Raw genomic sequence first — 72,089 nt, 5'->3', positions numbered from 1 at the left:
GCCAATGTAGTGTGTTTTATTCCTGTGGAGGCCAATATAGTGTGTTTTATTCCTGAGAAAGCCAATGTAGTGTGTTTTATTCCTGTGGAGGCCAATGTAGTGTGTTTTATTCCTGAGGAGGCCAATGTAGTGTGTTTTATTCCTGAGAAAGCCAATGTAGTGTGCTTTATTCCTGAGAAAGCCAATGTAGTGTGTTTTATTCCTGAGAAAGCCAATGTAGTGTGTTTTATTCCTGTGGAGGCCAATGTAGTGTGTTTTATTTCTGAGGAGGCCAATGTAGTGTGTTTTATTCCTGAGAAAGCCAATGTAGTGTGTTTTATTCCTGAGAAAGCCAATATAGTGTTTTTTTTTTCCTGAGGAGGCCAATGTAGTGTGCTTTATTACTGAGAAAGCCAATGTAGTGTGTTTTATTCCTGAGAAAGCCAATGTAGTGTGTTTTATTCCTGAGGAGGCCAATGTAGTGTGCTTTATTACTGAGAAAGCCAATGTAGTGTGTTTTATTCCTGAGAAAGCCAATGTAGTGTGTTTTATTCCTGAGGAGGCCAATGTAGTGTGTTTTATTCCTGAGAAAGCCAATGTAGTGTGTTTTATTCCTGAGGAGGCCAATGTAGTGTGCTTTATTACTGAGAAAGCCAATGTAGTGTGTTTTATTCCTGAGAAAGCCAATGTAGTGTGTTTTATTCCTGAGAAAACCAATGTAGTGTGTTTTATTCCTGAGAAAGCCAATGTAATGTGTTTTATTCCTGAGAAAGCCAATGTAGTGTGTTTTATTCCTGAGAAAGCCAATGTAGTGTGTTTTATTCCTGTGGAGGCCAATGTAGTGTGTTTTATTCCTGAGAAAGCCAATGTAGTGTGTTTTATTCCTGTGGAGGCCAATGTAGTGTGTTTTATTCCTGCGAAAGCCAATGTAGTGTGTTTTATTCCTGAGAAAGCCAATGTAGTGTGTTATATTCCTGTGGAGGCCAATGTAGTGTGTTTTATTCCTGTGGAGGTCAGTGTACTGTATTGTATTCCAATGTATGGGCTTTTTTTATGTAGGAGCCAATGTGTATGGTTTTTCATTGGTCACGCACGCCGCGTTGCCGGATAGTGTGCCTTGGCAATTTTAAAATCTTGTGTAGTGTAAAGTGCCTCCAGTTGAAAAAGGTTGAAAATCACTGGTCTAAAATGTCAATAAATACATATTTCACAGACAAGAGAATATGCTGGCTTTATTTTTTCGTATAAAGAAAGGTTCAGGTGTTTGTAAATCACTGCCACCTGCCTGCTATACACTGTTTGTTCTTTGTTTTTGTTTAATTCCCCCAAAATACTAAACTTGTTGCGAGTGAAAACTATTGATGCTGTTATTTATTAAAGTGTTAGTGCCTCTGTAATGCAGCATATTTTTTTTTCATTTGTGCCTTTAAATCAATAGGCTCCCTTTATTTATCAACGAGAGGTATTTGTTAATTAATGTTCTTTGCGTTATTTTAAACTCTCTAGCCTCATACTTCTGTTAAACTGAGCTCACAATCGCTGTGGCCCCGTTGGCCACCATTCAGGTCTCAGCAGCCAGGCGCACCCCCATCTTCCCTCCCGCAGCCAGCGGCCCCATTCCTCCCTCCCTTCCGCAGCAGCCGGTGGCCAACCCTTCTACAGCAGCCGGCAGCCCCCACCTTCCTCCGTCCCGCAGCAGCAGCCAGCGGCCCCATTCCTCCCTCCCTCCTGCAGCAGCCGGCAGCCAACCCTTCTACAGCAGCCGGCAGCCCCCACCTTCCTCCGTCCCGCAGCAGCAGCCAGCGGCCCCATTCCTCCCTCCCGCAACAGCCGGTGGCCAACCCTTCCTCCCTCTCGCATTAGCCGGCACCCTCCCTCCCACCCGCAGGACCCCAGCATACAGCTAATTACCTCTCCATCCCTGCGAGTCAGCGGCAGCAGCCTCCCTCCCAGCCCAGCAAACAACACGCTGGGCTGGGAAGGGTGGTTGCTGCCGCCGCCAGGCAGGGATCCGAGGGGAGCCAGATCTCACTGTGCATGTGCAGGGAATGCTAACACACAGCACATGTGCCCATTACAGTAAAAAAATAAATAAATAAAACTTCCGTTCGTCAGCGCTGTTTGGAGAGAAAAAACAGCGCTGACAGGATTTTTAACACTACCACTCGCCGGTAAGCAAACCATTAATATATTCAAGTAAAAAAATCAAAAGCTGTGGCGAGTGGTAACGCTAAATAACATAGCAGGACAAATTTGTTTGTAAATGGACCCCAGTATGTGCAGACACAATAAAAGGAGGTGTTACAGGAGGTGTAGTCATATTGGTAGGTATCATGCATAGACGCAACCCTTAAAAAAACATTGTGCTGCCCCAATACCAGTTGCCTCCACTAAAAGCACCCTGCTGATATCATTGCACTTCTCTTAATTGGGACACTTAGTAGATATATATGGGCACCTTCCACATCCATGAATATTACCCTAGGGAATTCCGCGCTTTTATCCTGAGTTACCCTGAACACACAGTGAGTCTGATTCATAGATGGACGCAATGGCAATTTTTACGCAGGTCGAGCAATTGTTTGCTATTGTGCATGCGTGTAAGTCGCACTGCGCCCATGTTGCAATTGTCTGGCGTTTCCGCACACGCAGATAACCTATTCGCAAAATGAGTGACAGGTAGTCAGCGTTTGGGGGAGGTAAAGGGGGGGATCAGACAAACGCAGATGTTTCTTACCAGTTAAAAGCCAATACATGGGCATGCATAAATTAGCTATTGCAATCACCTATGCAGCATGAGAGCCCTCTGCGTGTCACTAGAGCTGCGGTGTTTGCAGCAGTTCCGGCCTTCCGCAAGGGCAAGATGGCTGCTCAATGTGCGTCAATGTTACAGACATTTACGCATGTAAGCGACATCATATGCAAATGAGAAGGCAGCAATGGGCCTATGCTCGGGTGACCTTTGGAACTATTAGCATGTTTTCGCAGCTACCTACCATGCAAAAATGCAGCTGTGATCGCATTAGCGTCCATTTCTGAATCAGGCCCAGTATGCAGCTTAAGCCCAAAGTTTCTGACACATATTTATAGCTTTACTGCAGGGGTGGGGAACGTTTTCTGCCGAGGGCCATTTTGATATATATAACATTATTCGCGGGCCTGGTGCAGACCACGCCCCTATCCATATGATGTCACAAGGGGCGGGGTCACAATCACCGTTAATTACAGCAATGCCTGGAGCATCCTGAGGATGCTTCGGGGAGCTGTAAGGGCAGCGGTGTGACTGTCTGAAGCATCCAGATGGCACTGCTGCATAGATTCTTTCTGCAGGGTGCCATTCTAGGTACCCTGCTAGGCAGATGAGGCTAGCAGAATAGAGCTCAGAGGGCCAGACCAACAGACTCCGAGAGCCTTATATGGCCCCAGGGCCTGAGGTTCCCCATCCCTGCTTTACTGTATGAACACTGCTCAAAGCATACATAGAAAGTATTAGCCTAAATCTGTGGTTCCCAAACTCAGTCTCAAGGCACCCCAACAGTCCATATATTACGGCTATTTATACTATCCACAAGTAACTTAAATAGTACCTCAGTCAATTTTATGACACCATTGTTGCACAAGTATCGATATCTTTTAAACTTGGACTATTAGGATGCCTTGAAGACTGAGTTTGGGAAACCCTCGTCTAAGCTATTAAATGGGCCGTCACATAGCAGTGTTGTGTGGGGGAGGTGAAGAGGGGGTTGGGCCTTTAAAAATGCTGCTCTGAGCCCTCTTTATTGCTAGTTACAACCCTGTTTGAAAGTTTGAAGACCGCCTTGTACTACAGACAGCATTAGTGACCACCATGTACTACAGACAGCATTAGTGACCCCCATATACTACTGACAGCATTAGTGACCGCCATATACTACAAACACCAATAGTGACTGAAATGTACTACAGACAGCATTAGTGATTACCATATACTACAGACAGCATTAGTGATCACCATATACTACAGATAGCATTAGTGATCACCATATACTACAGATAGCATTAGTGACTGCCATATACTACATACAGCATTAGTGACCCCCATATACTACAGACAGCATTAGTGATTGCTATATACTACAGACATCATTAGTGATTACCATATATTTACAGACAGCATTAGTGACCGCAATATATTACAAACAGCATTAGTGACCGCCATATACTACAGATAGCATTAGTGACCACCATATAATACAGACAGCATTAGTGACCACGATTACATTTTACAGACAGCATTAGTGATTGCCATATAATGCAGACAGCATTAGGAATCTAATTACACCCCTCAGTCTCATAAAAAAGCCTTATCCTAATTAACCCCTTTAAATCACTAATCCCTTACTCCGCCTTATTCTTAATATAACCTACCATCAACTATACTCGTGCCCGAACTGGCCTGTTGGAGATCTCTTCTGAATGTGTCCCTCTCCTGTAGCAGCCACACAGCACAGCAGTACCAGAAAGCAGCTGCCTGTAAGGCAGGTCCCACTTAGGCAGCTGCTGTCAGTGAGGAAGAGGTGGGGCCATGCAGAGACAGAAAGAGGAGGCAGGGTCCATACAGTCTAATTCTGCAGAGCACAACCCCTGGGAAGGGATAACTGTGCTGGCCCTGCCCTCGCTCTGCTCTCCGGCATCGCAGTGAGGCAGCTGCAACTCCGGATCTCTAAACCCATCCTCCCATACAGCTGCAACCCTGCATAGCACTGTGGGTCCGATTCACACCTGCTCGCTAGGAAGCGTTCGCACGCAGCCAGCCAATGTTTGCATTCTTGCTGTGCCTAGACAGCCCAGCTGAATGAGTGACAGGACAAGCCGTTTGTGGGTGGTGACAGGGGTTGGTCGATGAAAACGGGGGAGTGATGGTGCGAACGTAGGCATATCAATGCCGTTTGAGAGGTATGCATAATTAAGATGCAGCGTCATAGTACACGTCACTTGCCAGAATTTTACACTAAAGTGCCCGCAGTGCTTGCGGTAGGGTATGGTCAACCATAAGTCCTGCGTTCGCTTTCGATGGTACTCGATGTTACCAATGGTTGCATACACATCCTGGAGATGACGTGCATATGTGGGCGTCTTAAGACAGGCTGGTGGGCATCTGCATACACCGCAATCGCACGCCAAGGCATAGTGGGCGTGCTAATGCATGCGATCGCCTGCCTTTACCAGATTTGCATATGCTGGCTGCATACGCATCTGGTGAGCGGGTCTAAATCGAGCCCTGTGTCCCAAGTGAAATTATTTGAACTGAAAGAGTGGTGTCAGCGCTTCCTTTGATCCATTCTTGGTTACAGCTTTCTGATATTTATTCTCAAGGATATGTGGAAGAAAGAAACAGTAATATAGTGTAAAAACGGAAATAACCTATTTCTCGTGAGAGACGGATGTACAAAATAATTTGGGATCTAAACTTGCTTGGACGTTGGCCAGTCAGACGAGAAACATCAGAAAACAATGCGACATGTCACACACGGCTAGAAATGTTCGACAGTGGTTGGACAAGCAGAACCAAGACTTTCAAGTACTTCCCAGGTCCCCTAATTCCCCACACTTAAACCCAATTGAGTATCTGTGAGACCACATCGATCGGTGTGTTCACTCTATGGATACTCCACCACGCACCCTCCAGCAGCTGTGGGATGCACTGCAGCCAGCATGGCTCCAGATACCTGTGCCAACCTGCCAGCACCTTATTGAGTCACTCCTAACCCGCAATCTAGCTGCTGTCTGTGCTGCACATGGTGGTTACTATGCTGGTGGTCATAATAATGTGACTCGACTGTGTATATATATATATATATATAACACTTTGATATAGTTTTTCATTGGTGAGTGTCCTCATTTGGTTCATTAACCAATATTCTGCACCCTCATCATCATTAATCCCAACTGAGTGGGGTGCTCCCAGCAGGTAATCCCATATCCATAGGTCATCCAGAAAAATATATGTTGAAGAATGGGGCACTCAGAATTATTGCAGCAGATTATGAAAAGTTTTATTGCTTACATAGCAGCATCAGCATCAGGAAGAAGTTTGGTCGATGTTTCGGTCCAATACAGACCTTTCTCAAGACCTTCCATAGTAATAGCTTATTACAATAGAGTATCCAGCCCTATTTCCGTGAGTGTTTTCAGCCACCCTCTTGCTACTTTCCAGTCAGAATCCAGGAACGCCCTTTACATTTCTGATACTATGCGTCTAAATTTGTTCTGCGATTCTGTTATGAACAAAAATTGGACGCATGAGCGGTGCGGCTCAGGGGCATGCACAGAGGAGAAACCATCTGCCGTTTCCGTGATATCAGAATGGCATCCAGCCCTAATACAGAGACGGACGCTCTGAAAGAGCGCTCGCTCTGAATCTGGGCGTTTTTTTTTATTGTGCGGCCTCCTGGCTGCTCGCACAGCTATGGGTGACCACCCACGCCTATAACGAGCGGCCAGGATGATGGTCGCGATGGTCTAGACCATCGCGACCATGGCACTTGCGACGAGACCCTTGTGGTAGGGTCTCGTGGCCGCAAGCCCCAGAAAGCTTCTGGCTCTAATAGAGCCGGAAGCTCTCCCACTGACATCACTGGTGATGTCAATGTGGCCGCCCACAAACGGTAGGCGTTCGCTTGGGAACGCCTCCGTTTGTGAAGCCACCCCCCAGCCACACCTCCCAAATGCGGTGAGCTGTCAATCACCATCGACAGCTCGCCCCCTTTGGTGCGAGACCCGGAGCGACGGAGCACTCAGTGCTTGCGACCGGGTCTGAATCAGGCCCTCTGTCTCAGAATCAGGCCCTATGTAGTTAGTAAAATAAAACAGGTCTCCTGCAGAATCATATTTGCTAAGGAGAGAACATATAAAGTACTTCTCTACAGCTCAGTTAGAGGGTCTCTCTGCAGTTATACCAACTGGGTTGTACTACTTCATATATCTAACTGCCCCCCACCTTACCCCAGCTCCTTCCTGACATGCCATGTCCACTGCAGGTTATTCCCATATGCCCCAGCTTCTCCCTCCAATGCCTGTTTGTCCCTCCCTTCTGTCAGACATGACCTCCTTAGCACTTTATTCCTCGCATGCCCACCAATGTGTCTTACATGCCCCCAGCTTTTTTCTCACATGCCTTTCTGCCCCCCACATTCTCCCTGACATGTCCCCTCCACAGCACCTTATTCCCCACATGCCCACCTGTGTGGCCACATGCTCCCAGCTTCTCCCTCACATGCCTGTTTGTCCCTCCCTTCTGTCAGACATGCATCCTCCTTAGCACTTTATTCCTCACATGCCCACCCATATGCCTTACATGCCCCCAGCTTCTCTCTCACATGCCTTTCTGCTCCATGTCCCCAGCACTAAGGGGAAAAAAATGAATTGTTGTTTATCAGTCATCAATGGCAGAGAACCATTGGATAACCATCATCAAAGGCAAAACCATTGTCCATCACTGGCCAACCATCAATGGTTGTTGATCATTGATGAACGATGACCATTAAACATCAATGGTCAATGGTCATCCCTAATTAGAAGTTAAGAGGATCTAGCCAATATCCTGTGAGCTGTGGGCTATGGGAAGGTCTGATGATTCAGCGGAGGCAGGGGGTGGGAGGAGGCGAGCAGCAGGGAGGGCTGTGATTTCCGGACGCTGCCTATCTGACATTGCTAAGCCTCCGGACGCTGGGCCTGATTCAGATACGTAAACAATACTGATATTTACGTAGTTGAGCAATTAACAGCCGCCTATGTATGCATCACGAACGCACTGCACTTGCGTCAAGATACCTTAGCGAAGCCGCTCACAGTGAGAATTTCTTAGCAAAGTGATTGACAATCAGGAACCGTTTGGGATGGTAATAGGGAGTGGCGGCAAAAATTTAGGTGTGTCGTGACCGTTTTAGGGTGTGCCTACAACTGCAATCCTATATGCAGATATAGTCCTTCCGACGTCTCAGTTCAGGTGGTCATTCTGTGCAACCATAGGACTGGTCAGATGGCTGATTACTGAATGCTCTGAGACGGCGGCTGCGTATGTATTTGCAGAGCTTGGATTTGCGACAGCCCAGTGGGCGTCTCAATATATATCCCCACGCCTGTTACATTTACATATCTTCGCACGGGAAAGCAGCTGTGATTGCATTAAAGTACATATCTGAATCAGGCCCACAGGACAGGCCTTGTGTTTTCCAGATTGTCTGGGGGAAAATAAGACGGGTGGTAACCCAAGGTCAGGGCCGGCGCTTCCACTAGGCAAGCTTATGCAGCTTCCTAGGGGCGCCGGCCACTAGAGGGCGACCACCCCTCCGATCAAACCCCCCCCCATTTGCCAGGTGGCCGCTGAGATTGTGTTACCAGCGGGCACCCGGCTCCTTCTCTACCTACCCCCCCGCGGCACCCGGCTCCTTACCAACCGCACCTCCCCGCTGCCAGCCGGAGGACAGAGCTCTCTCCTGAGCTCTATCTTTCGGGTCACGCAGTGCACTATGGGAGTGATGTCATGACATCACTCCATATTTCGGAGGAGCGGGCGCCGGGGACGGACGGCAGCAGGCACTGGAGCGGGGTTTAAGGTAAGTGTTGTTTTTTTTTGTTATGTGTGTATGTATGTATGCATGTATGTGTGTGTGAATGTGTGTATGTAACTATGTATGTGTGTGTGCGCGCGTGCGGGGGCCACATTACTGGGGGCATTACAGGGGCCTCACTATTAGGGGCACTACAGGGGGCATTACAGAGGCCACACTACTGGGGGCACTACAGGGGGCATTACTGGGGCCTCACTATTGGGGGCACTACAGGGGGCATTACAGGGGCCGCACTGCTGGGGGCACTACAGGGGCCGCTCTACTGGGGGCATTACAGGGGCTGCATTATTACTGGGGGCACTACAGGGGCCATTACAGGGGCCGCATTACTGGGGGCACTACAAGGGGTGCACTTCTGGGGCTGCACTATAGGGGGCATTACAGGGGTGGCATTACTGGGGGCACTACAGGGGGCATTACAGGGGCCGCATTACTGGGGGCACTACAGGGGCTGCACTATTGGGTGCACTACAGGGGGCATTACAGGGGCCGCACTACAGGGCCTTACTATTGTGGCCACTACAGGGGCCTTTCTATTGGTGGCACTACTGGGGCTGCACTACAGGGGCCTTTACTACTGGGGGCACTGCAGGGGGTATTACAACTGGGGGCACTACTACAGGGAGCATTACTTTTTTACAGGCATTATTACTGCTGGGCGCACTGCGTAAGGGGCACCATTACAGTGGGCATTGCATAAGGGGCACCATTAGAAGTGGGCATTTAGTGTTTTGGGGGAACTACTACTGTGGGCATTGTGTAAGACCTAAGTTAGGGGGGCCCCTTAAAAATGTTGCTATGGGCCCGAAAAAGTTCTAGTTACACCCCTGATAGTGTGTGTGTGTGTATATATATACTTCTGCCTGCGCCCCCCTCTTCGTTCTCTGATTTAGCCACCCAGGTGAAAATGACTTTGCATAGTTGGAGTGGCGGATAAGTTTAGTGTTTTATTTATATATATATATATATACAGTGGGGCAAAAAAGTATTTGGACAGCCACCGATTGTGCAAGTTGTTGCCCCAAAACAGGACACATCTAGAGAAGATCTGCATTGAAGAGTGGGCCAAAATACCTGCTGCAGTGTGTGCAAACCTGGTCAAGAACTACAGGAAACATTTGCCAACCGAGGTTACTTTACAAAGTATTGGGTTAAACTTTTTGATTGTCCAAATATTTTTTTTTCTGAAAGAATACACAAATAAATTGTTTAAAAATCATACAATGTGATTTCCGCAATTTTTTGTTCTGATTCTGTCTCTCACAGTTAAAATGTATCTATGATGGAAATTACAGACCTCTCTCATCTTTTAAAGTGCAACAACTTGCACAATCGGTGGCTGTCCAGATACTTCTTTGCCCCACTGTGTGTGTGTATATATATATATATATATATATATACATATTCATATATATATAAAAATAAATATATATTTTTTTAACACAAAACTCATCTGCCACTCCACCCATGCAAAGTAATTTTCACCTGAGGGGCTAAATGAGTACGGGGAGGGGGGGGGGGGGGGGGGGGGGCGAGGGTGCATGCAGAAGTTTTGCCTCGGGTGCCTAGAAGGCTGGCACAGGCCCTGCCCAAGGTCCCCCTGCACCCCCCTTACGAGAGTGACTTTCACCCCAATTAAGTTGTGAGGGGAAATACCACTTAATGTATGGGAAAGGAGCCTATGTATGAAGAGGGAAAAATCACCAATGAAAAAGAGAATGTTATGGAGAAACGTAAAGGGACTCACATTATGACTAAATGGGGGATAGTAACACTAACTCAATGCTGCAATTAGATACACTCACACAGAAATGATAATAAATAAAGTCTACACTTACATCTGCATCAGAAACCAGCAATTGGCGTGCTCCACAATCTGCAACTCCATCTGGGTCCAGAATAAATAATTATAGAGGTCACTCATCAGATTTGCATGGAAAAAAACAATAGACTTTTTAATGGATTACAAGGATTACAATACATTACTGTTTCGGTAACAGGAGACCTTTGTCAATAAAAAATAGTACATTTGTAGTATTTATATATTTGACATCTGAAGTTCTTTAGCGGGGTTCATGTATAGGTGGGTCAACAGTTTTATAGTGTAGTTACAGCAACTAAATTAATAAATGTCACAAGGCAGAGAGTGTCTTGAGCCAGAAAAGAGTCCAGAAGGTTCTGGCATTGGTTCCAGCTGGGGGAGGGGAGGCAGAAGCGGTATGTGGCTAGCACTACAAAAGGCTGGGCAGAAAGCCATCCAAAGGTTAGTGAGAGGCGCTCCTCACAACGCGTAAAAGCTCACCTGAAGCGAAGATCTGTAGAGCAAAGAGTTACCAAAGGATAATCCAAAGTCCGGGACTTGGTCATTGCCGAAGCAAGAATGAAAGCCACTGGCACAGATGGGTGACTCTGAGCGGCTTCGCTCACTGTCATAGCCCCGGTTCTAAGACCAACCTCTGAGGCAGACCCCAGTGCAGCGACACTGCTGAGGCAGATCTTCCCATTTATTCCCGTAAGGGTGACAGCCCTGTGGCGGACCTTCAGTGGAGCCTCATATGTGGACATTTATGGACACTTTTTGAATGACAGTTTTTTTGGCACTAAATATTTCCTGTCATACTATATCTAAAGACACTATGGTGTAATTTCGGTATATTGTCGAGACAATAATTGTGTATTTGTTCTGTGTGATATTTACTATTTTAGATTTTAAAAATGTTATGTTTTAAAGAATAAATGGTCATATTTATATTTATATATACATATCTAACTGCAGCGCTGTATTAATGTTATGCTTTTGCATTTTTTTGTTTGCGACCCCATCACAGCAGCTTGAGTTAGAACAATACTTTGCACAGATAATATATTATACGTAGTGCTGATATCCAGACCAGTGCCATAGGCGATTGTTCTCTTGTTGTTAAAGGGAGAGTTCCAACATACAAAACCCGGCAGCAGCCCGTAAAGGGTGGAGTCAATGCAGAGGTAACGTGGATAAACTAGATAGGAACAATCACACCTTAATTAAATTGAAAGTGGAACTTTGGGGCATAGATGGGAAATTTTGGGGAAGGAAACTGTGGAACTAAGGCTGGGCACACACTAGACAATAATTTGGATTTTAGACCAATTGGAACGGCAAATCGTCCACATCGTCCATTGCGTAAGCACTATTGCAGGCTCCCGTGTGTTGTCAGCGATGCTGTGTGATTGATTGTACTGCACAGCCAATCATACAATATCACAAGCGGTGCAGTGCATATTAATAAAGAACGGAACAAGTCTTCTAGTATGTACCGGCAATCTTGCATGGTCAAGTGCGAAGGGTAATGGTGCATACACATGGTCAGATTTGATGAACGATTGAATGATTTTTACAATGATTTGAACGATTTCATCAACGATTTCTGACATTATTAAAATGATTGAAATCGTCAAAATCTGACTGAAAGCACAGTCGATGTCAGAGATAATTATCTGACATGCAGGAACGCGCATAGTTCGTCAATGCATGCCCTATATGTCAAATATATGAAAGATTGAATGATTTTACAATCGTTATCGTTCATATCTGATAAGAAATGTGACTGTGGGTCTCATTCAGACCCGCTCGCAAGCCGATGCGCTCACAAGCGGGTCGATGTAGAGGCCCTGCACATGCGCAGCGGCCGCAGTGCGCATGCGCAAGCCCGGGAGCGAGAGAGAAGTTCTGTCGCTCCGTGGCTTACTACAAAAGGGGCGGCTGTCGATGGGCGCCTCATGCAGTCCTGGGATCAGCGGCCTGATGCAGAGGAGGTGCCCTGCTTTGTCATCTCCAGAAGTTGACGCCCCTAGGCAAGTACCTCATTAGCCTAGTGGGAAATTTGACACTGTTTATTTGCACCAGGGGTCAAGTACTCGCAATTGATCTGCTTCCTGACAAGCACATATACATCTATCTTGTGGTGAACATGGGACACATTTGTGGTGTGATGTGGTGTGTAAGCCAACTTCAGTAGGCTTGGACGGAGATGGGCCGCCTGTTTCAGACAGATCTTTTTGCAGCCAGCATGGAGTAGGTGCCTGTCAGGCATAATGATTATGCTTCTGGCTGCAAAATGCATCTGGAGGAGCCGCTCATTGGCTAAGCCCACGTGGGTCCCAGCCAATGAGTGGCCACTACTGGAAGCCGCCGCTGATTGACTGGCCTCCCGGCACTAATGATAGGTCAAGCCCAGAGCTGTCATTAGCGATACTGTAACAATATGCTGTAGCGCCTTGTTACAGTGTGTCCGTGGCCCTATTTGGATTACTGCGGAGAATATCGTGGGACAAAAGGTGAGTATTGGATCTTTTTTTATAGGTACTTTATAGGTACTTCCATTGGATACTTTACGTTGAGAAGGGGACTTGAACATCTGGAAGAAGGTGAGTATGTGATTGTGTATGGATGTAATACATTTTCACGGTGTGTGTGTCTTGTGTTTTTTACACATTTCGTTACAAGTGAACTACAGGTACCAGTGGCCCCTTAATGCCCCGCATGCTGGTACTTGTGGTTCTCCAAGTACTAGAATGCGGGGGAGACCTGCAATTCTACTGTAAAGACAATGATAATTCAGTTTTTAACACTACACCTACACTATAAACCCACCACCCACCACCCATGGGTGGCAGGGATAGCCCTGGGCTATCAGCCTAGGCCAGGGGTGTCCTGGAGAGCAGGACCACTTTATTGGAGGGGTCCTGTACTCCCCAGGGATTCCTGGCCTGGGCTGACTAGTGGTCAGAGCTGATGCTGCGGCTGGGGGGTCTGGTGAAAGGGCTCCCCTGGCTGTGGCATCAGCCCCCGCTAGAAAGGGTCCAGTGCTGGTTTTAATTTTAGGGGTACCCCTACACAAACTTTTTGCCCCTATAATTAAAACCAGGACTGGCCCTGCAGCCTGGTGCTGGTACCTAATTTATGATGGAACCCTACTCGTTTTGACCTAATTTCAGGTACCAGGACAGGCTGGCAAGTCCGGGGCTGGTTAGTCTTTTGGGGGGGGGACCTCACGTAATTTTTTTTTAATATTTAACCCTACTTAAACAAGTAAAAAAAAAAAACATACACAAATCACAATGATTTGTGTATGTTTCAGCCAAACTCGCAGCTCAGGAGGTGAGTGTTTAAAACTTCTATTTCACAGTGAGTTTGCTACAATCTTACACGAGACTGGAAACTCGAATCTTAGTAAATTTGCGAGTTGCATCTTTTTCATCTAAAGCACTTCCTATTTTGGGCAAAGGTGAGTTTTTTTCGAGTTTGCAATCTCACATGGGTTTTAACAGTGAAAAAAGAGAACTCACTTCAGTTCAAACTCACTTTAGTTTGTCTTTAGTAAATTTGCGAGATGAAAAAAATGCCTAAACTCACGTGAGTTTGCAAACTCACACAAACTCACACAAATTTGACCCTTAGTAAATTTACCCCTGTTTTAAGTGTCACACACCTGAAGCGGATCTTTACCACTGCATGTGGAGCTGCCCAGTTGTTAGACAATGTTGGTATATTATTCATACATACAGTATATTAAAGATGTTTTCGGTATATCTATTAATATTTCTCCTGAATGGGCCCTTTGGGACATATACATAACTCCCAATAAAACTAAGCCTCCTTTGGGACAACGTACTTTATTACCTAAAATTGCTGCTGCTGGGAAGAAAACTATTTTATCTCAGTGGGTCTCCTCAGATCCTTTGACACTATTCCTGCTAATGTCACGTATTTCTTACCTGTTTCATATGGATTGGCTAGATATGTAAATTAATAAAGAAAAAAGGGCTGAGAAATTAATTGCAACATGAATACCGTATGTCTGTACTCTCCCCTCCCCGGTAAGGGACACCCTTCGCCGTGTGGTGATGTTATCCTCCTGGTACAACTTAGAGGTTATTTCAGTGGGAAGTCCCCCATTCTAGAGCACCTACCTCTATGTTCCTATATATTCAGTGGACCACGTGCGGTTCTCTCACTTATTTTAATATGTTATGTGTGAATTTTGTATTAATGTTGCTATGGATGTAACTTTTCACACACTTAGGGGCATATCCAATTAGCCTCGGGACTTCACCAGCGGCTAATTGACAGGCAAAAGTCCCGCGACGCGGGGTTTAGCTATTCGATTAAATAGCTATTTCCCCGCGTCATTAGACCGGGACTCCCGCGCGAGAACACACTGATTCCGCGAGAACTGCGGAATCAGTGTGTAATACCCTCACATGCGAGGCCGAATAGGGCCGCCTCATGCTGACTTTACCTCGCACCTTACATGAGGTGCGAGGTAAAGTCAAACAGCGGGGACTTGCGTGCGGGGTCTCAGGGACACCCGTGCGTGGAATCCCTGTTAATTGAATACCATCCAGCCCGACAATTAGTTTGGCTAATTGGATATGCCCCTTAATTGTGCTGTAATATATGCATATTTGTTGTCATGTGCAGTTCTCCAATACAATATTTGGAATAAAAAAAAATATATTGTAGTAATAAATATTGAATTGAATACACGATAATCAGTGTGTGGGTATTGATTAGAGGATTGCACAGCCTATTTTTTTATATATATGTTTTTTGAAAACACTACATAGTTTTCTTTTTGGCAGCTGCAACCAAGTAAGTGCCCACATACAGACCACATAGTGAGCGCCAGGGTCAGATCATTTTTATCTTTATTTTAGCCGTCCTAATACCATTCCGGGGACTAATGTAGAGTTGGAGGTAAGCAACTTTTGTTTTTGGAGCAGATTGCATTTTATTATGCTCCTTATGCTCTTCTATTCCTATATAGATATGGCTGCATTTTTTCACACCAATTTGACCTATGTAGACCACACAAAAAGATGAATATGCACCTGTGTGGGGGCATATAACTTACAGGCGCTGATGCTGATGATGATAAAGGTCAGCCACTATCTGTTGAGAGTCATGATCAATACCACTGATATTATTAATAGAAGACAATGAATATAGCAGTTGTTAAAACGTAATTAGTATCTTTGCAGTTAGGACCCATAATATATTAATGACACCTTCAGACATAGATCTAAGTGAAGTCTCCCATGTACATAAATGGAACACATGGAACCAAATCCTCTGAATACACTCTTACCAATACACACATACTGTACTATGGGCCTGATTCAGAGGAGGACGCTAATGCGTACGCAGCCGCGCTTTCCCACGCTCGCAGCTGTGTAAATATGCAGTTGTTAGCAAAGATCACCCGAGCATAAAGACGCCCACTGCTGCCTTCGTACTTGCATGCACGATCGCATGCGTGCATAAATATCAGTAACATCGAAGGACATCGACCGCCATTTTACCATTGCGAAAAGTCTGACCTTCCGCAGCCTAGGGAGCTCTTCTGCCATGCAGGGCTGTGTGTGCACTTGCAGTGGCTAATTTATGCATGCCCACGTAACGGCATACAAACGCCCAGGCACGCCCGCGTTTCCTTAGCCCCCCACCTGTCAACACCCCAAATGGTCACTACCTGTCAATCAATCTGCAATAGGCCTCCGTGGTCTGCAGGCTCCCACGGCGTTCGCTGCGTAATCGCACAGCTGCCTTCGCGCACTGCGATGTATACGCATGCTCAATGGCAAACAATCGCTCAGTCTGTGTGCGAATTGCAATAGCGTCCACCTCTGAATCAGGCCCTATATCCCCAAATACCTTATTGAACAGACCTGATAATATAATTTGACAAAAGACTGAAAACTCATAAACACCTTGTTAATGACGTGTATTGTGGCCATTTCCTTACCATCATAGGGGGCTGTAATTATTGAAAGACCTCCACTTTTTTACCCCTGGAATGGTTCCCCCTTAGGACAAGCTCTGAGGGATTATACTGCTAATGACTTCATATTACATGGCAGGAACCAGATAATAAACTCATTGAGAATGTCAGAAATATGGTGGAGGGGTTAGAACACACCTAATAATGAAAGCTTAAGAACAAAACCACATTAGAGGTAGAGATGCTGGAGGTCTGTTGCTGATGTCTTCTCACACTCCCATAGGCTATGGGTATAAATCTGGTACAGAGAACATCCCACACAGCAGCCAGTGGCAGTAATGGAATCACTGCCTTATAGATGAGAACATTAATTCTAGGCTACCATAAGGCGGGTGATTATGGGGCTGATGCAGGGCTCAACATCTGTCTTTCTATGTAACACATCTTACGTGTTTTCCCACTATGTGGTGCACTTATAAAATATAACTTTTATTACTCACATTAATAGTAAGTAGTTTGCCAGGGAAATATCAATATATAAAAAATATAAAAAGTCACAAAGATGTGTGACAGTCAAAAAAATTGTGATTAAAAAATATTTTTTTTACCACTTTGTGCCTTTGAGTGCTTCTTATTCACTATGACTGATGCAGTAATGTGTGTAGAAAAACTATTACAAAACAGTATGTGAGTGATTGTTTATATTCCACAATCGCTTTCTTGGAAATGTGGGATTTACATAAAGATTTTTCAGTAAACTAAATACTAAAGGTTATCGCACAGCTGTCCCAGCAACAAGATCTTCATACATGCTGGCAAAGAATAGAAGCCAGTAAGCCGCGTATATAATCATATAATCACATATTGAATGTGAACAATGATACATCTCGACCTATCATGGTTCAGCTAATGTCCAATTGTCTATACCCTATTTACTCAGTATAGGCATACAAAGTTTATGTAGTGATAATTCATTGGACAATATTGATATATATATATATATAAGCATATTTCAGGATGTTTTGTATGGAAATCAAGCATAGAGTATATTTTCAAGCATCATACATAGTATCCCAAAAAATATACATATTTGTGATTATTTAAAATGATCAATAACGTCCAGTGTCCTATCAGTGGGTATTCATTATAGATATTCTTTTGGTTAGTTTTTCAGTGCAAATATATTAAACAGTGTGACCTCTCTTATAGTAAAATAGGTGTCATGATCTATTGTTTTCAAATTTCTAGATAGGTAATCCATAGTTAGTCTAGATTTGTAGGCTGCAGATATAGGCCCTCATTCAGAGCCGTACGCTCTGAGCAGAGCGCACACTCTGAATGAGGGCCGGCCTCCATGAAAATGGAGCGTCCTCCTGGACGCTCGTATAGCTGTGGGTCACCACCCACAGGCTATACGAGCGTGTAGTTTGATGGCCGCGATGGTCTTGACCATCGCGACCATCGAAATTGCGAGCCGGAGCCTGCGGTTGAGGTTTTCAACCGCAAGCTCCGGAGTGATTTTGGCTCTATCAGAGCCAAAATCACTCCCACTGACATCACTAGTGATGTCAGTGGGCCGGCTTCTGACGGGAGGCGTTCCCGTGGGAACGCCCCCGCCAGGGAGGCACGCCCCCGGCACGCCTACCAAAGGGGGCGTGCTGTCAATCAACATCGACAGCACGCCCCCTTTGATCAGACACAACGAGCGAAGGACTTTCCTTCGCTCGTCGCGTCTGGCGCATGCGCACGACGGAGCTCCCTCCGTCGTGCGCATGCTCAGTCCAGAACATCGACCCACTTGCGAGCGGACAGCCGCTTGCGAGTGGGTCTGAATCAGGCCCATAGTCACCTTATCAAAGTAATAGCAGTATTGTACGTAGATATCTGCTTTGTCATTACAGTTGAATTGTTAGATTATGGAGCCTTTGAATTTAATATACTGTATGTAATTAGATACATTTCATTGGCAGTAAATATATCATTCAAACTACAAAGACATATAATAATGGGACATTAATTATATTACCTGGGACTGACCCAGGTAATATAATTATTTTCCCAACCCCTGCATATGTGATATAATGACATCACAAAGTGGGGGCCGGCCGCCGCCAGAACAAGGAAGCTGAGCACCAGGTGCATTCTATGAAATCTGCAGGCTGTAGGATGCTGTTATAGGCATTCTACAAGTCAAATGTGATGGTGCCACCCCTAGGTCTTGTGCCCTGGGCAGCAGCACCACTCACCCCCCACATTTACTGCCCTGCATGCAACTCTGCATCAAGCCCTATGTATATGCAAATGAACCACAAATCTTACATTTTACTTCTGATTGTCACCAATGATATGGCCTTCAGAGAAACCTAATTTATTTCTGAAGTGTATGTGCAGATAATATGGCTTTATTCTAAATTGGGTTATCCAAGTTAATGACTACTGGTATATAGTTCACCATTTTAGCTATGCTGCAAATCATGTATGGAGTTTGAAAAAAGTAACATTTTGTATTACAACTCATGATACACATAAATCATACTCCTTATACTATCTTATAGTATATGTGTAATATGGACCATTTAATGGTTGTTGTCTTTAAGATCATGGAATGTTACATCGGCCTCTATGTTTGTGACATCATAAGTGTCTATGACATCTCAGCCTGGTATTTCCAGAGCTAATCTCAGTCTTTGGATAACTCTTGATAGAGCAGTTGGTACTCTTCTTGGTAGAGTATTTTTTTATTTATCAAGACCTCAGACTTTATTACATATGTAGCAGAGCTATATTTTACCTCCGACGTCATCATGGAGATTTCCATGTCTGTGATATCAGACAGGAAAAGGTTGAGACAAAAAATAAAACATCTGTGCCCCAAATCCATCCGGGTGCACCTGATTAAAATTAATGCCATCCACGGAAAACCACTATTGGAGGCTCAATTTAAGAATGCCAAACGGCACAGAGTGATTGAGGAAGAGCTTGAAGAAGATAGAAAGTGGAAGAAAGTTAGAGATGCTAGCCGGGAAGAAGGGGATTATGAGAAGGGCACTGTGAAGGAATTGGCATCAGCTGAGAGGAAATCATTTGCTCTTAAGCAAATTGAAGTACATGCCATCCTTGGAAAAGGGAGTTTTGGCAAAGTAAGTGATGTTTCTTACCACAATAGATTCATACCTACCATCATTCCCAATTGAGAAAATAGGGCAAAATAGTAAATGTTCTTATCCACCCAAATCATATTGTGCTAATCTCAGGCTAGTCCACATCCATTGTCCAGTATGCCTCAGGAATATTGTTTTTTGGCGAATATGTAAATTGTAGTCATAAAGTGGTCTATTCATGATGTTAATTATCGGGGTCCGTTCTAATTCGATGCGAGCGCCGGAGCAATTCATCATTGCTCCTTCGCGGTCACAGGTCACGCATGTGCACAAGAGCCCCTACAGGTCACGTTATGCGCACAAGAGCCCCAACATCTGGCGGAAGGAGCCGGACAGGGGCGGAGGGATCCAAAAGGGTTGCGACCCCTTAGCAGGACCATTCGCCATCTGAAGAAAAGTAAAATGCTACAAATGGTATTATTATCATTATTATGGGGACAATTTAATAACATATCACATACCTCCCAACATGACCCTCTCCAGGAGGGACACAATGCTCTGGTCCTGGACTTCCCTGGTAAGAGGTGGGGCTGCAGCGCAGTTCAAAATTCAAATAGGGGAGACACACCAACTGTCATTTCACACGCTGCCAAACATCACTGGCTGGGACTCACTGGCAGTTGGTGTGACTCCCCTATTTTAATTTTGGACTGTACTGCAGCCCCACCTCTGGAGCCACCACCAATCATAAATTACCAGGGAAGTCCAGGACCAGAGCATTGTGTCCCTCCTGGAGAGGGTCATGTTGGGAGGTATGACATATCCGTTATATAAAGATAAATGTAATTTTTCTAATTGCCGTTTGTCTGCTCAATGTAAAAAAATGAACATTAGTTTATCACCATGGCATATTGAAAAAGATAACTACAACAGTAAAGATCAATTTATGACTCTGGATCATCCTCTCTGCTATACAAAAGTGTATGCAGGGTTTTATTAAACATATGATAAAACAATATACAATTTCTATAATATCTAACGCCCGTCCACCCTTCACAAGACAATAATGTTTTCATTGGAAAGGAGCAATAGCCTTATTATTTTACAAAAGTCTCCACTTGAAAAAAAATAAAATAATATATATATATTTTACTTTTTCAGTATTCTGTTACTTTAAGTACTATGCTGAGATTGCCTTACCAGGTTTGTTGTAATTTGTAATAAACAGTCCCATATTGTTATCTCAGCCATGCTAGCCCTATGTCACTGTGGGCTCTAGTAGGAATAGAGGAATTGATGGTACTCTAGGCTAACCGTAAACAAGGTTACTGTGCCTGGTGCCCGCCACAACCCACATGTTGGGTAAATATAGAGAAAGAAAGCGGCACTCAGTGATAAAAACCACTTCAAGTCAGGAACTGATCCAGTGTTTCAATGTATTTAGATTCACATTTTCATCAGGGATATACAAAAATTAATATAAAAGTAAAATATAGCTGAAAATTAGATAGCGTGAATAGGAAACAAAATTGTTAACAATAATTGTTCACTGCTTGACACTTCAATTTGTCCCCTATATTGGGGTTATATATGGGAATTAGTCCCCTATATTGGGGTTATATATGGGAATTAGTCCCCTATATTGGGGTTATATATGGGAATTAGTCCCCTATATTGGGGTTATATATGGGAATTAGTCCCCTATATTGGGGTTATATATGTGAGATAGAAGAGAAACTAATGATATCACCAGGGCTGGATTAAGGTTTGAGGGGGCCCTGGGGCATCAACTTTGTAGGGACCCCTATCAATATAATTGTATATATTTATATATACACATACACAACACACATATATTTATATACTTACACACACATATATATACAGTCACACAGAAAAACACATATATACACCACACATGCATATTTCACACATTCTGTACATTACACAAAAACATACATACATACACACACAAGTCACACACACACACACACACACACACACACACACACACACACACACACACACACACACACACACACACACACACACACACACACACACACACTAACCTTGCACTATCTGCACTGCATGTTGTGGATGGGGAGGGGACCTGGCAGGAAGGCACCATGTTATTAAGCTCCGCCCCCTCACGGCTTGACACAATTGTAATGGAAATGCATCATACTGGCTCCGCCTCCAGCCGATTTACCCGCGAATCGCGGCATTTTACCGCTAGGTGGGTGGGGCTTAATAAAAGTGCCTGCTCTTTTGCAGCTGCTGCTGCTTAGTGGGGGCCCTTTAGGTGTGGAGGCCCCGGGACGATCGCCCCTTTCACCCCCCCTTATAATCCGGCCCTGGATATCACACAGCACCTGGGTGAAAGTCATCTTATTTTATAATATTTCTAAGATATCACCACCATGTAATAACTATGAGTAGACGCCATCAAGGCACTATACATGCTGTGTCCGTAGACTCTGGTATTCATGTAGTTATGGCAAATCCAAGCATGTTAGGAGACTGTGGAACGTGTAGGCTCTGGCAGTAATAAGATTAAGCAGATTCATCCCATTGGATGGAGTTCTACAACATACATGTCTCACTAGTCTTGTGTTACTGCTGTGTGCAGTGGTCACCTGATGGGACACAATGTGTGTATAAGGTGTATATAACACATAAATGCATTCTGTGTGTATAGTTGGGTCCCATTCCCAAGATATTTCATTATTAAATGCAAATATTCCAAAATACGGAATATTCCGGTACCCAAAATACTCCTGGTCCCAAGCATTTTGGATATGGGAGACCCAACCTGTATGAAGATTATCAGCTCTGTAGCTATTACTAACTATCTGATCACTGAATATTACTAAACTTATCAGTTATCTCACTGTCTTTCTCAGGTCGTCCTCGCATCTTTCCCCGGCAGTAAGGATTTACTTGCAGTGAAAATTATTAAAAAGACTCAAAACATCAACTCTATAATGAGGGAGAGGAGAATACTTCTTCAGGCCCAGGGATGCCCTTTCCTCTGTCAGGCCTATATGGCACTGCAATCCAAGGTACAGGAACTTCTTACTGCTCTGCCATAATCTATAGGACATTAACCTAGTCACACTGTCACTATCTTATTAGTATGTAATGTTATTATCAGTGATTACATTCCCCACTATGATGCTGGAGACACACTATGATGTACAGTGATGTGACTCTGTGGGGCCTATTCATCAACACTAAAATAACGTTTTTAAGGACATTTTCCTTAAATAACATTATTTTGGTATTCATGAACAGACTTAGCACAGGAGATATCACAGATATTTCCTTGCTAAGTTCCACTGCGTTAATTTCCACACTCCCCATACATTAGTATAGGGATGTGGAAATTGTGGTATTCATCAAAAAAGTTTTTTTTTTTTCTAATCTGTCAGGTGGTCTGCTGGGAAACCACATGACAGACCAGCAGGATGGAGCCGGAGGCTGCTGCGCGGACAGGTAAGTCGTGGGGGGGGGGGGGGAGGTGAGCGGAGGGGGGGGGGGTCAGGGGGGGTACACAAACTTAACGCATCTGTAGGCAGTGCTGCGCATGCGCTGGTTTTACAGATGTAACAGCGCATGCGCAGAACTGTTTCCAGATGCGATAAGGTAGTGTGGGCAGGGAAAAGTATCTATTTCCCGGAAAGCTGTCATCGCAAAAATGACAGCTTTTCGGAATAGATACTTATGGAGAGGTGGAATGATGAATTCCACCTATAATTAGCTAGAACTCTATGCGAGTTCTAAACCTAACTATCTCTAGAGAATTTTAAAGTTTAATGAATAGGCCCCTGTGTGAGTTACTCTGAATGGGGTGTCACACATTTCTTATGTCTCAGATACTGAATCCTTTGTACCCTTATATGGCTGCAGCCTCAAATCATCCAGACCAGAAGTAAATTATCAGCAGGAACAGCCCATCTCTTTATAATAACAGATCACCTGCCAACTTCAAAAGTATGAGCTGTGGATCTTTATGTTCTAGGATCTTAAAACTTATTTATGCTTTTAATGAATATTTGTATTTACCTGAAAGTTTTCTTGTGTTATAGGCCCACGCGTATTTCATAATGGAGTACATTGGCGGTGGCAGCCTGGAGGCACTAATAAAAATGTGCGGTTCCATAGAGATAGACAAAGTGCAGTAAGTAAATAACTACAAATGAGATATTGCAGAGAGCAGTCACTGAGGGTGGGTAGAAATAAACAGAAGGTGACAGGATTGTCAGATGAAGGAGACACAAAATATATTAAGCACTGCAACAATTTCATAAGCCAAAACATTATATATGGAAAAATAAACCTACAGCGCCATATTCAGAGTTGCAAGCAAACAGAATTCCCAAATACATCTGCATGTGAAACGTCACATTCCTGCAATCTATTCAGAGACAGTTGCATTTGTAAGTCTGTAGCTACGGCTCCCTCGCCTTCACGGCTACCTGGTCAGAAGTGGCAGGAGTACGACGGAAGCCTGGTTTCAGGGTGATTTCTCAAAATGCTGAACATGGCAGTACACAATGCAAATGTAGTACAGTTATTGTCTGGGTAATGCAGATAACAGATATCCAAGTGACCAATCAGCATACAACTTAGTTATAGCATTACAGCCCAGGCTCCTCCGGGCAGCTACATTTGCAACTTTTGCTGCCCATTCTAGTTTGCATGCCCTTACCACCCCCTTACTGTATTTTGGCCCATTCTAGATCTTGATACCCTAGTCATATGTAGTTTCACATTGGGCAAACCCAAAATAGATGAGCATTGTACTTTCAACATAAATACAATTTACAGCCAACAAAGCCACAAATTAAATTTACATTTGACTCTGAATAAGGTCCAGAGTCTCATTTATAAAGTACAAATTCCTCTATGTTGGTGCCATGTGCATCACTTTGTACAACTGTACCTAGATATCCACCAAAACAGAGAAATGTCTACAGCAAGACGGTGGCTTTCATGGAAGAGGCCTAACAAGGGCCTGACTTGCTGTACAAACAAACTTGCAGTGTTTTCCATACTTTCCTAAAGCCACAACCTCCACAAATTAACCATTTGTCTAAACCCACAGAACAAATTGCTGTCCCTATTTGTCACATGTAAATTATAGACATCACCATATTTATCGAACCACCTTTAGGTAATTTGCCCCTCAGAGTAGATAAATATGTGCCTAGGTGCTCTTTGTCCTATGTAATATAAGGTTTGAAATATACAAAAGTGTTACTGCGTCTTTTACTGTCATTAATAATTGATGCCATAAATGAGAATAACCTGTGCGGTGCCTTAGGAGAAACAAAGAAAAGTTTTATCTAATCAAAGAGGTGATTCTACAGCTGTAAGAAATGTAACTTTTCACGTGACTGAAACTTTTGGACAATTCGCCTCTTCCTCACCTCTCTGGTCTCCTGGGCGTACTTGTATCTTATGGAGGCATCTGTAGAGATCAGAGAGTAGACGTGCTGTGTGCACCCGTTAGGCACAGCCAGGGCCGCCGAGACATCTGCAGCCCCATTGACAGAAAGGGGACATGCCTGAATGCGGGACATATAATCTCTATTTGTGCAGCTGATTAGTTCATTTCTTCACACATATTAAACATATTCACTTTAGGATAGTTATATAATCATTTACTAACTTCATTCACTTCTCCTGTTCAGGTTCTATACAGCAGAACTAATCTGTGGCATCCTATATCTCCACAGAAGAGGCATTGCTCATCGGTTAGTAGAATAATCTTACATGTTATAGATACAAGTGTCCTCACACATCATTGCTGTAGTCGTGCCAAATAGCCCCTCTCGGCGCACCAAGTCCCGTGCTACTCTGCTAGCGCTGGGCATTTTATTGATGAAAATGTGTTTTACTCGCAATGAGATGTGACTAGGAAGCTCTAGAAGACTGTGCTAAGTTAATTTGATATGTGACATTTGTATTTCTGTGTGTGACTGAGTCTCTGAATCTGTATACGATACCACAATGCAGTGGCCACAGCTTTTTTCCATGTCAAGGTCCATTGTGCTTCGTGTACACTATACAAGTGTTGCATATTAAATTAATCAGTGCAATCTCCTTGTGCATCCTAGTCACATCATGTTGCAACTTAGATGCATTTTTGGCAAAAAAGGCACAACGCAATAGAACCTGACGACTCACTTCCGCCAGGCATCTCATGCCGCATGGCGTATTGATACTAGATGTGTGATGACACATCCGCATCTGCAATAACAGCAGTATCTTCTTTAACCTATGACATGAAAGTCCCACATATATGTAATAAAGGTTAAAATGCAGGATTTAGGCAGTCGCCATGCTATAAAATATACTGCTAAGAGTTATGTACTTACACAAAAGTGTAAACTTGGATTACCACAGCAAGAAATTAGCATTTATCTGTATGGGATGGGTACGGGATCCTGGCAGTCAGAATCTTGAAGCCGGCATCCAGACAGGGTTAGGATACCGACACCTGTCGGTCGATTTCCTAATCCTCCCCCTCTCCCTACCCAAACCCTCCCTCCCCAGTGCCTGAACCTAACCTCCCCCCTAGTGCTTAAACCTAATCATCTACCCCTCCCCGCACACTAAACCTAACCCTCCCCCCTTAGTGCCTAACCCTAACCCATCTGCTTACCTTCGAGATTCCAGCGGTCGGGATTCTGACAGGTGTCGGGATTCCGGCGCCAGCATTCTAACAACTGGAATCCCCGCGGTCTGGATATTGACCGTATGCCATCTGTATAGTGCACATTATTCAATGAAGGCAAATATCTATTTTGGGTTCAGTGCATTTTGCTCCGTTCATTAGTGTCAGAAAATAACTCGGTCTCCTTAGTAACCTAATAATTTATGGACATATAGGAGACTGAACCTCACACAGAAAGCCTTGGAGGGCTGCCAGTTGGACAGTCGGCATGTGTAAAAAGTTCCATTGTTGTATCCTGTTTCCTTCTAATCAGACCTAGAAATCTCTTTATATCACTACAGGGATATTAAACCAGACAACATAATGCTGGATGAGGAAGGCCACATAAAAATTATAGATCTTGGCCTCGCCCAGGATGGCATGCATCCAGGTAAAACAATCTGCGGCAGGACTGGCACCATCCGTTACATGGCCCCAGAGGTGAGATACAAAATTAGAGGTTTTACAAATTTATATTCCAATAAATCTTTCTGGTTTTTAATGTAATTGCCTGCATTATTTAGATGCTCGATGCAGTGTTTAGTATTGAAGATGCAGAATAATTATAGTATGTTAATGTTCTGCAGTCATGTAATGTTAGGAGTTGTAGCTTCCTGTTTGTATAATGTAGAATACAGTTGTACCATACTTGCTTACTCTCTCGGGACCTGTGGGAGACTCACGATTTTTCAGGCAATACCTCGCATCCCTGGAAGAGTAGGAACTTCTCCCGCATTCCACCCACTTCCTAGTGAAGTAGACAGAATGGGGAGAATATTCCCGGGGAACGACGGGTCTGTGAGTAGAGAACGGGACCTAATGACGCATGTCTATGAGAATCGTGTCATTTGGCCCCTCCCATATTTAAATATGCAGTGTTCACAACAAATTACTGTGATGGGCGGGGCTTAATTACGCGATTCGTCCTTCCCGCCTCCAGCACCGTCCACCTGCTTCTCCTCCCCAGAGAAAACATAGAAGTCGGCAAGTACTATGACCATTGCCACTAATCTCATCACGTTGAGTTGATCTAGAACCTGTGAAGCGTTGTATGCCTGGTATCAGCTGCTTCTCAAAAGGGCTCTGATTGTATTTATTATATCTATATAACATGAAAAACACAGGTCCGGAACCACATCCAGCTTTAGTCAGGAGCATGCTTAGTAGTAACAGATATCACAGATATATCAAATATCCACACATATTCTGTAATTAGGTAGTATACAGTATGTAATATGAAGGAAGGAAGAATAAGCAATGTTAGATATGGGTGTGGTATATTTTGTCAACATCATGATGCCAAAATGTATAATTCAACACAAGAATGTCAACATGGTCGTAATGTCATCATGATGACTTCTGGCTCATCTTGCAGCGGTTCCTGTGGAAAATATCCCTAATCCATAGTCCAAGCCCTCTAACCTCCCCTCCCACAGAATTACCCTCCCCCTAGTGCCTAACCTACCCTCCCACAAAATTACCCTTCCCCTAGTGCCTAACCCTAACCTTTCCTCCCGCAGCATTACCCTCCCCTAGTGCCTAACCCTAACCTCCCCTCTCACAGCCTAACCTTCCCCCTAGTGCCTAACCCTTACCATCCCCTCCTGTACCCTAACCCTCCCTCTAGTGCCTAACCCTTACCCTCCCCTCCTGTAGCCTAACCATCCCCCTAGTGCCTAACCCGAACCTCTCTTCAATTAACCTAACCCACCCCCTACTGCCTAACTTTAATCTCCCCTCTCACAGCATAACCCTCCCTTTAGTGCCTAACCGTTACCCTTCCCTTCTGTAGCCTAACCCACAGGTTCTCAATCTCTGTCCTCAGGACCCCAAACATTGCATGTTTTCAATGTCTCCTCACAGAATCACAAGTGAAATAATTAGATCCACCTGTGGATTTTTTTCCAAGTTTGAGAACCACTGGCCAAACCTTTACCCTCCCCTCCTATAGCCTAACCCTAATCCTACAGTCCATGCAGAATGTCGACATTTCAACAATTTTGACATCATAACTGACGACATTGTGAGCTGATATTATGAAGGTCAAATTTGTAAATGTAAACAGAATGACTGTGGGGCCTATTCATCAACACTAAAATAACGTTTTTAAGGACATTTTCCTTAAATAACGTTATTTTGGTATTCATGAACAGACTTAACACAGGAGATATCACAGATATCTCCTTGCTAAGTTCCCCTGCGTTAATTTCCACACTCCCCATACATTAGTATGGGGATGTGGAAATTATGGTATTCATCAAATTCCGAAAATTATCAATTTTCGGAATTTGATGCAGTTACTATTCGCCACTGTGAGGTGGCGAATAGCAGAATCCACTTACCTGTATCAGCGTGTGCAGGTCCCCCGACGAGTCCCTCCGGCGCTCTGCTCCGTCGTCAGGCTCCGGAGGCTGGTCTGTCATGTGTGCTCCCCAGCAGAGCACAAGAAAGTTTAGAAAAAGAAAAAAAATTTTTTTTTTTTTCTAATCTGTCATGTGGTCTGCTGGGAAACCACATGACAGACCAGCAGGACGGAGCCGGAGGTTGCTGCGCGGACAGGTAAGTTGGGGGGGGGGGAAGGTGAGCGGAGGGGGGTGGGGGGGGATCGGGGGGGGTACGAAACTTAACGCATCTGTAGCCAGTGCTGCGCATGCGCTGGTTTTACAGATGTAACAGCGCATGCGCAGCACTGTTTCCAGACGCGATAAGTTAGTGTAGGCAGGGAAAAGTATCTATTTCCCGAAAAGCTGTCATCGCAAAAATGACAGCTTTTCGGAATAGATACTTATGGAGAGGTGGAATGATGAATTCCACCTATAATTAGCTAGAACTCCATGAGAGTTCTAAAGCTAATTATCTCCATTGAATTTTTATGTTTAATGAATAGGCCCCTGTATCCTGTCAGTTACACATCACGCAGTGGCAGAAAGTCCACTACCATGGGTGAAATAGGACATGTGTTAGCGCTAGTACAATGTCTGCAAATAGCATATACTGTAGCAGTGTTTCCCAAATTTACCAGTAAAAGCTGGGTCAGTAGTTATGCTGCATTTCCACAGACAGATATCCTAAAAACACAAGTTGTTGTGAGCGCATGAGAACCAGATTAGGGAAACACTGGTTTATAGCAGGGTATTAGGATAATGTTTAGTGAGTATGTCATATTCCGTAGGTGTTCTATGTCTGTATAGAGAATTGAAAACACATGACCATGGCTAGAGATCATAGTTACATAGATACAGGTTTATTTATTAAAGTGAGAAAATTCCTTTCTCTGCTGAAACCGGGTATTTTCAAAGGTAAATAATACCCATTTCCAGGGGCACAGACAAAACTTTGTGGACCCCATAGCAACATTTTTTAAGGGGCCTGAACCCCCTTCCAGAGAGACACCTCTCTCTACAGCAGTTGTTCATTATATGCCCCATAGTAGTGCCCTAGTTCACATTATACCATACAGTGCACCCAGTACATATTATGCCATCTTATAGTGCCCCAAGTTAATATGCCACATTGTACTGCCACCAGTACTCGTACCACACATTGCCCCCCAGGTCACATTTTGTCACTTAGCAAGCAATTCCAGGAACCTAGTAGTCAACTTTATGACCTGGTTGCAGTTGAGGCAGGCCTCAGTGATGGACCCCCTAACCCTCTGGGCCCCACAGCATTGGCACTCACTGCACCTACTATAGCTACGCCCATGTCTGTTTTTAAAAGGGTAACAACAAAGAAAACATTTGCCGGGTTGCTCTGGTGAAAGCTTCCCTATGTATGTAACAAGGATAGCTGCAGTCTTTGTCTTACTATCATATCCCAGGATGGTAATAGCACAGGATAGTCACAGGATAAATCTATTACTGGAAAATCACCTGAGATTCGGCGATGCAAATCGAGATTAAAATAAATACTCGACCAAAGTCGAATCTTAGTAAATTTACCCGACTGTCAATCACTTTGTGTCCAAATCCTCACTGCGACTGTCATTGGTAATCAGTCACCATGTGTGCACGGTGCGACTCTGACACACACACAGTACAAATATATTGCTCAATGCCCCAAACATCAGCATTGTGTCCACCCCTGAGTCATTCCCACTGTCCTGGAGCTGCACTAGGGAGAAGGCCATAGTGACAGAGTATAAAGCCACAGGGGATGCAGAATAATACAGACATTGGATTAGGACATGGTGTATAAGAAAGGGGTGTAAGACAGTGTAGAAGAAGAAATCTAAGGGCCAACAGTTGTTAGAGATTCATAAACCTGGCAGTAACACACAAAGAAATTGTAATTACAGATATAATTATTTATATTGTGATCCATCACTTTATTAGGTTCTATTGAATAAGCCATACGGGAAAGCCGTGGATTGGTGGTCCCTGGGGATCACAGTTACCAGGATGGCTACAGGAAAATTTCCGTTCTATAATGGCCCCCACACTCGGCTATTTTACAAGTCAGTGCTGCATGAGGAGCCAAAGTTCCCAACATGGCTGAATCCGGAGGCAAAGCATTTTCTGAAGAAGGTGAGGACCTGAGATTATTTTGCGGTTCCACAAACTGCAGGTTAACCCTGAGATAAAAGATCTGGCTGTGACAGGCTACCTGCAATCACAGGATGGTATCTGTGTGATATTCATACCTCCCAACTGTCCTGCTTCCAGCGGGACAGTCCCATTTTTCTGGAACTGTCCCGCTGTCCCGCCCACGGGCCGCAGTGTCCCGTGGGGGGGGGAAGTTGGGGAAAGCACAAACCGCTGCCCTGCATAGCAAAGCAGCAGGTGTGCAGGAGGAGAACACATGTGCATGCGCCCGGCATCTGTTCTCTTGTGTATGGGCAGCCTGAGGGCTGCCCAGCATCTCGGAGAGTGCTGGGCACACCCCCAAAGTGACAAAAACGGGCAAAGCCACGAGGCTCCGCCCCATTTTCAATCAGCTCTGCCCCCTTTCAGAAGCCACACCCCCTTTCAGGGCACGAGCCCTGTCCCTACTTCCATCATTCAAATGTTGGTAGGTATGGATATGAGAGCTCTGGGGCTGGGACCTCTAACAACATTTATGAGAACATTTGTTAGATTTTTAATATCTATTGAAGGCTTCACTTTTTCAATAAAGATAAAACATCCAGCAAGCCCTATAATGTTTTTCCTTTACAGTAATGACACCCCTTAAAAAATAAGTAAAAAATAATGTATTTTTTATAAAAATAACAACATATTTTAAGTCGTCTCATGTTTAATGGCATCACAGTAAGGGGGGATTTTTCAAAAATCGCATTTCCAATGTGTAATGAGCGCAATGTTATTGTCCAAAACCGTATTGCAGGATGTGATTTTACCTGTGGCATGTATTATACAGCACCCGGGAACCTTCCGCCGGCTTAATCTGAAATGTATAGGCCATAGGCTATAGAGGGCTACCACAGCATTACATACCTCCCAACTTTTAAGTGTCGACACCCAGGACATTTTGCGCGCCATAGGTGTACGCTCACAAATAGGGGGCGGGACTTTGTGTAAAGGGGACGGAGCTGCGATGAAAGGGAATTAAGCCTCGTGGCACCTCCGCTGGTGTCATTATGGTTGTGTGCTCTCTGAGATGCTGAGCAGCCCCCAGGATCTCCTTACCTTAGTGAATAGATGCCATGCGCATGCGCATGACATCTAGTATGCCTCATCTTGCCCATTGCTCTGATTTGTGCTCCCCCCAACTTCTCTCCCACTGCGTGACACTGCGGGCCGTAGGTGGGACAGCAGGACAGTCCCAGAAAAATGTGACTCTCCCGCATTCATTCTATGACCAAGAAGTCCTTCTGGTGTCCTTCTGCGCAGAAGGACGTCAGCTCCGTGGGGGGTGCTGGAAGAGATCCGATTGGATCCTTCTCACAGCACTTTCCAGAGAGAAGCCCATAGGTTTCTATAGGGTAACACCATCATCATATGGCATTACCCACCGCATCGAATTTCCGTGTCTTGGTGCATATGAGAAATGCGGTCAAACACGCATTTTGGGGGTTTGACCGCATTTCTCCCTTTGCTGCATCCCGCCCACTGAAAGATAAAAGTACAGTTTACTTCATATTTACTGAATAATAATTGGTAAACAAAATGTGATGTGAAGGCATCTGATATTTACATTTACAGCTGCTGAAAAAGAAGGCAGAACATCGCCTTGGGGTGTCAGATAACATCTGTGAACACCCTTTCCTATGCTCCATCAGCTGGAGGGACATAGAGCACAGGAGAGTGACACCTCCTTTCCTGCCATTTAAGGTACGTTACCACTTCTTATAGACAAAAGGAATTACCGCTAGATGTCTATTCCAATGTGCAATCATAAGGAAGTTGTGTTTGTGCTGCACTATTGATAAGCACTGACATCAGGCATATATAGTAATGCAGCATTAGGGGTGAGCATATTATATGTCTTCACCGTTTGCCCTCCCTCTCTGACTTGATCAGGGTTTGGTGCTGTTAGATACACTTTACCAGAGTGGCCATATAACCAATACGGAGGAAGCCAGAGAGTTGGTTGTATTTGAAAATCAGGCAAACAGGAAAAAAGTGTCATAAAATATGTTTCCTTCATTGTAATAGCTCTTTGTACAATTAGAGCAGGCCCAGAAGTCTATTCCAATACGTATTTTACAGTATAAACAAATACCTATTTTCCACCGTGGTCGGACCTGGGTTTTCAGACATGGTTCCAACCCAGGTCAGACACCGTTTACACAGCACCAGAGCCGTAACTAGACTTTTTGGTGTCCTGTGCCAAAAAGAGCATTGGCACTCCCCCACCTATTTTTCAAATACGGACATAAGACGTGCCCCCAAAAAAGGATCATGGCTTAATGGGGAAAGGCCAGGGAAGAGATAAGGGAGGTCAGGAGATAAAAGAAGAGGAAGCTAAACGGAAGAATGAAAATAAAAATAAAATTGACAGGCCCGAACAGCACCCCCTGGCCTGCGGTGCCCTGTGCCATGGCACAGGTCTCACCACCCTAGTTACGGCCCTGCATAGCACCATCGATCTGGGCTATTCTCAAATCAGCCAGTCCGACACTGGCCCCATTCACACTAAATCTGGGTCTGCCCTGCTAAACTTGTCAGGTCATAAAACGTTGGAGGTGACTGCTCCATAACCACCATTCAGCTCATTTTAGGCATGACCCAGGTCGGATAACCCGGGTTGCCCTGTTCACACTGCACCATTACCCGGGTCCATCCTGTGTCGATCCTGGTAGCTACCTGGGTTGGATTGCCGGGCTACTTGACACGGGTTATTTTTCAGGGACCTTTTAGCACTGAGCTGCAACCCAGGTAGACTCAGCAATAACCAAGGTTTTTGCTCTGGTGTAATAGGGCTATAAATATGTATATTTAACCTGATATCTGATGCACTTGTAGACCCAGAAACACACAAAGCTTTTGTGGTTGTTGTACAATTTTTGTTCATTGAAACTTGTGGGACGTTTATTTTTACACTACGAGATACATTGAAGAGCCCCAAAGACTGATCTCCCCCTATTGTCAGCACTAATAAATCCATGCTACATTAGATCTAGTTTCACTGACCAGCAGTTACTATAGGATCTGTCTCAGCTTCTGTTTATTAGTAATGCCTTGTATCTGATCTCCCCTATTGTCAGCACTAATAAATCCATGCTTCATTAGATCTAGTAGTCACTGGTCCAGCAGTTACTATAAGATCTGTCTCAGCTTGGGTTTATTAGTAATGCCTTGTATCTGATCTCCCCTTTTGCTAGCACTAATCCATCCATGCTACATTAGATCTAGTAGTCACTGATCCAGCAGTTACTATAGGATCCATCTCAGCTTGGGTTTATTATGCTGGCCATACACGGTGCGATGCACCATGTAGTGCGACTGCGGATCCGTAAGTAGACCGATCGTGCTGTCACTGCCGTTCCCCTCTCCACCATTTGAGTGGGATCGTACATCGCATCCCAGGTCAGATGGTTTTGCAGGAAGATCTGGGGATGCGATGTACGACCCCGCGGGAGCGCGCAGCACAATATCAGGTACGATATTGTGCCCATACATGGCACGATATAGCACCTATATCGTGCCGATCCATCGGATCGGCAAGTATATCGTGCCGTGTGGCCACCTTTAGTAATGCCTTGCATCTGATCTCCCCTATTGCCAGCACTATTACATCCATGCTACATTAGATCTAGTAGTCACTGATCCAGCAGTTACTATAGGATCCATCTCAGCTTGGGTTTATTAGTAATGCCTTGCATCTGATCTCCCCTATTGTCAGCACTAATCCATCCATGCTACATTAGATCTAGTAGTCACTGATCCAGCAGTTACTATAGGATCCGTCTCAGCTTGGGTTTATTAGTAATGCCTTGCATCTGATCTCCCCTATTGTCAGCACTAATCCATCCATGCTACATTAGATCTAGTAGTCACTGATCCAGCAGTTACTATAGGATCCATCTCAGCTTGGGTTTATTAGTAATGCCTTGCATCTTATCTCCCCTATTGCCAGCACTAATACATCCATGCTATATTAGATCTAGTAGTCACTGAACCAGCAGTTACTATAGGATCCATCTCAGCTTGGGTTTATTAGTAATGCCTTGCATTTGATCTGCCCTATTGCCAGCACTAATACATCCATGCTACATTAGCTCTAGTAGTCACTGACCAGCAGTTGCTATAGGATCTGTCTCAGCTTGGGATTATTAGTATAATGCCTTGCATCTGAAGCCATAACTGCATGGGTCTCTCATAAACTATAGGAGACTCCAGAGACAACAGACGGTGACTACACTGCCGGAATGCAACATCTCTATACACTTCCACAGTAAGCAGGGTGATGTATGTACAGTGCTTTCTACAATCTGGCTGCTAAATTAATCATTTCTAACCCCACAACTGGATATCCAGGCTGGTGCCGACAGTATATACTTAGTAAAGCTCACATGAGCACACAGTAGTCAGTTTTAGCTTCATAATATATAACATGCTGCAGAGTAGCAATTAACTGCATCACCAGTTTGAACTAAAAGGACCCCATATGTAGATACGATGGTTATGGTTATATAAGGTTACATTAATAAGAAGAAGATTAGATTGTATGCAGTGTTTTTTAAATTAATATTTCTTTTTGTAGCACCATCAAGAGCTGCAGAAACTCCCTGGGCTGGAGTACTGGAGCGGCAGCCACCCAATCCCGGGATTCTCCTTTTAATCGACACACAGTAAGACCGACTCTATGCACCCGTGACATTTGCGATCATATATTTCCTAATCTGCAACCATACTGTTTATTGAGATTTCTTGAATACACAATAAAATATAAAATTATTACAGCTCATCAGCAATATAAGATATATCTGCTACAGGTGGAGCAGACTTTATGGTATTTCTCAGTATGACGCCGCACTCTGACACTTCATTATAATGCTCCTGTGACCCATCATACTCTATATCATACTAATGGTGCTGTGCCACTAATTCTTCTTTAATCCTTAAACACAGGGAGCCAAACAATGTAATATCTCCTTGTCCATTGTTACTACTTGTACTAATGGAACCATCCAAGTACTAGAGGTTACTGTTTTGCTACCAACACAAATTACAAATGTAGATTCTTCTACGTGGCGTGATCACTGACACTGGCTATTTGTCTCCTCTCCCTATCAATGCTGATCACCTATGGGACTGGCTATACCTGCTGCTCTGTCTGTGCGACTGATAGACAGAAGGAAAGAGCCCATTTCATCCTTATCTAACAGCTGCAAGACAGAGCAACACATGTAGCTCATCTTATAGAAAACCAACAGTAACAGAATAAGAAAGAAAGAGGTTTTCTTCCTCAGTGCACTTATCCCCTAATAACATACATCTATTGTCTATTCAATGTAACATGTGTCCTACTAAAATGTAACTTTTACTGTATATATATATTTACCTAAAATAAATAACCAAATAGCAGCAAAATATTAAAATGATAGTTATGTGTATAGATAGAAATAGTGTTTAATATCTTCCACTTGGGAGGAGTGCATTCATGTACCTAGTTATTATTCAACTTCCTAGAGATTATTAATCATTCAACTAGTTTATTAAGAGATATATTATTTCCTCGATCTAGTTGATAAAGGGATTAAATATTATTCTCTATATAATTGTTTTATATCCGTACTCAATATATTATTTGCATATGCTTTATATTGAGGGTATATTATAAGTATCTAATTTTTCTTAATTCTAAAATATGCCTTAATAATATTATATTCAGTGACTTCTAGTATTTATCACTTGCATCGGATCGATCTCTGATTCTCTGTGTTGAGCTCAGTGTTCGTAATTGATACTAGGGGATATATTTACTAAAGTGAGAGCTTTTAGAAGTGGAGATGTTGCCCATTGTAGCCTATCAGTTTCTACATAACATTCAACTAGCACCTTCTAGAAGACAATAGCTAAAATATGATTGGTTGCTATGGACAACATCTCCACTTCTAAAAACTCTCACTTTAGTAAATTTACCTCTAAGGTGAGTATTCAATTAGGTGTGAAAAGTCAGTTTCTGTGGAAAAGTTTCGCCAGGCAAAAACTTTGCCCCGTATTCAGTTCCAAAGCCTTTTCGCCGATGCGGAAAGTCAATGCATTGGAATAGGCAAAAAAGATTCACCTATGAAACCTGTCGAAAAAAAGGACAGAATTGGGGTTTTGGGGTGCAAACTTGCGGGAACCACCCAGCACCCTTGGGACAGTCCAGCACAGGTAAACTGTATCAAAAAAAAACTTTTAAAAAAAATGTAGAACACCCCAAAAAAGTACTTTCATTTTGGGTGCAAAAAAAAACAAAGTTGGGGGACAAACTTAAAAACTAGCAAAATATACTCCAGGGGGTTCCCAAGTATGCCCCAGGTGTTTTTAGGATTGCAGGTATTTGCGACAGGTGGATTTTTAAAGATTTCTAAAACTTCACTTTAGCAACTTAAAAATATGCTAGCACCCATTTTCATGTACCCCAAATTTGCTGGGACTACTTATTTTCTGCAAAAAAACCTGCTAAATTCTATTCTTCACCACTTATGTAAAGATGCTAATTAGCAGCTATTGAGAGCATTTAAGTACCCTAAATACCTTCAGTAGGGTTATTCGGGGGTATCTATAGTGATCCCCAATGTCAGTGCATCTTTTGGGGGGTGTCAGGCTGATTTCCCCAAATCTGACAGGACATTGCTGAAAAGGTCAAAAGCTTAAATAATGCGGAAACCAGTGTTTCCGCTTTTTTTTGTCAATTATATCATGCTGAATAGACTCCAGGGTATTAAGTAAACAAGATACTTAGGGGTACATCTACTAAAGTGAGAGTTTTTAGAAGTGTAGATGTTGCCCATAGCAACCAATCATATTTTAGAAATTGTCTTCTAGAAGGTGCTAGTTGCATGTTACGTAGAATCTGATAGGCTGCTATGGGCAATATCTCCACTTCTATAAGCTCTCTTAGTAAATATATCCCCTAGTATCAAATACGAACACTGAGCTCAACACAGAGAATCAGAGATCGATCCTATGCAAGTGATAAATACTAGAAGTCACTGAATATAATATTATTAAGGCATATTTTAGAGTGAAGAAAAATTAGATACTTATAATATACCCATAATATAGTGCATATGCAAATAAAATATTGAGTACGGATATAAAACAATTTTATTTTTTATATGGAGTAATATTTAACCCGTTATCAACTAGATCGAGGAAATAATATATCTCTTAATAAACTAGTTGAATGACTAACAATCTCTTATAGGAAGTTGAATAATAACTAGGTACATGAAGGCACTCCTCCCAAGTGGAAGATATTAAACACTATTTCTATCTATACACATAACTATCATATTAATATTTTGCTGCTATTTGGTTACTTATTTTAAGTAAATATTTACATACAGTAAAAGTTACGTTTTAGTAGGACACGTTTACATTGAATAGACAATAGATGTATGTTATTAGGGGATAAGTGCACTGAGGAACAAAACCTCTTTCTTTCTTTTCTTTCTTTCTTTTTCTGAAGTAACTATATAAAGGGGTATTGGTGGCACTACTGTATGACAACAGGATCCGATTGAAGGAATAATAGGTAATAACCAACATGATATAACGCTGAATATCCCCATAACACCACTTATATAATTATAGGGTAAGTGAGTGACTAGTGCGGGAATACAACTGTATTCTTTTCAGAAAACCAACAGTCCCTGAGAGAGGAGAGGAATAGGAGAGGAGTAGCTAGTGGTAGTGCTGGGTGATCGTCTCACCTACTAGTATAGATGAGCCAGCACACAGTTTTCTATATCATTACAAGTTTGTTTCTCTCACTTACTGCAACACTCTTTCTTTTCAGGAGTATAAAAACCATTAACCGGGACTGCCAATTATTCCACCACCACCACAAATCGGTCAGCTTATACCAACTGACGGCCGCTGGGAAGCTAACATCAATCTCCCAGATAACATCTGCTCTGTGCTAAACAACATCACGGCCTGCACAAGGCCCCCAATTCTCTTTATTACACCTGAAGAGACCAGAAACACCTTTCCTGGCCTTCCTTATAGTCAGCCTGCAGCCAGACACACTGCAATATCAAATAGCTGAACTAGCAGGCACCAGGCTCCAGTGATATCGAGACGTCCGATTGTACCACCACCATCACCACCACAAATCGGTCAGCTTAAACCAACTGAAGGCCACTGGGAAGGGAACATCAGTCTCACAGATAGCATCTACTTTGTGCTAAAAAAGAAAAAACATCACGGCCTGCACAAGGCCCCAAATTCTCTTTATTACATCTGAAGAGACCAGAAACACCTTGGCTACCTCAGCCTTACAGTCAGGCTGTAGCCAGACCCACTCCAATATTGGATAGCTGAACTACTGTAGCAGACATCATGTTCCAGCTACGTTATCCACTTACTATCAGCTGCTACTCTGGACCTTCACCTCCCACTAGCAGAAAATTATGCAGTTATATAGTAAAAAATAATATCAATAACTGTGTATATTATTTATTATCAAATGTGCTGCATTCTGAGTAATAAAATATATTTTACAATGTTGTGTAAAACAGAGATTACATGGGAAGGGAGGACTAGCATCAGGTAGAAACCAACACATTTAAGCTTGCAAACCTTGTGAAGATTACCTCATTATGGGCAGGCCCGCCAAGAGCCACGCCGGGCCAGGGTAAAGGGGGCGTGGCCTAATCGTGGAAGGAGTGGCCACGCTCCCTTAGGTAACAATAATAATAAAAATAAAAGTTTTGCAGTGCAGTTAAGCGCCGCTGGCGAGGGGGGATGCTGTGAGCCCCCTCAGCCCGGTGCATATCCAGTGGGGGGTGCTATCAGTGTGATCGCTCCCCCAACAGGCATAGGAGAAACTCCCAGTGCAGCGTAGCACACAGCAGTGTGTGCTGGGCTACTTTGATGTAAGAGGGAGGGGGAGTGGTGCAGGACCCGGGCCCCCGCCGGGCCCCTCCAGCAAGCCCGGGCCTGGGTAATTAGTACCCGATCCCCCCTCTCGGCGCACCCCTGATTATGGGAGAGATATATCAAATCTTGGAATGAGACAAAGGACCAACCAATCGGTTTCTATCATTTAGCATGACAAAAGCTGATTGGTTGCTATGAGCAATTTCTTCACTTTTATCTCTCTCCAAAAGTTGATAATCTCCCACTATGTGCAAGTCCTGCACTATCATCTCAGCATCTAATACTGAAATGCATTTAATTTCATACACATTTGCCTCTGAGGTAAGGAGGATGACAGGCTCAGATTGGGAACTAAAAGTGGCTCTGGAAAATTTTCTAGCAGTGGCCTCACCAAATCAACTGTAGGGCGGAACCAACACCAGAGTAGACGGGTGATAGTACGTTGCAGGGATGGTATATAAATAAATCAAACACAACAAACTTGTGTGCACTTACAAATGTAAGGCAAACCACCCTATGCAGTGCTTGAGCACATTCATACGTTATGCATGTACTAAGCAGCGATTTATCCATGTCATAAATATACTGTAGTAGATGCAGCAGCAGTACTGGAGTAGAATGACAGAGAGTGCTCAGATATTCACAACATAGCGTAAATTCACAAGTGCAGGGTATTGAGATTGAGGCTTATTACCCAATTCAAATTCTCAGTTCTAGTCTCATTGATTCACACATTGGTACTACCCAGAATAGGTTTACCCTTATAATGGACACTGCAGTTATCTTGTTACATAGACATAGTGAAAGCCTAACCAATTCCAAACCCAATACAAAGACACTGGCTATGCAACAAGCAGGTGTCTAAAACACAGGGTTACACATTATGGGCCTGATTCAGAAATGTACGCAAATCCGATATTTTCACTGATCGATTGTTTGCAAATGTGTATGCGCAAATTCCGCACTGCGCATGCTCAGCGATTGTATTACCATTATGTCTGAACATAGAAACCATACGCAAAGTGAGTGACAGGTAGTCAGCATTAGGGGTGGTAATTGGGGGGTGATTAGAAGAACGCAGGCATGTCTGACTACTTAAACGCCATTTTGTGGGTGTGCATAAATTAGTCATTGCGTTCTCCTGTGCAGCATGAGAGCTCTTTGCATGTCAGGAGAGCTGCAGTGTTTGCGGCTGGTTAGTCTTGCCACATATACATCATGGCTGCCCGATGTGCATCAATGGTACCGATGGTTACCCTGTTGCACGTCATCATACGGATAAGAGAAGGCAGCAGTGGGTGTCCCTATGCTCGGTTGCGCTTTGGAAGGCATTAGCATATTTTAGCAGCTGCGATCCATGATAGAATGCAGTTGCATTTGCATTACCATCTGTCTCTCCATCAGTCTCTATGTTCTTCAGACTTCTTTCCCTCTCCTACCTACATTTCCTCCTATTCACTCTTATCCTCCTATATACCCATTCCTCTCTCCTGTTCCCAACCAGCCTTTCTTCTCTCTCTCCTTTCCCTCTCCTACCTACATTTCCTCCTATTCACTCTTATCCTCCTATATACCCATTCCTCTCTCCTGTTCCCAACCAGCCTTTCTTCTCTCTCTCCTTTCCCTCTCCTACCTACATTTCCTCCTATTCACTCTTATCCTCCTATATACCCATTCCTCTCTCCTGTTCCCAACCAGCCTGTCTTCTCTCTCCTTTCCCTCTCCTACCTACATTTCCTCCTATTCACTCTTATCCTCCTATATACCCATTCCTCTCTCCTGTTCCCAACCAGCCTTTCTTCTCTCTCTCCTTTCCCTCTCCTACCTACATTTCCTCCTATTCACTCTTATCCTCCTATATACCCATTCCTCTCTCCTGTTCCCAACCAGCCTGTCTTCTCTCTCTCCTTTCCCTTTTGTTCCTCTCCTTTCATCTTCTTTCCCTATTCATCTCCCAGATCCTTCCAACTCTCCCACATCAGTCATCCTATTCATTTCCTATTTTCTGCTTATACCAATACATTTCTACCCCCATGTAAATGTGTATGCCCTTTTCCCCTCACTCAGCCCCCTCCCTTCTGCACAACAGCCCCAATGCCCTTCTTCTTCATGCAGTTGCCCTCCCTCCAATGCAATCCCCTGCACCACTTCTCCCCACATTTTGCTCCCGTTACAACACCCCACGCTATGCCCCCTTGTACCCTTTCCCCTCTTGTAGATCCCTTAGCAGTGTCCCATGCAGACTTCTTACTGCTGCAATTGCCCATTCCTTGCACTCATCAGCTTTGCTCTTTGTATCTCGCTATCTGTTTCTGTTTCAATATATTGTCCGCCCCTGATCTACTTAAACCAAGTACCCTAATTAAATGATCTCCCTGTACTTTGAACACATATAATTTTGCACCACTTTCCTCATTTAAGTATCTCTAACTTTCTTTCACCCATTCACCAAGTTCACTGTCTCATTATCATTTTTATTTATAAGATGCAATAAAACTCAGCAGTGCCAGACAGGTATAAAAACAATCATACAAAGAGAACAAATCATACATAGAGACTGACCGAGAAGGTGCAGAAATTAAACGCCATCTTTAATTCCGCACTTTCCTTTAACCAGAGACTCCAGGATACATAAAGCTTGTCCACAATCACAATATCAAAATGTTGACAAGCAGTATGTGGACCCCGGAGGGCAGGCGGTGGGATGCCGCATTAAACGTGCGCCTTCATGTTGACAGTTGTACTGCTGGGCTAGCACCTGTGAAATGCTTTAAGTAGCATCTGCCTTTCAGGTTCCCATAATGCTTGTCGACAAGTACACTTTATACCGACACGCCACATCCTGCTGCTCCTCCTTACACAATATCGCCATATTATATCCCTTCCTTACATAAGATGCCCAGTAGCTCCTGATACATTCTCTGTATTACCAACTATATCCTCCTAACCGCCCTGCAAATGCCAAAACTAATCTAATTTACAGTAACTGTGGCCTGCTGCTTAACATAACTACATATTATTATTAGTATAGCATCACTATGTCATCACTAATATCATGTTATTTGGTGCTGTTATTAGAATTATATTATTTTTATAATAAAATTCAAACTGTTGACTTTTGCTTACAAATCCATCCACAACTCTGATTTCATATAAATTCACCCATAAACTAGGGGTGAGCGGGTTCGGATTTCTGAAATCCGAACCCCCCCGATCCGAGTCAGGCTCGACTTTTCCTGCCTGACTCGGATCTGAAATCGAGGCAAAACGTCATCATCCCGCCTTCCGGGTCTCGCGGGTTTTGGATCCTATATAAGGTACCCGCGTCGGCGCCATTTTCTCACTCGGCTGTGGACAGTGAAGAGGGAGGGTGGGAGTTAGGGCTGGCTGGGCTGTGTAGTGTAGTGTAGTGTAGTGCAGTGTTGTGCTGTGCTGCTGTTGTCCATAAGGACTGTGTCCACTCCTCCAAAGTCCATAGGGGCTGGCTGTGTTGTGCTGTGCTGCTGTTGTCCATAGGGGCTGTGTCCACTCCTCCAAAGTCCATAGGGGCTGGCTGTGTTGTGCTGCTGTTGTCCATAGGGGCTGTGTCCACTCCTCCAAAGTCCATAGGGGCTGGCTGTGTTGTGCTGTGCTGCTGTTGTCCATAGGGGCTGTGTCCACCTCCAAAGTCCTGTGCAGTGTCCCAGTCCTAAAGGGGTGCTGTAGTGTTGTCCAGGGGGTGCTCTGTCCATCAGGGGTGCTCCCCCCAAGTGCAAAAAATAAAAAAATATTTTCTGTGTTTGTGAATTGTGTGCGCTGTGGCTGCACGTGCATCAACGAAGGAGCAGCGCCAAGCGTGCGCCTGTGTCCCATAAGTAAAAGGCCGGCTGGCTTGTCCGTTAAAGGGTGCTGTAATCCCCAAAGGGCACTCCAAACAAAATAAAAAAATATATTTTTTTGTGTTTGTGAATTGTGTGCGCAGTAGCCGCACGTGCATCAACAAAGTAGTGCCAAGCGTGCGCCTGTGTCCCATAAATAAAGGGCCGGCTGGATTGACCGCTAAAGGGTGCTGTAACCCCCAAAGGGCACTCCAAACAAAATAAAAAATTTCTGTGTTTGTGAATTGTGTGCACTGTGGCTGCACGTGCATCAACAAAGGAGCAGCGCCAAGCGTGCGCCTGTGTCCCATAAGTAAAAGGCCGGCTGGCTTGTCCATTAAAGGGTGCTGTAACCCCCAAAGGGCACTCCAAACAAAATAAAAAAATATATTTTTTTGTGTTTGTGAATTGTGTGCGCAGTAGCCGCACGTGCATCAACAAAGGAGCAGCGCCAAGCGTGCGCCTGTGTCCCATAAGTAAAGGGCCGGCTGGCTCATTTCTTAAAGGGTGGTGTAACCCACAAAGTGCACTAGTCTCCAACAAAAATAAAAAAATATTTTCTGTGTTTGTGTGAGCCTTAGCCGCACGTATATATCAATATAACATAAATGGAGGACCAAACTTTCTCCGATAAAAATAAAATAGGGAAAGATCAAGAACCACTTCCTCCTAGTGCTGAAGCTGCTGCCACTAGTCATGACATAGACGATAACATGCCATCAACGTCGTCTGCCAAGGCCGATGCCCAATGTCATAGTAGAGGGCACATACAATCCCAAATGACAAAGTTCAGTAAAATGACCTTGAAAAAAACATTTAAATCATCTGAAGAGAAACGTAAACTTGCCAATATGCCATTTACGACACGGAGTGGCAAGGAATGGCTAAGGTCTTTCCCTATGTTCATGACTAGTGGTTCAGCTTCACATGACGATGCGAGCCCTCCTCCCGCTAAAAAAATCAAACAAGTTTAGCTGGCAAAAGCACAGCGAAGAACTGTGCGTTCTAAGAAGATATCACAAATCCCCAAGGAGAGTCCAAGTGTGGTGGCGGTTGCGATGCCTGACCTTCCCAGCACTGGACGGGAAGAGGTGGCTCTTTCCACCATTTGCACGCCCCCTGCAAGTGCTGAAAGGAGAACCCACAGTCCACTTGCTGATATGCAAATTGAAGATGTCACTGTTGAAGTACAACAGGATGAGGATACTGGTGTAGCTGGCACTGAGGAGGAAGTTGGCGAGGAGGATTCTGATGGTGATGTGGTTTGTTTAAATCAGGCTCCGGGGGAGACAGTTGTTGTCCGTGGGATGAAAAAGCCCATCACGGTCATGCCTGGGCAGAAGACCAAACATTCCACCTCTTTGGTCTGGCAATATTTCTATCCAAATCCGGACAACAACTGTCTTGCCATATGTACCATATGTAAAGGTGAAATAAGTAGGGTAGGGACGTTAACCACCTAGGAACATCCTCCCTTATACGGCACCTGCAGCGCGTTCATAAAAAGTTACTGTCAAGTTCAGAAACTTTGGCTAAGACCGTAAGCAGTCCAGGGACACCTAAATCCCTTTTTCCTGCTTTATTCAAGGAATCGGTGGATGAGGAGGATGAGGACGACATCTTGCCTCCGTAGAGCCAGTTTGTGCAGGGACACATTAATTGCCAGCTTGTTTTGTGGGGGCCCAAACGAACCAATCATTTCAGCCACAGTCATGTGGCAGACCCTGGCGCTGAAATGATTGGTTTGTTAAAGTGTGCATGTCCTATTTATACAACATAAGGGTGGGTGGGAGGGCCCAAGGACAATTCCATCTTGCACCTCTTTTTTTTCTTTGCAGTATGTACTGTTTGGGGCCTAGTTTTTCAAACTGCCATCCTGTCTGCCACTGCAGTGTTACTCCTAGATGGGCCACGTGTTTGTGCCGCCCACTCGTGTCGCTTAGCATAGTCATCCAGCTACCTCGGTGCATTCTTTTGGCCATAAAAACAATATTGTGAGGTTTGAGGTGTTCAGAATAGACTGGAAATGAGTGGAAATGAAGGTTATTGAGGTTAATAATTGCATAGGAGCAGAAAACCCCACAAATTCTGTGATTTAAGCTGTTTTTATGCTTTTTAAAAAAAAAATATAGATCTAAAACACAAAACCCAGAACCCAAAACACGGAAGGGTGGGTTTGGCAAAACCAATCCAGATCCAAAACACGAAGAAAGATCCAGATCCAAAACCAAAACACGAAAAGTGGCCGGTGCACACCCCTACCATAAACCCATTTGTCCTATAACCATGTACCACTGACCTTCCATTGTTTTCCTCACTCACAAAACTCAATTACTTACACCCGGACCGGTTCTACATATATGCTTGTTAAATGGCCGAGTAGGGCGCCACATAGAGGAGGGCGTCCTGTCTCGGACGCTCCAGTGACAAACAAATTAGTGTCGGCACCGTTGCCTGCAGGCCAGTCTCCCGCTACTAGTCCTTTGCTGCGGCTGTTCAGGACAGGAGCTGGCAGGTTAGTGTGAGTGAGAGGCTGTGATAGAGGGGGCTGTGATGGAAGGGGCTGTGCGGAGGGGGATGAGAGGGGGTGCTGTGAGGGTCTGTGATGAGAGGTGTTGTGAGACTGTGATGAGGGGGATGAGAGGGGCTGTGATGTGTGGTGCTGTGGGGGCTGTGATGTAGAAGGCTGTGATGGAGGGGGCTGTGATGAGGGGCTGGGATTAGGCGGGCTGGGATGAGGGGGCTGGAATGAGGGGGGCTGTGATGAGGGGATTGAGAGGGGCTGTGATGATGGGGATGAGAGGGGCTGGACTGAGGGGGCTGTGATGAGAGGGGCTGTGTTGAGGTGCTATGATGACGGGGACAAGAGGGGCTGTGATGAGGGGTGCTGTGAGGGGCGGTGATGAGGGGGATGAGAGGGGCTGTAATGAGGGGGATGAAAGGGGCTGTGATGAGAGGTACTGTGGGAGGCTGTGATGAGGGGTGCTGTGGGGGGCTCTGATAAGGGGTGCTGTGAGGGGCTGTGATGAGGGGGATGAGAGAGGCTGTGGTGAGGGGATAAGAGGGGCTGTGGTGAGGGGGATGAGAGGGGCTGTGATGAGGGGGATGTGAGGGTCTGTGATGAGGGGGATGTGATGAGAGGGGCTGTGATGAGGGAGATGAGAAGGGCTGTGATTAGGGGTGATGTGAGGGGCTGTGATGAGGGAGATGAGAGGTGCTGTGGTGAGGAGTGCTGTGAGTGGCTGTGGTGAGGGGTGCTGTGAGGGGCTATGATGAGGGGTGCTGTGAGGGGCTGTAATGAGGGGGGATGAGAGGGGCTTTGATGAGGGGTGCTGTGATGGGGGACTGTAATGAGGGGGCTGTGATGAGAGGGGCTGTGGTGAGGGGTGCTGTGAGGGGCTATGATGAGGGGTGCTGTGAGGGGCTGTAATGAGGGGGGATGAGAGGGGCTTTGATGAGGGGTGCTGTGATGGGGGGCTGTAATGAGGGGGGCTGTGATGAGGGGGCTGTGATGAGGGAGATGAGGGGGCTGTGAATGATGAGGAAGATGAGATGGGCTGGGATGAGGGTGGCTGTGATGAGGGTGCTGTGATGAGGGGTGCTGGGCTGTGATGATGGGTGCTGTGAGGGACTGTGATGAGGGGTGCCGGCTGCGATGATGGGTGCTGTGAGGGGCTGTGATGAGGAGGAACTATAAGGGGCTGTGATGAGGGATGTTGGAGGTCAACTAAGGGGCACCAAATTCTATATTTGGTTACCAAAAAATTGGCTCTGGCCCAACTACAAGACTTTTCCCTCTGTATCCAGTCCTACCAGAGTCTCCTTAACCAGCAAATTAATCTGTTCCTGAAGATCCACTTCGTCAAAGAATTGTATCTCTTTCCTATATAATCACTATGTTTACATCAACAATCCCTAATTGAACTTAGGTGTATGTGTGGTTTGCTGGATGCCCTGTCCTCTAAATGCTTATCTGCAGCCTACTCCATCAGACAGGTTGCCACCCCTGGGGTTAAGAAATGATATGAAAAAGAATTGGAGCAGAGGCGCTGAATAGTTTAAATATTATTTAGATATATTTTGTATAAAATATTAATAGCAGACTGATATCCCATTTTATGGATATTTTATTTTATTTATACTATGTTTTGTTTTTCAAAAGAAAATAGCAGTCTTCTGTTGGCCATTCTAGCAGGATAATACACCATGTGTCACCGATCTAATACAGCACCTTTGGAATGTGGTAGAACCAGTGGCGTCAATAGGGTGGTGCGGGCCACACCAGATGGCTCCATCCAAGGGGGTGACACCAAAATAGCAGAGCAGCTCTGCTATTTTGGCATCACACCGTTGCATGGTGTCTCTGAGCGTTGAGCAGTAGTGATGGATGACACGCGCATGTACTGTATGCATCATCCATTCCACACCCTCCTGTGTCTGGAGAGGCTGGAAACTGCCGGAGCGCTGCGCAAGCCCCCAGCATGATGAGAACAGGGGCATGATACACTGACCCATCCCTGCAAAAGCACCAATCATAGGGCATGACCTCACTGGCACTAGACCACACCCCCTATTGGCACGCAAAGGGTCTGGAGGTGCCGCTCAGGGTATCACCACACGTTGTGACACCTGTGGGTAGAACTGGAGATGGAGTGTGATGCCATCATGTCAGCATGGGTCAGAGGCTGTAAGGAATGTCTCCAGCACCTTGCTGATTCCATGCCATACAGAATTCAGGCTGTTGTGGATATAAAGGAGGTCTATCCTACGCAGTACTAGCAAGGTGCCCCTAATAAAGTGGTCTCTGAATGTACAAAGTCCTCTTCACATCCAGCAATGTATGTGAAAGCATGCACATAGTTCTTGTAACTCCACAGCAACTACACAGCCTTGCTGTCACCATGGCAGTCATCTCTTATTAAATATGTGCCCCTATTGTCTCAGCAGATTTTCTTAGGAACTGAAGGCTCTATGTCTGAGGCTAGATGATGGAGGCCACACAGCACAGTGCACTGTCTGAGAACTACAATTAGCCACTCACACCGGTCTTGTAGACCTACATAAGATTTCTGGAAATAAATTAATATACTAATAGTGAACAGCGCTGATTGTAATCACCTTAAGCTGCCTCCATGTCACCACTTATAGTTTCCTTTCATCTTCATCTTTCATCTTACTGCCTTTGAGAAAGCTGTCTGTGAAAGGGAAACGCGTCAGTTCGATCACCAGAGGACCCCCATATTGGATAATTCACTGGATTCTCCCTGTTGTTCTGGATTCACTTGTTTGTCACATCAAAACAACCGGATGATCAACACTACAGCCGCTCTGGACTAATCTGCTTGTGGGGGCTCTGTTTTGAAAAACCAAGGAACTGCACAGGCTGCAGACTATTACTACCCTGCTGGATTTTGCTATTTCTCCCTAGATCCATCTGAATTGACTCTAGGAGCGCCTCACATTTTTGTATATATTTGTTCCTTTCATCTTCACCAGCCAAAATCAAATACAGAAATGAGAAAATTGTTTTCTGAAGGGTGAACATTTGGTCAATAATGTTTAGGTGAATAAACATTCAAAAGTATGTTGAAAATTGAAAAAAAGTCTTATATCTATCACAGTATTATTGCAGCCATATATGATATATGATACACGCAGTATTGGTGCAATGTAACACTTGTAGTTGAATAGAGAGTGGTGTTCTGGTATTATTTGCTAAAATATCATGCAATGTTCACAGATTATTAAGCGCAAACCTCATGGCTAATTGAATCTTCCGTAAGTGTTCCGTGTGATGACAAAAAGTGTAGGAGCATCAGTCTGAGGACTAACCATTCTTTCTATGCCTCTCTCTGTGCTATAGCATTTATTTAGTCTAAAACAGCGTCTTTCAACCACTGTGCCGTGGCGAGCAGTTGTCAAGTGTGCAGCGGCAGTAAGCTCAGTGCACTTGTACTGTAGCGTGTTTTATTCCTGAGAAAGCCAATGTACTGTGTTTTATTCCTGAGAAAGCCAATGTAGTGTGTTTTATTCCTGAGAAAGCCAATGTAGTGTTTTATTCCTGAGAAAGCCAATGTAGTGTGTTTTATTCCTGAGAGAGCCAATGTAGTGTGTTTTATAACTGAGAAAGCCAATGTAGTGTGTTTTATTCCTGAGAAAGCCAATGTAGTGTGTTTTATTCCTGAGAAAGCCAATGTAGTATGTTTTATTCCTGTGGAGGCCAATGTAGTGTGTTTTATTCCTGAGCAAGCCAATGTAGTGTGTTTTATTCCTGTGGAGGCCAATGTAGTGTGTTTTATTCCTGAGAAAGCCAATGTAGTGTGTTTTATTCCTGAGAAAGCCAATGTAGTGTGTTTTATTCCTGTGGAGGCCAATGTAGTGTGTTTTATTCCTGAGAAAGCCAATGCAGTGTGTTTTATTCCTGAGAAAGCCAATGTAGTGTGTTTTATTCCTGAGAAAACCAATGTAGTGTGTTTTATTCCTGTGGAGGCCAATGTAGTGTGTTTTATTCCTGAGAAAGCCAATGTAGTGTGTTTTATTCCTGTGGAGGCCAATGTAGTGTGTTTATTCCTGAGAGAGCCAATGTAGTGTGTTTTATTCCTGAGAAAGCCAATGTAGTATGTTTTATTCCTGAGAAAGCCAATGTAGTGTGTTTTATTCTTGTGGAGGCCAATGTACTGTATATTATTCCTGTGGAGTCCAATGTGTGTGTATTTTTTATAAGAGAATATGCTGGCTTTATTTTTTAGTATAAATAAAGGTTCAGGTGTTTGTAGATCACCGCCACCTGCCTGCTATACACTGTTTGTTCTTTGTTTTTGTTTAATTCATCCCAAATACTAAACTTGTTGCGAGTGAAAACTATTGATGCTGTTATTTATTAAAGTGTTAGTGCCTCTGTAATGCAGCATATTTTTTTTTCATTTGTGCCTTTAAATCAATAGGCTCCCTTTATTTATCAACGAGTGGTATTTGTTAATTAATGTTCTTTGCATTATTTTAAACTCTCCAGCCTCATACTTCTGTTAAACTGAGCTCACAATCGCTGTGGTCCCATTGGCCATCATTCAGGTCTCAGCAGCCAGGCGCACCCCCATCTTCCCTCCCTCCCGCAGCCAGCGGTCCCATTCCTCCCTCCCTTCCACAGCAGCCGGTGGCCAACCCTTCTACAGCAGCCGGCAGCCCCCACCTTCCTCCGTCCCGCAGCAGCAGCCAGCGGCCCCCTTCCTCCCTTCCTCCTGCAGCAGCCGGCAGCCAACCCTTCTACAGCAGCCGGCATCCCCCACCTTCCTCTGTCCCACAGCAGCACCAGCGGCCCCATTCCTCCCTCCCTCCCGCAGCAGCCGGCGGCCAAACCTTCTACAGCAGCCGGCATCCCCCACCTTCCTCCGTTCCGCAGCAGCAGCCAGCGGCCCCATTCCTCCCTCCCGCAGCAGCCGGTGGCCAACCCTTCCACCCTCTCGCATTAGCTGGCACCCTCCCTCCCGCCTGTAGGACCCTAGCATACAGCTAATTACCTCTCCATCCCTGCGAGTCAGCGGCAGCAGCCTCCCTCCCAGCCCAGCAAACAACACGCTGGGCTGGGAAGGGTGGTTGCTGCCGCTGCCAGGCAGGGATCCGAGGGGAGCCAGATCTCACTGTGCATGTGCAGGGAATGCTAACACACAGCACATGTGCCCATTACAGTAAAAAAAAGTAATAAATAAAACTTCCATTCATCAGCGCTGTTTGGAGAGAAAAAACAGCGCTGACAGGATTTTTAACACTACCACTCGCCGGTAAACGAACCATTAATAAATTCAAGCAAAAAAAAATCAAAAGCTGCGGCGAGCGGTAACGCTAAATAACATAGCAGGACAAATTTGTTTGTAAATGGACCCCAGTATGTGCAGACGCAATAAAAGGAGGTGTTACAGGAGGTGTAGTCATATTGGGAGGTATCATGCACAGACGCAACCCTTAAAAAAACATTGTGCTGCCGCAATACCAGTTGCCTCCACTATAAGCACCCTGCTGATATCACTGCACTTCTCTTAATTGGGACACTTAGTAGATATATATGGGCACCTTCCACATCCATGAATATTACCCTAGGGAACTCCGCGCTTTTATCCTGAGTTACCCTGAACACACAGTGAGTCTGATTCATAGACGGACGCAATGGCAATTTTTACGCAGTTCGAGCAATTGTTTGCTATTGTGCATGCGTGTAAGTCGCACTGCGCACATGCTGCAATTGTCTGGCGTTTCCGCACACGCAGATAACCTATTCGCAAAATGAGTGACAGGTAGTCAGCGTTTGGGGGAGGTAAAGGGGAGGATCAGACAAACGCAGATGTTTCTTACCAGTTAAACGCCAATACATGGGCATGCATAAATTAGCCATTGCGATCTCCTATGCAGCATGAGAGCCCTCTGAGTGTCAGTAGTGCTGCAGTGTTTGCAGCAGTTCAGGCCTTCCGCAAGGGCAAGATGGCTGCTCGATGTGCGTCAATGTTACAGACATTTATGCAGGTAGGCGATATCATATGCAAATGAGAAGGCAGTAATGGGCCTATGGTCGGGTGACCTTTGGAACTATTAGCATGTTTTTGCAGCTACGTACCGTGCAAAATTACAGCTGCGTTTTTTCCATTTCTGAATCAGGCCCAGTATGCAGCTTAAGCCCAAGGTTTCTGATACATATTTATTGCTTTACTGTATGAACACTGCTCTAAGTATACATAGAAAGTATTAGCCTAAATCAGTGGTTCCCAAACTCAGTCTCAAGACACCCCAACAGACCATATATTAAGGCTATTTATACTATCCACAAGTAACTTAAATAGTACCTCAGTCAATTTTATTACACCATTGTTGCACAAGCATCGATATCTTTAAAACTTGGACTGTTAGGATGCCTTGAAGACTGAGTTTTGGAAACCCTCGTCTAAGCTAATAAATGAGCCATCACATAGCAGTGTTGTGTGGGGGAAGTGAAGAGGGGGTTGGGCCCTTAAAAATGCTGCTCTGAGCTCTCTTTATTGCTAGTTATAACCCTGTGTGCAAGTTTGAAGACTGCCATGTACTACAGACAGCAATAGTGACCACCATGTACTACAGACAGCATTAGTGACCGCCATATACTACAAACACCAATAGTGACCGCCATGTATTACAGACAGCATTAGTGACCCCCTTATACTACAAACACCAATAGTGACTGAAATGTACTACAGACAACATTAGTGATTACCATATACTACAGACAGCATTAGTGATCGCCATATACTACAGATAGCATTAGTGACTGCCATATACTACAGACAGCATTAGTGACCCCCATATACTACAGACAGCATTAGTGACCACTATATACTACAGACATCATTAGTGACTGCCATATACTGCAGACAGCATTAGTGACCACCATATAATACAGACAGCATTATTGACCATGATTACATTTTATAGACAGCATTAATGGCTGCCATATATTACAGACAGCATTAGGGACCTACATATACTACAGACAGCATTAGTGATTGCCATATAATGCAGACAGCATTAGGATCCTAATTACACCCCTCAGTCTCATAAAAAAGCCTTATCCTAATTAACCCCTTTAAATCACTAATCCCTTACTCCGCCTTATTCTTAATATAACCTACCATCAACTATACCCCCCTCCCACCCCTTGTGCCCTAACTGGCCTGTTGGAGATCTCTCCTCAATGTGTCCCTCTCCTGTAGCAGCCACACAGCACAGCAGTACCAGAAAGCAGCTGCCTGTACGGCAGGTCCCGCTGAGGCAGCTGCTGTCAGTGAGGAAGAGGTGGGGCCATGCAGAGACAGAAAGATGAGGCAGGGTCCATACGGTCTAATGCTGCAGAGCACAACCCCTGGGAAGGGATAACTGTGCTGGCCCTGCCCCCGCTCTGCTCTCCGGCATCGCAGTGAGGCAGCTGCAACTCCGGATCTCCTGCTGGCGACCCCTCCTGCTTCCACCTGAGGCACATGCATCTCATACCCGAACCCCCCACCCCCTTGCTGCATCCCTGAATTTGACTAAAACATTTAAAGTATTCCCTCTAAACCCATCCTCCCATACAGCTGCAACCCTGCATAGCACTGTGGGTCCGATTCAGACCTGCTCGCTAGGAAGCATTCGCACACAGCCAGCCGATGTTTGCATTCTTGCTGTGCATAGACAGCCCGGCTGAATGAGTGACAGGACAAGCTGTTTGTGGGTGGTGACAGGGGTTGGTCGATGTAAACGGGGGAGTGATGGTGCGAACGTGGATGTCTCAACGCCGTTTGAGAGGCATGGATAATTGAGATGCAGTACACGTCACTTGCCAGAATTTTACACTGAAGTGCTCGGGGTAGGGTATGGTCAACCACGAGTCCTGCGTTCACTTTCGATGGTACTCGACGTTACCAACGATAGCATACACATCCTGGAGATGACGTGCATATGTGGGCGTCTTCAGACAGGCTGGTGGGTGTCTGCATACACAGTGCAATCGTACGTCAAGGCATAGTGGGCGTGCTAATGCATTACCGTGCGATCGCCTGCCTTTACCGGATTTGCATATGCTGGCTGCATACGCATCTGGTGAGCGGGTCTGAATCGAGCCCTGTGTTCCAAGTGAAATTATTTGAACTCAAAGAGTGGTGTCAGCGCTTCCTTTGATCCATTCATGGTTACAGCTTTCTGATATTTATTCTCAAGGATATGTGGAAGAAAGAAACAATAATATAGGGTAAAAACGTAAATAACCTATTTCTCGTGAGAGACGGATGTACACTCACCCTTCAGAAGTGAGTCATAGACGTTGGACACAATTTTCACTGTGGTCCTACGGTGGTTGCTGAGTACAACATTGACCTTGTCAATGTGGTCGGTGATTCATTCCAGATCATTATATATTTAGATGGAGAAATAAATGCAACAAGCCTCCATGGTGCAGATCAATATACCAAATACAAGGTCTTCACATTTAGGTAGTATACTCACCTTGAATGGAATGTGATGTATGCCTTGGACATTTATTTCTAAAAACCTGATGTATGAGTTGGTAATTAGCTGGTCCCAAAATAATTTGGGATCTAAACTTGCTTGGACATTGGCGAGTCAGACGAGAAACATCAGAGAACAATGCGACATGTCACACACGGCTAGAAATGTTCGACAGTGGTTGGACAAGCAGAACCAAGACTTTCAAGTACTTCCCTGGTCCCCTATTTCCCCATTAACTTAAACCCAATTGAGCATCTGTGAGACCACAACGATCGGTGTGTTCACTCTACGGATACTAACGATACTGAATTAGAACCTCTATACACTCCTGCCTATACCTTCTAATATCGTGCCTATACCTTCTAATATCCTGCCTATACCTTCTAAGGATGACGCTAATTTGCATACGCAGTCATACAGTAAATAAAGACTTCAGACCTAGAATCTGTGGTTCCAAAGCACAAAGTATTATTCAATAAAAGTACAGTCAGTTACATGCTATTGATCCAGACACAATTCGGCGCAAAGGAATTATACAGACCCAAGTACAGTATACATACGCAGCGCTTCCGGACCAGATGTTAGGCATCAGCAAGAAACCCCTCGTCGATCAGCATTCAGCACGAAGACTAAGACCCAGTGTTGGAGCACACATATTTATACCCCCCCGGAATAAACAAAACAATAGGGAAGTTTGTTGCTGATGCCATTGGTTCCCAAGGGGAATGCATCTGTTACAGAGAGTTTAACAGGCTGATTCAAATAGACCCAACCCAGCCTCCAACAACTGGGGGTCTCTGGTTACCCGCCTCATGCAACATCCTAACAGTTGTTCAAATAATATACATTTTGTTGCTTGAAGTCTCTGCGGTCCATAAGTTGAGAATGCATGATGAGATCTCCACACCGATAATACCGGAATTCTGTAAAAAGAGCACGCATCAGTAAAATACCAAACACGGCTTACTTATCATGTATAAAACCTTAGTTACCAAATAATCTTTATTTCACAGCATTTATACTAAATGAACAAACTTAAATCTTATACCTTAAAGCTTATGGAACCTTTTATGTGAATATGTAATGTGTGAGTAAGCGGGGCTTGATATAAGAATGCTAGTTAACTTGGGACAAATGCGTGCGCATTTAGCTAACAGCGCTTTTATATAGGATCTTATGCATTCGCTAATATGCAACTAGTTAACAGCGCAATTGTGCGTATTAATGTGTATATGAGAAATGGTGAAAGATGCAATCGCATGGTGCTAATAGTAATATCGCCATATGTACTTAATTGTGAGTTTATCTAAAATGGCGCTTGGGCGGCCATTCGCAAAATGGCATGTTGCGATCTCATTTCCAAGATGGCGTCGCTGCGATTCAATTTTGAACTGATCTTGTCTCAGCCAATAATCCAGCTTCGACAATACTCCACCACGCACCCTCCAGCAGCTCCAGATACCTGTGCCAACCTACCAGCACCTTACTGAGTCACTCCCAGCCCGCAATCAAGCTGCTGTCTGTGCTGCACATGGTGGTTACTATGCTGGTGGTCATAATAATGTGACTCGACTGTGTGTGTATATATGTATATATATATATATATATATATATATATAACACTTTGATATAGTTTTTCATTGGTGAGTGTCCTCATTTGGTTCATTAACCAATATTCTGGATATATATATATATATATATATATATATATATACACAGTCAGGTCCATAAATATTGGGACATTGACAGAATTTTCAAATTTTGGCCTCTATTCACCACCACAATGGTTTTGAAATGAAACAAACAAGATGTGATTTAACTGCAGACTTTCAGATTTAATTTGAGGGTAATTACATCCAAATCAGGTGAATGGTGTAGGAATTAGAACGGTTTCTATATGTGCCTCCTACTTTTTAAGGGGACAAAAGTAATGGGACAAACTAAACTATCCTAAATCTAACTTTCACTTTTTAATACTTTGTTGCAAATCCTTTGCAGGCAATTACAGCCTGAAGTCTGGAACGCATAGACATCACCCCCGCTGGGTTTCATCCCTGGTGATGCTCTGCCAGGCCTCTACTGCAAATGTCTTCAGTTCCTGCTTGTTCTTGGGACTTTTTCCCTTCAGTTTTGTCTTCATCAAGTGAAATGCATGCTCAATCGGATTCAGGTCAGGGGATTGACTTGGCCATTGCATAACATTCCACTTTTTAGCCTTAAAAAACTCTTTGGTTGCTTATGCAGTATGCTTCGGGTCATTGTCCATCTGCACTGTGAAGCGCCGTCCAATGAGTTCTGAAGCATTTGGCTGAATATGAGCATATAATATTGCCCGAAACACTTCAGAATTCATTCTGCTGCTTTTGTCAGCAGTCACATCATCAATAAATACAAGGGAACCAGTTCCATTGGCAGCCATACATGCCCACGCCATGACACTACCACCACCATGCTTCACTGATGAGGTGGTATGTTTTGGATCATGAGCAGTTCCTTTCCTTCTCTTCCCATCACTCTGGTACAAGTTGATCTTTGTCTCATCTGTCCATAGGATGTTGTTCCAGAACTGTAATGGCTTTTTTAGATGTTGTTTGGCAAACTCTAATCTGATCTTCCTGTTTTTGTGGCACATCATGTGGTGAACCCTCTATATTCACTCTTGTGAAGTCTTCTCTTGATTGTTGACTTTGACTCATATACATCTACCTCCTGGAGAGTGTTCTTGATTTGGCCAACTGTTGTGAAGGGGTTTTTCTTCACCAGGGAAATAATTATTTTGTCATCCACCACAGTTGTTTTCCGTGGTCTTCCCGGTCTTTTGGTGTTGCTGAGCTCTCCGATGCGTTCTTTCTTTTTAAGAATGTTCCAAACAGTTGATTTGGCCACACCTAATGTTTTTGCTATCTCTCTGATGGGTTTGTTTTGATTTTTCAGCCTAATGATGGCTTGCTTCACTGATAGTGACAGCTCTTTGGATCTCATATTGAGAGTTGACAGCAACTGATTCCAAATGCAAATGTCACACCTAGAATCAACTCCAGACCTTTTACCTGCTTAATTGATAATGAAATAACGAGGGAATAGCCCACACCTGTCCATGAAATAGCTTTTGAGTTGATAGTCCCATTACTTTTGGCCCCTTAAAAAGTGGGAGGCACATATTGAAACTGTTGTAATTCCTACACCGTTCACCTGATTTGGATGTAATTACCCTCAAATTAAATCTGAAAGTCTGCAGTTAAAGCGCATCTTGTTTGTTTCATTTCAAAACCATTGTGGTGGTGAATAGAGGCCAAAATATGAAAATTCTGTCAATGTCCCAATATTTATGGACCTGACTGTATATATAAAAAAAAATCTGCACTCTCATCATGATTAATCCCAACTGAGTGGGGTGCTCCCAGCAGGTAATCCCATATCCATAGGTCATCCAGAAAAATATATGTTGAAGATTGGGGCACTCACCATTATTGCAGCAGATTATGAAAAGTTTTACTGCTTACATAGCAGCATCAGCATCAGGAAGAAGTTTGGTCGACGTTTCGGTCCAATACAGACCTTTCTCAAGACCTTCCATAGTAACAGCTTATTACAATAGAGTATCCAGCCCTATCTCCATGAGTCTTTTCAGCCACCCTCTTTCTATTTTCCAGTCAGAATCAAGGAACTCACTTTACATTTCTGATACTATGCATCTAAATTTGTTCTGTTATGAAAAAAAATTGGACGCATGCGTGGTGCGACTCAGGGGCCTGCACAGAGGAGAAACCATCTGCCGTGTCCGTGATATCAGAATGGCATCTGTCTCAGAATCAGGCCCTATGTAGTTAGTAAAATAAAACAGTTCTCCTGCAGAATCATATTTGCTAAGGAGAGAACATATAAAGTACCTCTCTACAGCACAGTTAGAGGGTCTCTTTGCAGTTATACCAACTGAGTTGTACTACTTCATATGTCGAACTGCCCCCCACCTTACCCCAGCTCCTTCCTGACATGCCCTGTCCACTGCAGATTATTCCCCATATGCCCCAGCTTCTCCCTCACATGCCTGTTTTTCCTCCCCCCTTATCTCAGACATGCGTCCTCCTTAGCACTTTATTCCTCGCATGCCCACCAATGTGTCTTACATGCCCCCAGCTTTTTTCTCACATGCTTTTCTGCTCCCCACATTCTCCCTGACATGTCCCCTCCACAGCACTTTATTCCTCACATGCCCACCCATATGCCTTACATGCCCCCAGCTTCTCTCTCACATGCCTTTCTGCTCCATGTCCCCAGCACTAAGGGGAAAAAAATGAATTGTTGCTTATCAGTCATCAATGGCAGAGAACCATCGGATAGCCACCATCAAAGGCAAAACCATTGTCCAACACTGGCCAACCATCAATGGTTGTTGATCATTGATGAACGATGACCATTAAACATCAATGGTCATCCCTAATTAGAAGTTAAGGGGATCTAGCCAATATCCTGTGAGCTGTGGGATATGGAAGGGTCTGATGATTCAGCGGAGGCAGGGGGTGGGAGGAGGCGGAGCAGCAGGGAGGGCTGTGATTTCCGAACACTGCCTATCCGACATTGCTAAGCCTCCGGACACTGGGCATGATTCAGATACGTAAACAATACCAATATTTACGTAGCTGAGCAATTAACAGCCGCCTATGTATGCATCACGGACGCACTGCACTTGCGTCAAGATACCTTAGCGATGCCGCTCACAGTGAGAATTTCTTAGCAAAGTGATTGACAATCAGGAACCGGTTGGGGATGGTAATAGGGAGTGGTGGCAAAATGCAGGTGTGTCGTGACCGTTTTAGGGTGTGCCTACAACTGCAATCCTAAACGTAGATATAGTCCTTCCGACATCTCAGTTCAGGTGGTCATTCTGTGCAACCATAGGGCTGGTCAGATGGCCGATTACTGAATGCTCTTAGACGGCGGCTGCGTATGTATTTGCAGAGCTTGGATTTGCGACAGCCCAGTGGGTGTCTCAATATATATCCCCACGCCTGTGACATTTACATATCTTTGCACGGGAAAGCAGCTGTGATTGCATTAAAGTACATATCTGAATCAGGCCCACAGGACAGGCCTTGTGTTTTCCAGATTGTCTGGGGGAAAATAAGACGGGTGGTAACCCAAGGTCAGGGACGGTGCTTCCACTAGGTAAGCTTAGGCAGCTTCCTAGGGGCGCCGGCCACTAGAGGGCGCCCAGCCCTCCGATCAAACCCCCCCATTTGCCGGGTGCCCGCTGAGATTGTGTTACCAGCGGGCACCCGGCTCTTTCTCTATCTCCCCCCCCCCCCTGCGGCACCCGGCTCCTTACCAACCTCTCTATTGGGGGCACTACAGGGGCTGCACTACAGGGGCCTTTACTACTGGGGGCACTGCAGGGGGCATTACAACTGGGGGCACTACTACAGGGGGGATTATTTTTAGGGGCACTATTACATCTGGGGGCACTGCGTAAGGGGCACCATTACAGTGGGCATTGCATAAGGGGCACTATTACAAGTGGGCATTTAGTGTTTTAGGGGAACTACTACTGTGGGCATTGTGTAAGACCTAAGTTAGGGGGGCCCCTTAAAAATTTTGCTATGGGCCCGAAAAAGTTCTAGTTGCACCCCTGATAGTGTGTGTGTGTGTATATAATATATATACATATATATATGTGTGTGTGTGTATATATACTTCTACCTGCGCCCCCCTCTTCGTACTCATTTAGCCCCTCAGGTGAAAATGACTTTGCACAGGTGGAGTGGCGGATAAGTTTAGTGTTTTATATATATATATATATATTACAGTGGGGCAAAAAAGTATTTGGACAGCCACCGATTGTGCAAGTTGTTGCACTTTAAACGGTGAGAGAGGTCTGTAATTTCCATCATATGTACACTTTAACTGTGAGAGACAGAATCAGAACAAAAAATTCCGGAAATCACATTGTATGATTTTTAATCAATTTATTTGTATATTCTTTCGGAAAAAAAATATTTGGCAAATCAAAAAGTTTAACCCAATACTTTGTAAAGTAACCTCAGTTGGCAAACATTTCCTGTAGTTCTTGACCAGGTTTGCACACTCGCAGCAGGTATTTTGGCCCACTCTTCAGTGCAGATCTTCTCTAGATGTGTCCTGTTTTGGGGGTGTTGCCGGGCAACACGGACTTTCAACTCCCTCCACAGATTTTCTATAGGGTTGAGGTCTGGAGACTGGCTAGGCCAATCCAGGACCTTGAAATGTTTCTTACGGTTGCCCGGGTGATGTGTTTGGGGTCATTGTCATGCTGGAAGACCCAGCCACATTGCATCTTCAATGCTCTTACTGAGGAAAAGAGGTTTTTCCCCCAAATGTCACGATTCATGTCCCCATTCATCCTCTCCATAATACGGATCAGTCGTCCTGTCCCCTTTGCAGAAAAGCATCCCCAAAGCATGATGTTTCCACCACCATGCTTCCCAGTGGTAATGGTGTTTTTGGGATGCCACTCGTCATTCTTCTTCCTCCAAACACAGCGTGTGGAGTTTATACCAAAAAGTTCTATTATGGTCTCATCTGACCACATGACATTCTCCCAATCCTCCTCTGGATCATCCACATGGTCACAGGCAAACTTTGGACGGGCTTGGACATGTGCTGGCTTAAGCAGGGGGACCTTTCGGGCGCTGCAGGATTTGAATCCATGACGACGTAGTGTGCTACTAATGGTAACCTTTGTGACTGTGGTCTCAGCTCTCTTGAGGTCATTGACCAGGTCCCCCCATGTAGTTCTGGGCTGATCCATTACCGTTCTCAAGATCATTGATACCCCACGAGGTGAGATCTTGCATGGAGCCCCTGGTCGAGGGAGATTGTCAGTGATCTTGTATTTCTTCCATTTTTTTAATAATTGCGCCAACAGTTGATCTCTTCTCACTAAGCTGCTTGCCTTTTGTCGAGTAGCTCATCCCAGCCTTGTGCAGGTCTACAATTTTGTCCCGGTGTCCTTAGACAGCTCTCTGGTCTTGGCCATGGTGGAGAGGTTGCAGTCTGACTGTTTGAGGGTGTGGACAGGTGTATTTTATACAGTTAACCAGTTCAAACAGGTGCCATTAATACAGGTAACGAGTGGAGAATAGATGAGCTTCCTAAAGAAGAAGTAACAGGTCTGTGAAAGCCAGAATTCTTGCTGATTGGTAGGTGTCCAAATATTTTTTTTCCAAAAGAATACACAAATAAATTGTTTAAAAATCATACAATGTGATTTCCGGAATTTTTTGTTCTGATTCTGTCTCTCACAGTTAAAATGTATCTATGATGGAAATTACAGACCTCTCATCTTTTAAAGTGCAACAACTTGCACAATCGGTGGCTGTCCAAACACTTTTTTGCCCCACTGTGTATATATATAATATATATATAAAATTATAAAAATAAATATGTATTTTTTTAACACAAAACTCATCTGCCACTCCACCTGTGCAAAGTAATTTTTGCCTCAGGGGCTAAATGAGTACGGGGGGGGGGGGGCAGGGGCGCATTCACAGAAGTTTTGCCTAGGGTGCCTAGAAGGCTAGCACCGGCCCTGCCCAAGGTCCCTCTGCACCCCCCTTACGAGAGTGACTTTCACCCCCAATGAAGTTGTGAGGGGGAAATACCACTTAATGTATAGGAAAGGAGCCTAAGTATGAAGAGTTAAAAATCACCAATGAAAAAGAGAACGTTATGAAGAGACGTAAAGAGACTCACATTATGACTAAATGGGGGATAGTAACACTAACTCAATGCTGCAATTAGATACACTCACACAGAAATGATAATAAATAACGTCTACACTCACATCTGCATCAGAAACCAGCAACTGGCGTGCTCCACAACCTGTAACTCCATCTGGGTCCAGAATAAATAATTATAGAGGTCACTCATCAGATTTGCATGGAAAAAAACAATAGACTTTTTAATTTTTCAAGGATTACAATACATTACTGTTTCGGTAACAGGAGACCTTTGTCAATAGAAAATGGTACATTTGTAGTATTTATATATTTGACATCTGAAGTTCTTTAGAGGGGTTCATGTATAGGTGGGTTAACAGTTTTATAGTGTAGTTACAGCAACTAAATTAATAAATGTCACAAGGCAGAGAGTGTCTTGAGCCAGAAAAGAGTCCAGAAGGTTCTGGCATTGGTTCCAGCTGGGGGAGGGGAGGCAGAAGCGGTATGTAGCTAGCACTACAAAAGGCTGGGCAGAAAGCCATCCAAAGGTTAGTGAGAGGCGTTCCTCACAACGTGTAAAAGCTCACCTGAAGCAAAGGTCTGTAGAGCAAAGAGTTACCAAAGGATAATCCATAGTCCGGCACTTGGTCATTGCCGAAGCAAGAATGAAAGCCACTGGCACAGATGGGTGACTCTGAGCGGCATCGCTCACTGTCACAGCCCCGGTTCTAAGACCAACCTCTGAGGCAGACCCCAGTGCAGCGACACTGCTGAGGCAGATCTTCCCATTTATTCCCGAAAGGGTGACAGCCATGTGGCGGACCTTCAGTGGAGCCTCATTTGTGGACATTTATGGACACTTTTTGAATGACGGTTTTTTTGGCACTAAATATTTCCTGTCATACTATATCTAAAGACACTATGGTGTAATTTCGGTATATTGTTGAGACAATAATTGTGTATTTGTTCTGTGTGATATTTACTATTTTAGATTTTAAAAATGTTATGTTTTAAAGAATAAATGGTCATATTTATATTTATATATACATATCTAACTGCAGCGCTGTATTAATGTTATGCTTTTGCATTTTTTTGTTTGCGACCCCATCACAGCAGCTTGAGTTAGAACAATACTTTGCACAGATAATATATTATACGTAGTGCTGATATCCAGACGAGTCCATGGGCGATTGTTCTCTTCTTGTTAAAGGGAGAGTTCCAACATACAAAACCCGCCAGCAGCCAGTAAAGGGTGGAGTCAATGCAGAGGTAACGTGGATAAACTAGATAGGAACAATCACACCTTAATTAGATTGATAGTGGAGCTTTGGGGCACAGATGGGGAATTTTGGGGAAGGAAACTGTGGAACTAAGGCTGGGCACACACTAGACAATAAATTGGATTTTAGACCAATTGGAACGGCAAATCGTCCACATCGTCCATTGCGTACGCACTATTGCAGGCTCCCGTGTGTCGTCAGCGATGTCGTGTGATTGATTGTACTGCACAGCCAATCATACAATATCACAAGCGGTGCAGTGCATATTAATAAAGAACGGAACAAGTCTTCTAGTATGTACCGGCAATCTTGCATGGTCAAGGGCGAAGGGTAATGGTGTATACACATGGTCAGATTTGATGAACGATTGAATGATTTTTACAATAATTTGAACGATTTCATCAACGATGAATGATTGAACGATTTCTGACAATATTAAAAAGATTGAAATCGTCAAAATCTGACTGAAAACACAGTCGATGTCAGAGATCGTTATCTGACATGCAGGAACACGCATCGTTCGTCAATGCATGCCCTATATGTCAAATATATGAACGATTGAACAATTTTTACAATCATTATCGTTCATATCTGATAAGAAATCTGACTGTGGGTCTCATTCAGACCTGCTCGCAAGCTCCAATGCGCTCACAAGCGGGTCAATGTAGAGGCCCTGCGCATGCGCAGCGGCCACAAACCCCGGAGCGAGAGAGAAATTCTCTCGCTCCGTGGTTTACTACAAAAGGGGCGGCTGTCGATGGGCGCCTCATGCAGTCCTGGAATCAGCGGCTCTGATGCAGAGGAGGTGCCCTGCTTTGTCATCTCCAGAAGTTGACGCCCCTAGGCAAGTACCTCATTAGCCTAGTGGGAAATTCGCCACTGGTTATTTGCACCAGGGGTCAAGCACTTGCAATTGATCTGCTTCCTGACAAGCACATATACATCTATCTTGTGATGAACATGGGACACATTTGTGGTGTGTTGTGGTGTGTAAGCCAACTTCAGTAGGCTTGGACAGAGATGGGTCACCTGTTTCAGACGGATCTTTTTGCAGCCAGCATGGAGTAGGTGCCTGTCAGGATACTAATGATTATGGTTCTGGCTGCAAAATACATCTGGAGGAGCCGCTCATTGGCTAAGCTCACGTGGGTCCCAGCCAATGAGCGGCCACTAATGGAAGCCGCCGCTGATTGGCTGGGTACCCGGCACTAATGATAGGTCAAGCCCAGAGCTGTCATTAGTGATATAGGTGAACTACAGGTATCAGTGGCCCCTTAATGCCCCGCATGCTGGTACTTGTGGTTCTCCAAGTACCAACATGCGGGGGAGGCTTGCTGAGACCTGCAGTTCTACTGTAAAGACAAAGGGCCTGATTCAGAGCCGGACGCTATTTGCGCTCGCTCGTTCAGCAAAAGGGGCTGTCTATTTAAATGAACCGTTCGCTCTTTGCGGTCTGTTCACGCCTCTATGTCTGAATGAGCGAACAAAACATGCGAACGTAATTTTGTAAAAAACGCCCCCTGGCCGCTCGCATCATACGTCATCTCCGCTATTTATTAGATTAATCGAGTACATCGAAAGGCGTCTGAACTGCTCGCTATTCTTGTGGTTGGTTTTTCCTACCACAATCATGCGAGCAGTTCTGACTATAAAACAACCAAGTGGTCGATGACGCTGCTTTGTTAATTATGCACACCCTTAAAACGCCCGTTTTGACCTTTAAGTACGCCTGCGTTCGGATCTCCACTCCCCGTTTTCAAGCACCTTCCCCTGTTACCACCCACAAACGCCTCATTCTGTCACTCAAAATAGTAGGCATTCGCTATTTAGCGAGCACACGATTTTCAGCCGCACTGACTGGTTCGCGCATGCGTATTAAAAATAAATCCGTACGCATGCGCAGTTGTGGGAACATCGGTAGGAACGAACGAGCGGCCGCTTACGAGCGGCTCTGAATCAGGCCCAATGTTGTTAATTACATTTTTAACGCTACACCTACACTATAAACCCGCCACCCACCACCCATGGGTAGCGGGGATAGCCCCAGGCGATCAGCCTAGGCCAGGAATGCCCTGGACAGGGGGTCCACTTTATTGGAGGGTCCCCTAACTCCCCAGGGATCCCTGGCCTGGGCTTACTATTGGTCATGGCTGATGCTGTGGCTGGGGGGACCGGTGAAAGGGCTCCCCTTGCTGTGGCATCAGCCCCCCACTAGAAAAGGTCCAGTGCTGACTTTAATTTTAGGGGTAACCCTACACAAACTTTTTACCCCTATAATTAAAACCAGGACTGGCCCTGCAGCCTGGTGCTGTTACCTAATTTACGGTGGAACCCTACTCGTTTTGATCCCCGTAATTTTAGGTACCAGGACAGGCTGACAAGTCCGGGTTAGTCTTTTGGGCGGGGACCTCACATAATTTTTTTTTTAATATTTAACCCTACTTAAACAAGTAATAAAAAAAAAACATACACAAATCACAAAGATTTGTGTATGTTTCAGCCAAACTCGCAGCTCAGGAGGTGAGTGTTTAAAACTTCTATTTCACAGTGAGTTTGCTACAATCTTACACGAGATTGGAAACTCGAATCTTAGTAAATTTGCGAGTTGCATCTTTTTCATCTAAAGTACTTCCTATTTTGGGTGAAGGTGAGTTTTTTCGAGTTTGCAAACTCACATGAGTTTTAACAGTGAAAAAAGAGAACTCACTTCAAACTCACTTTAGTAAATTTGCGAGATGAAAAAAATGCCTAACCTCACGTGAGTTTGCAAACTCACACAAATTTGACCCTTAGTAAATTTACCCCTAACTGTTTTAAGTGTCACACACCTGAAGCGGAACTTTACCACTGCATGTGGAGCTGCCCAGTTGTTAGACAATGTTGGTATATTATTCATACATACAGTATATTAGAGATGTTTTCGGTATATCTATTAATATTTCTCCTGAATGGGCCCTTTGGGACATATACATAACTCCCAATAAAACTAAGCCTCCTTTGGGACAACGTATTTTATTACCTAAAATCGCTGCTGCTGGGAAGAAAACTATTTTATCTCAGTGGGTCTCCTCAGATCCTTTGACACTATCCCTGCTAATGCCACGTATTTCTTACCTGTTCCATATGGATTGGCTAGATATGTAAATTAATAAAGAAAAAAGGGCTGAGAAATTAATTGCAACATGTTTACCGTATGTCTGTACTCTCCCCTCCCCGGTAAGGGACACCCTTCTCCGTGTGGTGATGTTATCCTCCTGGTACAACCTTGAGGTTATTTCAATGGGAAGTCCCCCATTCTAGAGCACCTACCTCTATGTTCCTATATATTCAGTGGACCACGTGCGGTTCTCTCACTTACTTTGTTTCCTTTAATATGTTATGTGTGAATTTTGTATTAATGTTGCTATGGATGTAACTTTTCACACACTTAGGGGCATATCCAATTAGCCGCAGGATATCACCCGCGGCTAATTGACAGGCAAAAGTCCCGCGACGCGGGGTTTAGCTATTCGATTAAATAGCTATTTCCCCACGTCATTAGACCGGGACTCCCGCGCAAGAACACACTGATTCCGCGAGAACTGCGGACTCAGTGTGTAATACCCTCACATGCGAGGCCGAATAGGGCGGCCTCACGCTGATTTTACCTCACACCTTACATGAGGTGCCAGGTAATGTCAAACAGCGGGGACTCGTGCGCGGGTTCTCATGGACACCCGCGCGTGGAATCCCCGTTAATTGAATACCATCCAGCCCGACAATTAGCGTGGCTAATTGGATATGCCCCTTAATTGTGCTGTAATATATGTATATTTGTTGTCATGTGCAGTTCTCCAATACAATATTTGGAATAAAAAAAAAATATTGTAGTAATAAATATTGAATTGAATACACGATAATCAGTGTGTGGGTATTGATTAGAGGATTGCACAGCCTATTTTTTTATATATATGTTTTTTGAAAACACTACATAGTTTTCTTTTTGGCAGCTGCAACCAAGTAAGTGCCCACATACAGACCACATAGTGAGCGCCAGGGTCAGATCATTTTTATCTTTATTTTAGCCGTCCTAATACCATTCCGGGGACTAATGTAGAGTTGGAGGTAAGCAACTTTTGTTTTTGGAGCAGATTGCATTTTCTTATGCTCCTCATGCGCTTCTATTCTTATATAGATATGGCTGCATTTTTTCACACCAATTTGACCTATGTAGACCACACAAAAAGATGAATATGCACCTGTGTGGGGGCATATAACTTACAGGCGCTGCTGCTGATGATGATGATAAAGGTCAGCCACTATCTGTTGAGAGTCATGATCAATGCCACTGATATTATTAATAGAAGACAATGAATATAGCAGTTGTTAAACGTAATTAGTATCTTTGCAGTTGGGACTCATAATATATTAATGACACCTTCAGACATAGATCTAAGTGAAGTCTCCCATGTACATAAATGGAACACCTGGAACCAAGGGCCTGATTCAGAGACAGACGCTATTTGCGCTCGCTCGTTCAGAAAAAAGGGGGTGGCTATTCAAATGAACTGTTCGCTCTTTGCGGTCTGTTCACGCCTCTAGGTCTGAACGAGCGAACAAAACTTGCGGTCGTTTTTTGGAAAACTACGCCCCCTGGCCGCTCGCATCCTACAGCATGTCCGCTATTTATTAGATTAATCGAGTACATCGACCAGCGTATGAACTGCTCGCTATTCTTGTGGTTGGTTTTTCCTACCACAATCTTGCGAGCAGCTCCTACTATAAAATAACCCAGTGACGTGGTCAATGACGCTGCTGTATTAATTATGCACACCCATAAAACGCCCGTTTTGACCTTTAAGCACGCCTGCGTTCTGATCTCCACTCCCCGTTTTCAAGCACCTTCCCCTGTTACCACCCACATACGCCTCCTCCTGTCACTCAAAATAGCACACTCTTACCAATACACACATACTGTACTATGGACCTGATTCAGAGGTGGACGCTAATGCGTACGCAGCCGCGCTTCCCCACGCTCGCAGCTGTGTAAATATGCAGTTAGCAAAGATCACCCAAGCATAAAGACGCCCACTGCTGCCTTCGTACTTGCATGCGCGATCGCATGCACGCATAAATATCAGTAACATCGAAGGACATCGACCGCCATTTTACCCTTGTGGAAGGTCTGACCTGCTGCAGCCTAGGGAGCTCTTCTGCCATGCAGGGCTGTGTGTGCACTTGCAGTGGCTAATTTATGTACGCCCACGTAACGGCATACAAACGCCCAGGCATGCCTGCGTTTCCTTAACCCCCCCCCACCTGTCAACACCCCCAAATGGTCACTACCTGTCAATCAATCTGCAGTGGGTCTCCGTGGTCTGCAGTCTCGCACGGCGTTCGCTGCGTAATCGCACAGCTGCCTTCGTGCACGCGCACTGCGATGTATACGTATGCTCAATAGAAAACAATCGCTCAGTCTGCGTGCGAATTGCAATAGCGTCCACCTCTGAATCAGGCCCTATATCCCCATATACCTTATTGAACAGACCTGATAATATAATTTGACAGAAGATTGAAAACTCATCAATAGGCTATGGGCATAAATCTGGTACAGAGAACATCCCACACAGCAGCCAGTGGCAGTAATGGAATCACTGCCTTATAGATGAGAACATTAATTCTAGGCTACCATAAGGCGGTAATTATGGGGCTGATGCAGGGCTCAACATCTGTCTTTCTATGTAACACATCTTACGTGTTTTCCCACTATGTGGTGCACTTGTAAAATATAACTTTTATTAGTCACAGTAATAGTAATTAGTTTGCCAGGGAAATATCAATATACCTGTATAAAAAACATAAAAAGTCACAAAGATGTGTGACAGTCAAAAAAATTGTGATTAAAAATGTTTTTATTTTTTTTTACCACTTTGTGCCTTTGAGTGCTTCTTATTCACTATAATTGATGCAGTAATGTGTGTAGAAAAACTATTATAAAACAGTATGTGAGTGATTGTTTATATTCCACAATCGCTTTCTTGGAAATGTTGAATTTATATAAAGATTTTTCAGTAAACTAAATACTAAAGGTTATCGCACAGCTGTCCCAGCAACAAGATCTTCATACATGCTGGCAAAGAATAAAAGCCAGTAAGCCGCGTATATAATCATATAATCACATATTGAATGTGAACAATGATACATCTCGACCTATCATGGTTCAGCTAATGTCCAATTGTCTATACCCTATTTACTCAGTATAGGCATACAAAGTTTATGTAGTGATAATTCATGGGACAACATTGATATATATATATATATATAAGCATATTTCAGGATGTTTTGTATGGAAATCAAGCATAGAGTATATTTTCAAGCATCATACATAGTATCCCAAAAAATATACATATTTGTGATTATTTAAAATGATCAGTAACCTCCAGTGTCCTATCAGTGGGTATTCATTATAGATATTCTTTTGGTTAGTTTTTCAGTGCAAATATATTAAACAGTGTGACCTCTCTTATAGTAAAATAGGTGTCATGATCTATTGTTTTCAAATTTCTAAATAGGTAATCCATAATTAGTCTAGATTTGTAGGCTGCAGATATAGTCACCTTATCAAAGTAATAGCAGTATTGTACGTAGATATCTGCTTTGTCATTACAGTTGAATTGTTAGATTATGGAGCCTTTGAATTTAATATACTGTATATAATTAGATACATTTCATTGGGAGTAAATATATCATTCAAATACAAAGGCATATAATAATGGGACATTAATTATATTACCTGGGACTGACCCAGGTAATATAATTATTTTCCCAACCCCTGCACATGTGATATAATGACATCACAAAGTGGGGGCCGGCCGCCGCCAGAACAAGGAAGCTGAGCACCAGGTGCATTCTATGAAATCTGCAGGCTGTAGGATGCTGTTATAGGCATTCTACAACTCAAATGTGATGGTGCCATCCCTAGGTCTTGTGCCCTGGGCAGCACCACCACTCACCCCCCACATTTACTGCCCTGCATGCAACTCTGCATCAAGCCCTATGTATATGCAAATTAACCACAAATCTTACATTTTACTTCTGATTGTCACCAATAATATGGCCTTCAGAGAAACCTCATTTATTTCTGAATTGTTTGTGCAGATAATATGGCTTTATTCTATATTGGGTTATCCAAGTTAATGACCACTGGTATATGGTTCACCATTTTAGCTATGCTGCAAATCATGTATGGAGTTTGAAAATAGTGATATTTTGTATTACAACTCATGATACACATAAATCATACTCCTTATACTATCTTATAGTCTAAGTTATGTGTAATATGGACCATTTAATGGTTGTGTTGTCTTTAAGATCATGGAATGTTACATCTGCCTCTATGTCTGTGACATCATAAGTGTCTATGACATCAAAGCCTGGTATTTCCAGAACTAATCTCAGTCTTTGGATAACTCTTGATAGAGCAGTTGGTACTCTACTTGGTAGAGTATTTTGTTTTATTTATCAAGACCTCAGACTTTATTACATATGTAGCAGAGCTATATTTTACCTCCGACATCATCATGGAGATTTCCATGTCTGTGATATCAGACAGGAAAAGGTTGAGACAAAAAATAAAACATCTGTGCCCCAAATCCATCCGGGTGCACCTGATTAAAATTGATGCCATCCACGGAAAACCACTATTAGAGGCTCAATTTAAGAATGCCAAATGGCACAGAGTGATTGAGGAAGAGCTTGAAGAAGATAGAGAGTGGAAGAAAGTTACAGATGCTAGCCGGGAAGAAGGGGACTATGAGAAGGGCACTGTGAAGGAATTGGCATCAGCTGAGCGGAAATCATTTGCTCTTAAGCAAATTGAAGTACATGCCATCCTTGGAAAAGGGAGTTTTGGCAAAGTAAGTGATGTTTCTTACCACAATAGATTCATACCTACCATCATTCCCAATTGAGAAAATAGGGCAAAATAGTAAATGTTCTTATCCACCCAAATCATATTGTGCTAATCTCAGGCTAGTCCACATCTATTTTCCAGTATGCCTCAGGAATATTGTTTTTTGGCGAATATGTAAATTGCAGTCATAAAGTGGTCTATTCATGATGTTAATTATCGGGGCCGTTCTAATTCAATGCGAGCGCCGGAGCAATTCATCATTGCTCCTTCGCGGTCACAGGTCACGCATGTGCACAAGAGCCCCTACAGGTCACGTTATGCGCACAAGAGCCCCAACATCCGGCGCAAGGAGCCGGACAGGGGCGGAGGGATCCTTAGCAGGACCATTCGCCATCTGAAGAAAAGTAAAATTCTACAAACAGTATTATTATCATTATTATGGGGCCAATTTAATAACATATCACATACCTCCCAACATGACCCTCTCCAGGAGGGACACAATGCTCTGGTCCTGGACTTCCCTGGTAAGAGGTGGGGCTGCAGCGCAGTTCAAAATTCAAATAGGGGAGACACACCAACTGCCATTTCACACGCTGCCAAACATCACTGGCTGGGACTCACTGGCAGTTGGTGTGACTCCCCTATTTGAATTTTGGACTGTACTGCAGCCCCACCACTGGAGCCGCCACCAATCATAAATTAC

The 72,089-nt window shown here is 44.2% G+C and overlaps 1 protein-coding gene across 1 annotated transcript; it reads left to right on the top strand.

The window, feature by feature from the left end:
* Window positions 1-19,158: 19,158 nt before the first annotated feature.
* LOC148540916 (protein kinase C delta type-like) lies at window positions 19,159-39,250 on the top strand. The gene is made up of 9 exons (XM_088473192.1): window positions 19,159-19,494; window positions 22,362-22,520; window positions 23,547-23,638; window positions 25,155-25,217; window positions 26,482-26,620; window positions 30,514-30,705; window positions 32,323-32,451; window positions 35,327-35,414; window positions 38,579-39,250. Exons 1-8 carry the CDS (start codon window positions 19,159-19,161, stop codon window positions 35,402-35,404), a joined length of 1,188 nt encoding a protein of 395 aa, XP_088329318.1. The 3' UTR covers window positions 35,405-35,414; window positions 38,579-39,250.
* Window positions 39,251-72,089: the final 32,839 nt, after the last annotated feature.

Source organism: Taudactylus pleione, unplaced genomic scaffold, assembly GCF_031769625.1.
Source record: "Taudactylus pleione unplaced genomic scaffold, aTauple2 ptg000016l, whole genome shotgun sequence".
NCBI lineage: Eukaryota > Metazoa > Chordata > Amphibia > Anura > Myobatrachidae > Taudactylus > Taudactylus pleione.
The sequence above is the reverse complement of the archived record's forward strand: the minus strand, read 5'-3'. Positions and strand labels throughout refer to the sequence as shown.

Excerpts from the sequence above, each read along its gene's own strand:
- LOC148540916 (XM_088473192.1), top strand. The coding sequence starts at position 19,159 with ATGGAGATTTCCATGTCTGTGATATCAGACAGGAAAAGGTTGAGACAA. Across the intron at positions 25,218-26,481 it reads AGAAGAGGCATTGCTCATCG|GGATATTAAACCAGACAACA; the intron begins GTTAGTAGAATA and ends ATATCACTACAG. Across the intron at positions 30,706-32,322 it reads CAAAGCATTTTCTGAAGAAG|CTGCTGAAAAAGAAGGCAGA; the intron begins GTGAGGACCTGA and ends TTACATTTACAG.